The sequence below is a fragment of the Neovison vison genome, chromosome 7 (genome assembly GCF_020171115.1).
Source record: "Neovison vison isolate M4711 chromosome 7, ASM_NN_V1, whole genome shotgun sequence".
Classification (NCBI taxonomy): Eukaryota; Metazoa; Chordata; class Mammalia; order Carnivora; family Mustelidae; genus Neogale; species Neogale vison.
In genome coordinates, this window is record NC_058097.1 from 73,801,742 (window position 1) to 73,873,830 (window position 72,089).

Genomic DNA, 72,089 nt, shown 5'->3' on the forward strand with positions numbered 1-72,089 from the left:
CCCAAGAGACAGGTTTCCTTTTCGGGACAGGAGGGGCTCAGGGACCACAAGTTGGACCATAGGTTGGTTTTCCAGAACAGGCCACTGAGGACAGATGCCTGAAAACCTAAGCTAGGGTTCCGATGAAGTCCTAGGGGCAAGTCAGGTATAATCTGGATCAGGGCCATTGACCTGCATGTCTTCCTGGAGGTAGGTGCTGAGTGTGTGTCAGACTGTGCATTTTTTCCAGAGTGGCCTATGAAATTGGGGTGGTCTCAAAGTCCTTATAGGTTTCTCCTAATGTGGAGGGTTTGGGCAACTAAGACGGGTAGAGTTTCTTTGGAGAGTAGGGTCAGTGATGCATTGTTGTTCTGGGGGTCCCATCCTGGAGGGCATGTCGGTCAGGGCTTTGAGATCAAAGTCTTCAGACACAAACTAGGGTAAGGGTTAGGGGCGAATTGTCAGCAGGTCTGCTCTCCAGACCCTGAGGACCGACCGCTCCTTGGGATTTGAAATTCGTTTGGGTGGGAGGCAGTAGCACAGGCTTTTCCATCTGGAGTGTTGTCTAGGATGGCCACAGAATGGAGGGGTGGCCTCATGGGTCCATGGGAGTTTCTTCCTACCTGTGAATTCTGCCCATCCCCAAAAGTTTGCTGTCTTTCTGGGGGAAGGGAAGAGTGCTGTTTTCCGTCTCAGGGCTCATGGCTGGTCATGGGCACAGGGATCTGAGTTTACTCGTTACTTCCAGCCTACCATAATTGGTGGAGGCTTGCTCTGTTTGGGCCAAGCTGTTCCAGACCTTGTAAGGTACCCCTTGTCTTCCTCACCTCAGCAACTCTCTGGTTATTCTCCCTCTGCAACTCCTCACTTCTTGTATTCTTTACTATATAATAAATAAAGTCCTAAAATAATAAATAAAAGATTGAGCATAAAGATGTATATCTAGGCCTTCAAAACCTGAATGAAACAATCTCCTATATGTATTTGCCATCTGTCCTCTAGTCCTGATGGTTTCAGAGGTGCAAGACAACCCATGGAGTGAGAAGGCCCATGGTGGAGGGACTCTTAGTTGTGTTATTTGAAAGACAACATGAAAGAACTTTGTCTCCAAACAGAAGATTCACTCATTACTCTCATGTGGGGAAATTTATGGTCATATGCTACCAAAGTGTGGGGAGTTATTTGGTAATTCAGCATAACATAATATTCCTACATCGTGTTGAAATTGACAAGTAAACTTCAATCATTAACAGCCTAGAACCTATGCAATATGACCAAAGAAGCACCCGGCCTCCTCAGCTGGTATTGACTCTGGCACTTGAACTCAGGTTCATGAGTTTGAGCCCAACGTTGAACATAGAGTTTCCTTGGCGGGGGCAGAGGGGATGTCTTACACATTATGAGAATCAAATAGGCTTCGGCAGTAGAGCTGGACAATGGTGGGCTGGATCCTCTAGCCTGTTCATTCAGCCACTGGGCCCTAAGCACTCAGATGGAGTGAGCTCAGGATCTAGAGGGGAAGATGGACAAACATGAACCAAAAAGGTGAATGAAAAGAGCATTTTCCCCATTAGAAAAGAGCAAGGAACTATAACTGGGTCCTGAGCTCCACCAGGTGAGGGGTGTGAGAAGGCGGTGCTGAGATGAAATTGAGAATTCATATGGCAGGAAAAGAAGGAGACAGTCCTGCTCAAATCAGAGTATATTTAGCCTGGCAGAGGGCACCATGGTTCACAGGATTGGAAATAATATGATGTTCCTGCAGTGAAGTTAGAAATAAGGCCGGGGGATTGGCAGAAGCTGAGGAGAGAAGCAGGGAGGTAGGGGAGGAGGGCTAAGGCCTGGGGAAGGTGGACAGTATCAGTAACCTGTTCCTAGTTTTGTGTGAACACATGACCCCTCACTCAGTGGCTTAACCAACAATTTCTCATAGTCTTAGAGGATTGGTATCCATGAGTGCCCAGCTAGAGGCCCCTGCCAGAGCTTCTCAGAATTTTGGTGCCGTTGAAAAACACCAAGGCACAACCTGATTCACTGAGAACCTCAGCTCACTTATGGATGTTGGCAGGATTCAGTCTGTCTCAAAGTCCTGAGTTCTTCTGTCTGCTGTTGTCCTTCATTGGGATGTAATGTGCACATATCTGGGTCATGGTTCAACATATGGTCTATGGGATTGTACTCCTGAGTGAAGATCTGAGAGAGAATAGGGTTCAGAGTCAGCATGGGACTGAGCATATAACTGGAGTGTTTATAACTAAATCTCAGAAAGGGCTTGTGGGTCATGTTGCTATGTTCTGTGGAATGGTAGGAATCACTAAGTCCAGACCACATTCCAGGTGACAGGGTTACACAAAGGTGTACAATCAGGATATGGGATTTCAGGGAACCACTGAGAGGAGAAGGAGAAGACCTCTACAGGGTTATGGGATTGCCCAGAATGGTTAGAATGCTGAACAAGGCATGAACCCAGCTCTTTAAGTGTCCTCAAAGTAGGGACATCGGATGCATGTAACCATTCACTGGAGGGCTCTGGGGAAAGTTGTGCTGAAAGAAATGGCCACAGACCACTTATACCAAAGATGGTATAAGGGTGAGTGTGCACCTTGATATCCTAGGTATGAGGCATTCCAGAAAGTTCTTGTCTAAGGGGAAGCCCAGCCCAGCTTATGGCAACACACTGAGTGGAACCCTATCTGCATCACACCCATTGGAAAGAAGTTACTGGCTCTCAGTACAGGGTATGCAGTCTCTAGGCAAAGGGTGAATTCTGAACTTTTAGGCCAAGGCTACAACCCATTCTTGCTTTTAAAATTAGAAAGCATATGATCATGGGAAGTTATTACCCACCCCTCTATAGGTGAGGCTGTCACCTGCTGGGACTCCAGAATTTGAGCACTGATGAACACATGTGTACATACATGAGAGAGTGTGCATGCACACACACACACACACACACACACACACACACACACTCCAGTAGGAACTGTAGAGTGAGATTTGTACAATAGCAGACGTAGAGAAGATAAGAAGAGGAAGAAAATATGGCTAGAGCTATTTCTTGCATGTGACACCATTCCTCCCTTATCACAGATATTATCCCACATATGCCTATGGACATCTGGAGGAAGTCCATGCTAGAATCATCTTTATTGTACAGACAAGATTCAGACCACCAGTGACAGGGATAGTGGCTTATCCAGGAACACAAACAGATAAGATTGGAGAGATGTTCTGAAAACACATGTGTTTCCAAGCTGGGGCCCTGGCTGTTCCCAGACCTTCCTTAGGGGCCTGTGGAGAGGGGTGTGTTGGTATCAATGTGTACAGATGTCTCCTTGCATTCAGAATGGAGACGAGCAGATGGCAACCCTGAGCACTGTTTTTGTAGGTGTCAATCCAGGAGGGGATTTGGGTAGGTGATCTTAGGCAGTGAAGTTACTTACTTGACTACAGACCCCAACAGAATTTGGAACCCCCACAAACAGGCTTCCACATTCTAGTGTAGTCCAACAACACAGTTACTTGGCTAGAGACATCCAATATGTTCTCCTGCTGTTTGACTACTTCCCAGGACTCTGGCTCCCAGAAAACCCAGGGGAATGGCTTTTTCACATGCTGCAGATATTGGCTCAAACCTCATGGGCAAAGCCTCAGGACATTTGGCAGGAGGTTCGATAAGGTAATACAGAACAGCTAATGCCAGGACAAGCCACACTTCTGAGCCATCCCAGGGTAGCCTCGTCCTCTCCTCTGGAATTTCTGGCAAAGAGGGATATGTAGGGGTTCCTGCCGCTCAGATGAAGGGGGTTGCAAGATAATGGATACACTGATGATCCCTTTATGTTCACACCAATGTCATGATGGGCAGGGAGGAATGGATTCCTGAGGTGCTTCTTACATCTCTCAGAGGTCATACAGGGCCCTGAAGCTGTGTCACATTTCTCTCCTTGGTGGAGCTGTGTGCATACTGGGGTGAGGTATGTCTGGAATGGAGTGCCCTGGGACTGAGGACCAGGAGAGGCAGCCAGATAGGACTCTGAAGCCTCCTTTCTGATTGCTGGACACTGTCTTTAAAGAGCTGCACACAGGAGATCTGACAGGAGCTAAATGTTTAGATCCTCTTCTCTACTTCCTTGAAGGACATAAGGTGCCCCCAAATGCCAAAAGAGCCCACCGCTGGCTCAGGGTGAGTGTAGGTGCTGGGGAAATCCATCCTCCAGGGTCCCAGTGGAGCAGAAAGGGAAAGGGACCTCAGTCCCAGAGGCCAGCCTAGTACTGCCGTGGGCTCCCTCCTGCAGACCTGAACCCACATGAATCTGCATCACAATCTCCTTTCAAAATTTCCCTCATTGCCCTGACCCTACCTGGGCCAGATGTAAAGTCATTATCCATATATTTGTAAATATATCAGAAAAGAGACTTTAAACTATGTCTCATGCCATTCATCTAGAATCCTTGTGCTCCCAGGTGTTCCCACTGACCTGATAGTCCTCCCCAAGTTCTGCAAGCATTGCACATGATCATGGTGAGTTGGGAGCCTTTTACCCAAAGGGACTTTTGACAATGACGTTTTGCCAATGTCTCTTGCTCTGCCTTTCAGTTTAGAGAAACACATCCCTGGGGCCCCTCCAGGGTCAGGACCAGGAACTTCATTCTTCTGCACAACTTTCCAGAAGGCCAATCTTTTGTCAGAGCCACTGTGCCCTTCAATGATGCAGTATTTGTTGTGATTCTTTTTTGTTGCTAAATCATAGGGCACCACTAAACATCCTACATGCCATAATACCCTGAGCTATCTCACTTAAGACAATGTCTTTGTGATCTCATCCCAAGGATGGAATCTGTTATCAGAAACCACAGGATCAATGCCGTTCATGCAGAGGGTTGCCATCAATACTCAGTTCACAATCTGACCTGAGATACTATCAATGTCAGACTTCACGGACTTCAATTCTTTGTATGTCTACCAAGAAAGGTTTCTTCTCTTTTTCCTTAAATATTTGTTAATTGATTGGTTGATTGCCTTATTTGAGAGAGGTAGGGGGAGGGTGGGGAGAAGTAGAAGGGGAGATGGTATCCTCAAGCCAACTCTGCCCTAAGTGAACAGCCCCACAAGGAGTTCTATCTCAAGAAATAGTGATCATGACCTGATCAAAAACCATGAATCATAGGCTTAAGCCTAGGAACCACCCAGTCATCTGATTGTTTTTATGACTGTGGGACCTCTTTTCCCACCTCTTGACATAAGTCACTGGCATCTTGGGGTTTCGATCTGTGCTCCAATCCCTAACGACCTTGTGGCTACAGAACTGACTCATATTTCCTTGGTTTCACATGAGGTGAAATATGGATCACTGATGAGAATGAGTAGGACCTGTGTGCTATGGACAAACTGGGACAACCTTCTAAAGAAGCAAATACAACATTTGGTGACTGATTTCCTAGGAAGCGACCTCAGCTATGCCTACATGTTCCTGGGCACATATCAAGCCATTGTCACCACCCAGGAGATGTAGGACTTCCTGTTTGGAAGGTGAGCACCCTGTCTCTAACAGCCCAATTGGATTTGACCACCACTTTCTGTGAGTCTTGGAAATGTCCCCAAACTTCCTGAGCCTCAGTTTGCTCCTCTGACTGGGCCAGAGTTACGTTAGGGACCTACAAAGTCTTGAAAGGAAAGTGCAGCAGGGTGCCTGGGCCTGTGAAAAGATTTGCCAGAGAGCCTGTGGTTGTACTAAGTTATATTATTCTGCTTGCCATGATGAAGGCTCTGCCTCATCCCTCACTATCACTATGACCTTGAGTTGGGCTGTTTTGCCATTTGAAAGAGAGAGCTGAGACTCCATTTGGGGTCTGTGTCTGGGTGAAAGCTGAGATCCCCGGGGTTCAGAGGTGTTACCAGGCCCACTCAGATACCTGTGGGGGGCTGGTTGGGGCCCTTTCATTCAGCAAGTATTCAGGAAGCCCCACTAGGTGCAGATGCTACTCTAGGACTTGACTGTGATCCCCGTGCAGAGCATACAGTAGCTCAATTTCCAGAGTAGTCAGGATTCAGATAGTGATACTGGACACAATAAGAGGTAGTATCCACAGGATATTTCATGTGATGTCCCCTGACCTCCTCTAGATATGGGTGCATTTCCTCCAGCTGTGATGAAGTCATCATAGCCCAGGAGCAGTGAAACATGAGTGATCTTCAGCTGATGCTGGAGTGCCTTCCCTCTCCACCAGAGCTGCAAGGGGATTGTGAGTTGGAGAAACTCTTGGATCCTCCAAAAGCATGAAGATCTAAGAGTTTCTTCTGGAAAAAGGAATGGGTCTGGGGGACCTGTGGGTGTGGTTACTGTGGGAGAGCAGAGGGGGATGGAGGACAGCTTTAGCCCCTAAGAGATTCATTCCCTATCACCGTGCCCTCCACCCATGTCATTATCCCAATCCTGGGACCCTGAAGAGAGTTCATGGAAACCAGCACACTTAGCAATATGTTGGAACCCTGCCACTGGGTTCTCAGAGGGTGCTCAGGAGACCCAGTGAGAGAATAGGGGCCAGATATTCCAAACCTTCTGGGAGATTAGTGTCAGTGTAAGGAGACCCACTCATGGCACTTAGTGCATAACGAAGCACATGGGCACAGGAGGTAACTTTTGAAGTATAGGGAGGGTCCTGGGACGGCCTGGCTAGAGACAGAATCCATTTGCTCCCTCCTCCTTGGTTGGTTCTTCACAGAGAAGTGACATGTGCAATCAGTGTAATTAAGAGGCCAGACACCATCCCTCTCTGGGCACATGCTGTTGAATTAAAGTGGCAAGTGCACAAGGAGACAGACTGAGGAGTGTGTCCAGATCTGCCATGAAGGACAGAAATGGTCCCACCATTCATCAAGATCCCCCACCCATTGAGGCTGTTGCCAGCCTGTTGTCTGTAACCAGGCCTGTCTGAGGCAGGATCACCAGGTCACATGTGGACAAGAATAGAACTGGTCTCTGATGGAAGCAGGATGCCCATTGGCCCAGGTTCCCACAGAGTTCCCTGGGATATTCATTTGGGAGGGTGCCCTGTCCTCTGATTCCCCTTCCTAACTGTCTATCCCCGGGGCCATCTCCTCTATCTTAAACACACAGCTAGAAAAATATCCTGAACATTTTTAAAGCCCCCAGAATTTCCCAGACTGAATATGCTGCTGGCATACATGAGGCTTAATATGTCAGGCTCAGACCTGGAGCTCCGTGCCCAGCTTCTGTTCACACAGTTGCAACACTTTTGGCCCACAGAGCCAGAAGTTGTGGATGAGAAGGGCTGGTGGTGACTGATGTGGGCCTGAGGAGGGGACAGGGTGGACTACACTGAGCAAACCTACATAGAGTGCAGTCGGGAGGAGAGCAGTAAATAGTCTCAGATCCCGGTTCTGATGGTCTTCAGTCATGGAGACTTCACAGGGATTGGTTCTTGGATGCAGGCAACATTGAGTGGTGGGGAAAGTTTTCTTTATTTAGAAGGGACATGGGAATTCAATCATGCTGATGATATTTTGTCTTCATGGAGCTACAGCACCAGGTCCAGAGGAACAGCCTGAACGACATCAGGAACTTGGCCGAGCTCCCACTGTGGTATATGATGTATCTTTGGAGATAAAGGTGGCCTCAACCCTCCCTGGTGCTGGAGCCCACACGTTAAGAAGAGTGGCCCAGTTGGGATCAGTGCAGGTGGTAGTCAGGGCTCTAATTCACTCTTCTGAGATGGAGGAGTCACCAGCTCTTTTGTCCGACCCAGAGGTCCAGCAGGGTCTAACTCCTGCTACTGAGGTCGAGAAAGGCTTGAGCCATCACCTGTCTCAGTGGAACAACCACTCTCAGCCCCCAAGCAGCAGCTCTTTCTGGCTGGAACCCTAAGGATGCTTTCCTCTCCTCTGACATTGCTCTCTTTGTAATTTTTGTGTTCTGTATACAATTGTATAATGGCTTAATAGATTTTGTTTATTAAATAAAGTGTAATTTGAGTTTACATAAAATTTTACTCTGATCTTTTTCAATGGTATATAGAGGTGTCATTAAGTACTTTAAAAGTGTTGCACAACCATTTACTTGAGGAATATTTCCGTCAGAGAGAATCCTGGGCTATGTATCACTCATTATTGAAGAATATTTCCATCACAGAGAAACCTGGGTTATGTATCAATCACTGACCATTACGTCACCCCAGTCCTGGCAACCACTGCTTTTCTCTATGTCTTTGGTACTTTACTTCATCTGGGATTTTTATGCACCTGGTATCCTACATTATGGCCTTCTCTGTCTGATTAAAGAACATAAGAAAGATATAAAAATCTTTTTTTAATCTTTTATGAAAATAGCATTTTATTATACCAAAAGTTTCTGAAACAGCAATGATCATAGGAAGCCCCAAAATGAGCTCCTTTCATTATCTGGAATTCTGTTCCCTTTCATAAGGATACCTTGAAAGTCAGAAACCAGGGAAATGTCTGGGTCCATGAGACACCATTAAATTATTTCATTTTCCTGCATATGCCACTTTTAAACTATTTTAGGTGGCATATTATAAAAATATTAACATTACATCTTAAATCTTTCCACTTTTTATTAACAAGTCAGGAAATAAAGTAAATAGTTCTTTAGGTTTAGGCAGACTATATTTATGTAGTAAAACAATGTTTTAAATATGAATAAATGAAGACACATTCCTTCTTCCATGAAATAATCACCCATAATGGATGGTGTCCTGTTTCCATGCGTTTCCCTATGGATTTTGTGTGTGCTTGCTTGCACGCATGTACGTGTGCAAAGACGGGGGTTGTGGCAGGGATTGCTCTAGGGTTGGGCTCTTGTTCTACCTGATGTCCATAGAGTGAATAGGCACAGTCGCTGCTGTCCCCTTGGACATTCTCAGTGACAGTACTCAAAGCACCATCTGTTGAACAACTGAGCCATTTCCAATTATTTGACTCACATAGAGTCATAAGTACATCTGTGTCAAAAATCTCTGTTCTTTATGTCTGATTCTTATAAGCACCATTTCTGGAATACACTTTAACCATATTTTTGGACGACATGCTGCAGGCTCCACTATCTATGCTGTCTTTATCCAGTGGCAGCCTTCCTTAGGAAAGGAGAATCTGGAGTCTATAGATGAGACCTGAAAACATAAGTAGGAGAATCCAGCAGTGAGTCCATCAATAGTGGGAGTGACCATAGAGCAGGGAAGAGCTTTCCCACACCCCTCTCATGTGTCATCCCCAACAAGCATCCCTGCCCCATATTCTGGAATACACATCACCTAGGCCCTGTCCGGTGATACACTCCAGCCCATCCAACCCCTTGTGAACTTTAACTCAGATTGGAACCTGAGCAACCATGCCCTGCTCAAGACCAACAGAGGAGTACAGACCAGGCCACTCCTATCAAGTTGCTCCCTGTATTTCCTGGCTGAACCACATCCTCTGAGGGAAGAGCCTCTAAGGACAGTGCAGGTCAGTGCGTTACAGACTTGGGTTCATCCAGATGTAGTTTTAGTGGCAACAGCAAAGCCATTTGAACCTGTGTGTACAAGAGAGGCCCTTGAAAAGCATATTGGCTGTTCATGGAAGTGCAGGATGGAGAGAGACTCTACCAAGAGTTTTGGCACTAGATATAGTTTGCTCACAGCCCTTAGGATCCCCTAGCCATGAACCCTCACTCCCGACTACCCCAACCATGGTATCCCACAAATTCACCTTGTGTGAGAGAGGTGGCTGTGCCTCCAGCTCAAGACACTATGTGAGAAAAAGGGGGAGATCCCTCTCTTCCCACAATGTTGGGTAAGGTGCATCCACGTAATCTGAAGCTGCTGGAGAAGCCATGGTAGTAATCCTTCTCTTCTATGTCACAAGATGGAGCTAACCAGGAACAGAAGGTACATCTTCAGAGAGAGGACATCTGGGGACTCAGTGAGAAAGGAGATCTCTGAGTACTAGGGGAAGAGCTGCCATGGGCTGCGGCACTGCCCTATTGGTCAGGGGCACAGGCTCTGTGTAGGTTTGTAGGGAGTGGACAGGATTCATCTTACCATTAGATCCATCAAAAGCCAAATTCACCTCCAGAAAATCCTTTAAACTCTGGCCATCAAAAGGTTCTAGTATCCTTCCAAGCAAGGAAACCTAAGATGCTATGTACAAATGATTATAGGATAGGGTGAGGTAGGAGACAGTCGTGATGGAAATGAGGGCAGCTCATTTGGCTGCTTTGGAGGGAAAGAACCCCATCACAAGGTACCCCAACATTGTTTCCAAAACATGACAATTTAGGAAGCTCCAGACTGACAGTCTCCACACTGAGTATTGTCCATGTCCAGGACACAAGCTCTGGGTGAGATCTTTACCCAGGGATGGCCTTCATCTGATGGATGAAGACCAGTGTTGTGGGATCCCAGCTGAGGAACAGGTCACCCATACTGGAGGGGATGAAGGCTTTCTGGAAAGACAATTGAGTCAGGGGGAATTAGGCTTGCCAGGCAAAAGGGACAGAGTAAGGAAGAGGCCCAGAGTCCATGGCAGCAGTGGGCTCACAGTGGGTAATCGAAGCAGGTAGAGCTAGGGATGACTGAGTGTTCTTTGAGAACATGAATCGTGTCAGTCAAACTCTATAACAATTCCATGAAGAAGGTACAAATGCTGTTTCTTTTTGACGAATAAGGAAACCAAAACTTTAAGAAAATACCCCTCTCCATACTCCACATTGAGGCAGAGGCAGTATTTGAACGCAGGCCTTGCCTACCCTTGTTGGTCCCAGATGACAGGAAGACTGTATACCAGATTCTTCAGAAGGGACTTCTTAACTCTGAGTTTACACAAACCTTTGTGCCTGGTACTCATGGAGAAACCTTATCCTGCCCAGACAAAGGCTGGATGGAACTGGGAAAGTCCTCAGTGCCAAGACCTGCCATTGTCAGACAACAGACCCAGGCCAAGCTCCAGAGTGGTACCACTGCCCCCCAAGTTCAGTGAGGTCTCCAGTCCTGGGTGTTTGTATGTGGAGCTTTGCACAACTCTGAATTCCATGTTGGGACCGTCTGAATGGAGCAGAGTCTAGTGGCAGAGAGACAGCAGTTCTAGCCCCTACTCAGCCTCCTTCAAGCTGGGTAACCCCAGGCAGGACTCTGAAGCTACAGAATCCATCCCTAAATTTGAGATAGTAATGGGTACAGATAAGTAGGATGTAGAAAGAAATGACTCATACAGTTCCTACCTGATGCCTATGTGAGCCCAGAGAGAAAGGCAGTTGTGTTGGTGACAGATTTACCCAAGTATCAGTTCTTCCACTTGTTGATGATGACATCATCTTTAAGAAACAGATGCTTAATCTAAGGTCAGAAATATTTCTTCTCTGGCTTTCTTCTCTGAGGTTTATAGTTTTAGCTCTTAAATTTAGGTCTGTGTCCCATTTGGGGCTCATTTTGTGTCTCATGTGAGGGGAGGGTCCACCTTCATTCAGTCATTTATAATTTTATGTATCTGCATGTGCAAGAAGGAACAAGATTTAGTCACCGTAGAACGTTAGGTTGTCACTTCTAGGAAACTGTCAATAGATCCCAAAGAATATTTACAGTAAATAATCATTAAAGCAGTTGTCTAAGATTGTGATGTAAGTCCTAAAGGAGGCAAAATTCTACCTTCTGCAAAGGTGAAGACCTGTCTTCCATAAGAGCACACACCACCCTGTGGTAGCTACAAGAGATATTGCAGGAGTACCGCAGGGCTCCCTGACCTGTCTGCAAAACAAACCAAATTCAACCTTGGACATCTTCAAGGATCCCAGAGAGATAAAAAACAATTTTGTAAAATTCAATGTTTTGGAGGATGTCTTCTAGGAAATCTATGAAAACAAAGAGGCAACACACAGAATGGGAGAAGATATTCACATCTGACAATATAGACAAAGGGCTGATAACCAGGATCTATAAGGAACTCCTCAAACTGAAAACTCACGAAACAGATAATCATGTCAAAAAATGGGCAGAGTACATGAACAGACACTTCTCCAATGAAGATGTATGAATGGCTAACAGACACATGGAAAAATGTTCATCAACACTAGCCATCAGGGAGATTCAAATCACAACCACCTTTAGATACAATCTTACACCAGTTAGATTGGCCCAAATTAACAAGGAAGTAAACAATGTGTGTTGGAGAGGACGTGAAGAAAGGGAAGCCCTCTTACACTGTTGGTGGGAATACAAGTCACTGCAGCTACTTTGGAAAACAGTGTGGAGATCCTTAAGAAATTAAAAATAGAGCTTCCCTATGACCCTGAAATTTCACTACTGGGTATTTACCCCAAAGGTAGAGATATTGTGAACAGAAGGGCCATCTGTACCCCAATGTTTTAGCAGCAATGGCCACGGTCGCCAAACTATGGTAAGAACCAAGATGCCCTTCAGTGGACGAATGGATAAGGAAGATGTGGTCCATATACACTATGGAGTATTACACCTCCATCAGAAAGGATGAATTCCAAACTTTTGTATCAACATAGACAGGACTGGAAGAGATGATGCTGAATGAAATAAGTCAAGCTGAGAGAGTCGATTATCTTACGGTTTTGCTTATTTGCAGAGTATAAGGAATAACACGAAGGACATGGGGAGATGGAAAGGAGAAGATAGATGGGGAAAATCAGAGGGTGAGATGAGCCATGAGAGAATGTGGACTCTGAAAAACAATCTGAAGGTTTTGGAGGGGAGGGCAGTGGGAGGTTGGGTGATCCTGGTGGAGCGCATGTTCTGCATGGAGCACTTGTTGTGGTGCATAAATAATGAATTCTGGAAAACTGAAAAGAAATATAAAAATAAATAAAAATTAAAAAAGATTAATGCATTACTAGAAATGCCTGGGGGAGGCTTAGTCTTTTTCATATTATTTATTTATTTAAGAAACTTTCTTAGGATGCATTTTGTGAGGCATATTTACAACACTACATGTCTTGATTAAGAATGAAAGGGGAAAAATAAAGAAAAAACAAATTCCCACATTTTTAAAAAAATTATAGTCTTGGGAGTTAATTTAACTTATAGAAACTTTTCATTTACCTCCTCTTAGCTGTATCAGTCAGTGATAATATGTGTGTTTCAAATTCAATTATTTTTCTGAAATTGTCTTAGTTCAGAAAAATCTGCACATTTGCAAGTTCATTTGCTTTCACTTATTTACTATATATTTTGCCCGAGAGAATTATTAATACTTTCAAGTGATCACATTCACATGAATATATTTTCAATTAGTGTCGACCTTAGCTTAATTTACCTTAAATTGAGTAAAGAATATATTGATTCTTGTAGATATCATTCATTGATTAAAATATCACTTCTGCCACATTTACTACAAGCTCATAAGAGAGTAGAAGGTACAACACGAATTCTTTCAAGAATTCTATCATGTTTTGTTTGAAGTTACAAGAGAGGTTTATGTTTTTTTAACACACAAGTATGTAATTTATTTACCTTTTAATATTTAACTATATATCTATGTGAAAGTATATAATAGATAATATATTTATCTTTAAATCAACCTTGACAAATATGATTTTCTTTGGATTTCTTTTATTTAAATGCTTGAAGAAGTATCAACTGTTAGTACTAATAGTTTATTAAAATAGTTTTTATTAATTCCAATTAAAATCATCTTAAGAATTTGGAGAAATATTTCAACCTTAAATGATAAATAAATATAAAAATGCCATAAGACATATACAGTTTATTTTCTTGTAAAGTTACAAACATACTGGCTTGGAGAGCTGACATTGGTCCTTCACCATCCTATGGATAAAGACATTTTTCTCAATAGACTTCTTTGAATAGTTTTCAAACCAGTGTGTATAATTTTCTTTCATACCTGCCCTTGACTTTTTAGATAACTCCATAAAAACGTAACAGCAATCGTGATTTCAGGACATCTTTGTACATGAAGGAGAATACCTAGTGTTTTTTGTGTGTATTCACTTGAGAAGGTCCACAGACATGAATAAGGTGAAAATATCAATTGCTCAGCGTGCTCCTAGGACAAAGTTTAGAAATGAGTTCTTATACATTGTGAATAGTTGAGTTAAAGGTTAATTCAGAAGGTAAACAGATATATTTACTCAGATATTTGAATATTATGTCTCTCATGTATAAGTTCTTTCTATATTTCGAATATTAATCCCTTATTATATATGCCATTTGCAAATATCTTTTCCCAATCAGAAGTTCTGCTGATTGGCCCCTTTGCTGTGCAGAAGCTTTTTATCTTGAGAAACAGTAGCTCATTTTTGCTTTTGTTTCCCTTGTATTTAGAGATATGTGTTGGAAGAAGTTGCTGTGGCTGAAGTTGAAAAGGTTGCAACCTGGCTTCTCCTCTAGGATTCTGAAGGACTCCTGTCTCACATTGAGGTACTTCATCCATTTTGAATTCGTTTGCACTTAAGAGTGAATTCTTACACTTAAGAGAACGTCCAGTGTCATCCTTCTGTGTGTGTCTGTCCAATTTTCTGAGCACCACTTATTGAAGACACTGTCTTATTTCCCTGAGTACTCTTTTCTGCTTTGTCAAAGATTAGTTGACCATAGACATTAAGGTCCATTTCTAGGGACTCTCTTTTGTTCTACTGAGTGATGGGTTTTTTTTGTGTGGGTCACTACTATGCTGTCTTGATGATCCCAGCTTTGTAAACTAGCTTGAAGTCAGGCATTGTAATGTGCCCGGCTTTGGTTTTCTTGTTCAACAGTCCCCTGGCTATTCAGGATCATTTCTGGCTACATGGAAATTATATGATTGGTTGTTTTAAGGATGAAAATTTTTGACTGTGGGGCGCCTGGGTGGCTCAGTGGGTTAAGCCGCTGCCTTCGGCTCGGGTCATGATCTCAGGGTCCTGGGATCGAGTCCCACGTCGGGCTCTCTGCTCGGCAGGGAGCCTGCTTCTCTCTTTCTCTCTCTCTCTCTGCCAGCCTCTCTGCTTACCTGTGATCTCTCTCTGTCAAATAAATAAATAAAATATTTAAAAAAAGAAAATTTTTGACTGTGTAGAGTGCTCTGGACAGCATATGAATTTTTACAATGTTGATTCTTCCAATCCAGGAACATGGAATGTTTTTCCATCTTTTTGCATCTTTCTCAATGTCCTTCCTCAGTGTTGTGTAGTTTAGACGGTAGAAATGATTTACCTCTTTGCCTGGGTTTATTCATAGGCATCTTATGGGTTTGGGTGTTATGGCTGGTGGAATTGACACCTTCATTTCTCTTTCTCCATTCACTTTGTTAGGGTATAGGAAAGCAAGAGATTTCTGTGTTTTCATTTTGGAATCCTACATGTTTCTGACTTGCTGTATGAATTCAAGTCATTTTGGAGTGAAGTCTTTTGGCTTTTCCACAAAAAGTATATTGTCTTATGCAAAGAGAGACAATTTGACTTCTTCTATGACAACTTGCATCACATTTATATGCTATTGTTGTCCAAATGCTGAGGCTGGGACTTCTAATGTTGTATTCAACAAAGATAGTGAGAGTAGGCATCCCTGTCATATTCCTGACCTGAAGGAAAAAGCTGTCAGTTTTTCCCCATTGAGAATGATATTTGCTGTGGGCTCTTCATAGGTGGCTTTTATAATATGAGGTATATTCACTCTATCTCTGTATCTTGAGGAGTTTTAATCATGAGAAAGTGTTGTATTTTGCCAAATGCTTTGCTCTTTCTGCATCAGATGAGAGGTTGATCTGGTCCTTGTCTTTCTTTTGTTTGTATGACTAATGACATCAATTGATTTGTGGAAGTTGAACCTCCTTTGTATCCCAGGAATAAACCTCACTGGGTGGTGGTGAATAGCCCTTTGAATGTACCATGGAATCCTGCTGGCTTGTATCTAGTTGAATAATTTGGTATTAGTGCTTACAAAGCTTATTCATCTGTAATTCCCCTTTTACAAGGGGTCTTTGTCTGCTTGTGGGTCAAGTTAATGCTCAGCCTTATTAAATCTTTTGGAAGATTTCCTTCAAATTCTATTTTTTGGAAACAGCTTTAGTAGAATATGCATTAATTGTTCTTAAAATGTTTGGTAGAGTTCCACTGAAAACGTATCTGCCCCGGAACTCTTGTGTTTTGGGGAAGTTTTTTTATTCCTGATTCAATGTCCGTGCAGGGTATTGGTTTGTTCAGTTTGTTTATTTCTTCCTGTTTCAGACTTGGTAATTACAAGTTTCTGGGAATGCTTCTATTTCTTCTAGATGACCTACTTTGTTGGTATCCCAGCCGAGCTGAAAGTGATGAGAGATGATGTTCAGTGTTAGGGCGGAGCTTGAAGCTACCAGGGGTGAGGTTCACAATGCTCTCAATGAGTTCCAATCTAATCTAAATTCTCTCAAAGCTAGAGTAACTGAGACAGAAGATAGAATTAGTGATCTGGAGGACAAACAGATAGAGAGAAAGGATCAGGAGGAAACCTGGAACAAACAGTTTAGAAACCACGAAAACAGAATCAGGGAAATAAATGATGCCATGAAACTTTCCAAAGTCAGAATTATTGGAATCCCTGAAGGGGAGGAGAAAGAAAGAAGTCTAGAATATATAGTGGAACAAGTTCTTCATGAAAGATCACGACCAATGCAAAAGAAACAGGGAATTGTTAGGACACATTATCAGCAACTATATACCAACACACGAAATATTAAGGGGGTTCTATAATAGAGGAAAAATCCTAAGAATGGCATTGAACAGAAATATAGAGACAATCTACAGAAATAAAGACTTCAAAGGTAACCCGATGTCAATAAAACATATCTATCAATAATCACTCTCAATGTGAATGGCATAAATGTGCCCATAAAATAACACAGAGTTGCAGATTGGATAAAACGACAGGACCCATCCATATGTTGTCTACAAGAGACCCATTTTGAACCTAAAGATACACCCAGACTGAAAGTGAAGGGATGGAGAAGCATCTTTCATGCCAATGGTCCTCAAAAGAAGGCCGGAGTAGTGATTATCATACCAGATAAATTAGATTTTAAACTAACGACTGTAGCCAGAGATACAGAAGGACCCTAGATAATTCTTGAAAGGACTATCCACCAAGATGATCTAACAATTATAAATATCTATGCCACCAATATGGGAGCAGTCAATTACATAAGAAAACTGTTAAGATAAAGAGTCATATTGATATGAATACATTAATAGTAGGAGAACTTAACACATCTCTCTCAGAAATAGATCATCGAAGCAGAAAATCAATAACGAAACCAGAGGATTGAATGACACATTGGACCAGGTGGACCTCGTAGATATTTAAAGAACATTCCACCCTAAAACAACAGAATACTCATTCTTCTCAAGTGCACATGGAACCTTCTCAAGAATAAACCACATACTGCGTCACAAATCAGAACTCAACAGATACCAAAAGATGGAGATTACACCCTGCATATTCTCAGATCACAATGCTTTGAAACTGGAGCTCCATCACAAGGAAAAGTTCAGAAGGAACTAAAAACCGTGGAAGCTAAAGATCACCTTGCTTAAGAATGCTGGGATCAACCAAGAAATCAAAGAAGAACTGAAACAATTCATGGAAACCAATGAGAATGAAGACACTTCGGTCCAAAAGCTATGGGATACATCAAAGGTGGTCCTAAGGAGTCCTAAAACTCCCTCAAAAAAAATGAAAAAATCGGGCGCCTGGGTGGCTCAGTGGGTTGAGCCGCTGCCTTCAGCTCAGGTCATGATCTCGGGGTCCTGGGATCGTGTCCCACATCAGGCTTTCTGCTCAGCGGGGAGCCTGATTCCTCCTCTCTCTCTCTCTGCCTGCCTCTCTGCCTACTTGTGATCTCTCTCTGTCAAATAAATAAATAAAATCTTTAAAAAAATTGAAAAAATCCAGAATACACCAGCTCCCTCTACACCTAAAAGACTGCAGAATCAAAAAAAAAAAAAATCAAAAGAACTCCACACATAAGAAGGTAAATAATCAAGATTAGAGCAAAGATCAATGACATAGAAACTAGAGATACAGTAGAACATATCAATGAAACCAGAAGCTAGTTTTTTGAAAGAATCAGTAAGACCGAAAAACCATTGGCAAAACAAATCCAAAAGAAAAGAGAGAAAGTTCAAATTAATAAAATTATGAATTAAAAGGGAGGGATCACAACGAACACCAAGGAAGTAGATACAATCAACAGAAGTTATTATCAACAGTTATACGCCTATAAATTAAACAAATTTGAAGAAATGGATGCATTCCTGGAAAATTATAAACTCCCAAAATTGAACCAGGAAGAAACTGCAACCTGAATAGACCAATTTATAGTAAAAAGATTGAAGCAGTAATCAAAAACCTCCCAAAAAGCAAAGCCCAGGACCTGACGGATTCACTGAGGAATTGTACCAAACTTTCAGAGAAGAAATAAGAACTATTCTTCTGAAGCTGTTTCAAAAAAATTGAAGCAGAAGGAAAACTTCCTTACTCTTTCTCTGAAGCCAGCATTACCCTGATCCAAACCAGGCAAAGACCCTACCAAAAAGGAGAATTTCAGACCAATATCACTGATGAATATGGATGCTAAGATTCTCAACAAGATCCTAGCCAACAGGATCCAACAACACATTAAAAAGATTATCCACCATGAACAGGTGGGAGTCATCCCTGGACTACAAGGATGGTTCAACATTCACAAATCAATCAATGTGATAGAACAAATTAATAAGAGAAGAGAGAAGAAACACATGGTCCTCTCAATAGATGCAGAAAAAGCATTTGACAAAATCCAGCATCCATTCCTGATTAAAACGCTTCAAAGTATAGGGATAGAGGGAATATTCCTGAACTTCATCAAATCTATCTATGAAAGACCCATGGGCAATATCATCCTCAATAGGAAAATGCTTGCAGCTGTCCCATTAAGATCAGGAACATTACAAGGATGCCCACTCTCAACAATCTTGTTCAACATAGTATTAGAAGTCCTAACAACAGCAATCAGAAAACAAAGATAAATTAAAGGTATCTAATAAATAAATAAATAAATAAAGGTATCTAAATTGGCAGTGAAGAAGTCAAAATCTATCTCTTCGCAGATGACATGATTCGTTATATGGAAAACCCAAAATACTCCACCCTCAAACTACTAGAACTCAAACAGCAATTCAGCAATGTGGCAGGATACAAAGTCAATGTACATAAATCAGTGGCTTTCTTATACACTAACAATGAAAACACAGAAAGGGAAATTAGAGGATCGATTCCATTTACTATAGCACCAAGAACCATAAGATACCTGGGAATAAACCTAACCAAAGAGGTGAACGATCTATACTCGAGGAACTACAGAACACTCACGAAAGAAATTGAAGAAGACACAAAAAGATGGAAGACCATTCCATGCTCTTTGATCGGAAGAATAAACATTGTTCAAATGTCTATACTGCCTAGAGCAATCTATACTTTTAATGCCATTCCGATCAAAATTGCACTGGTATTCTTGAAAGAACTGCAGGAAATATTTCAAAAATTTGTATGGAATCAGAAGAGACCCCGGATCACTAAGGAAATGTTGAAAAGCAAAAAATAAAACTGGGGGCATCACGTTACCTGATTTCAAGCTTTACTACAAAGCTGTGATCACCAAGACAGCATGGTACTGGCATAAAAATAGACACATAGATCAGTGAAACAGAGTAGAGAGCCCAGATATGGACCATCACCTCTACGGGCAAATAATCTTTAATAAAGCAGGAGAAAATATACAGAGGAAAAAAGACAGTCTCTTCAATAAATGGTGCTGGGAAAACTGGATAGCCATACGTAGAAGAATGAAACTCGACCATTCTCTTACACCATACACAAAGATAAACTCAAAATGGATAAAAGACCTCAACGTGAGAAAGGAATCCATCAGAGCCCTAGAGGAGAACATAGGCTGTAACCTCTTCGATATCAGCCACAGCAACTTCTTTCAAGATATGTCTCCAAAGGCAAAGGAAACAAAAGTAAAAATGAACTTTTGGAACTTCCTCAAGATGAAAATCTTCTTCACAACAAAGGAAACAGTTAACAAAACAAAGAGGCAAGCCACGGAATGGGAGAAGATATTTTCAAATGACAGTACATACAAAAGGTTGATATCCAGGATCTATAAAGAACTCCTCAAACTCAACACACAGAAAACAGGCAATCATATAAAAAATTGGGCAGAAGTTATGAAAAGACATTTCTCCAATGAAGACATACAAATGGCTATCAGACATATGAAAAAATGCTCATCATCATTAGCCTTCAGGGAGATTCAAATTAAAACCGCATTGAGATATCACCTTACACCACTTAAAATGGTCAAGATTAGCAAAACAGGAAACCTTGTGTTGGAGAGGATGCGGAGAAAGGGGAACCCTCTTACACTGTTGGTGAAAATGCAAGTAGGTGCAGCCATTTTGGAAAACAGTGTGGAGATTCCTCAAGAAATTAAAAATAGAGCTTCCCAATGACTCTGCAATAGCACTACTGGGTATTTACCCCAAAGATACAGATGTAGTGAACAGAAGATCCACCTGTACCCCAATATTTATGGCAGCAATGGCCACGGTCGCCAAACTGTGGAAATAACCAAGATGCCCTTAAACAGACGAATGGATATGGAAGATGTGGGCCATATAAACTACGGAGTATTATGTCTCCATCAGAAAGGATGAATACCCAACATTTGTAGCAACATGGACGGGACTGGAAGAGATTATGCTGAGTGAAATAAGTCAAGCAGAGAGTCAATTATTATGTGGTTTCACTTATTTTTGGAGTATAACAAATAACATGGAGGACATGAGGAGATGGGGAGGAGAAGGGAGTTGAGTTAAATTGGAAGGAGAAGTAAACCATGAAAGTCTCTGGACTCTGAAAAAAAATTCTGAGGGTTTTGAAGGGGCGGGGGGATGGGAGTTTGGGGGAACCAGGGGATGGGTATTAGAGAGGGCACGATTTGCCTGTAGCACTGGGTGTGGAACAAAAACAATGAATACTGTTATGCTGAAAAGAAAAAAATAATAAATATACAAAGGAGGGGGGAGGGGGGTATTCCTACTTTCAGATGGCTCAGTAATATCCCATCGTATATATGGACCATATCTTCTTTATCCATTCATCTTTTGAAGAGGACCTTGACCCTTTCCACAGTTTGGCTATTGTTGCCATTACTTCTATGAACACTGGGGTAGTTATGACCCTTCTTTTCAACACATCTGTATCTTTAGGGTAAATACCCAGTAGTGCAATTTCTGTGTCATAGGGTAGCTCTATTTTTAACTTTTTGAGAACTCTTCTGAAATACCTGTGGCTTCTGCAAATCTATAAATCTACGTCTCCACCTCCCTTCCTTTCTGTAGTAGTGCTCTACCTGTCAGCACACACCTAAGTAAAGCAATCCCACCCCAGGTCATGGGAGTTCCAAATATCTCCTAAAGAACCCTATGTTGTGGGTGTCAAACAACAGTGAAGGAGGCAGGATGGGTCTGTAGCTTGTCTATGAATTGTCTGGTGCTGTCCTGTGATGACCTATACCCCAAAGGGGCAGAAAATGCTGGATATGGGGGAGTCATCTCACACACTACCTTCCCAAATCTGATATTTTGCTTTGGGGAGAAAAGCCTGCGACTAGGACCTTTGTCTATGTCACTTCTTTCCTTCTGCCTCTAGACTGCATCTGTCCCTGCCTTTGTAGATCCCCTCCACAAATATTCCTTCTCCTGTCTCCTACTCACACAGTCACCTCCTACAAATTTGGCCCCATTATCGGTATGAAGGAATCGGACTGAAGGGGTGAGCAACTCTGGGTTGCCAGTCAATGTAGGGCCTTGATGTTTGTGGAACCATTGGTACAGTGAGCATGGTCTGAGCAGCTAACCACAGGAGTTCCCGAGTGCTAGGAACACGTAAGCAATCCTTGAACCCCCTACACTTAAGTGACCTGGACTCTACCAGCCTTCTCATTGGCTCTGGGAAGCATCATCCTCAAATAAACTCAGACATCATCCATCTCATGGTTTCATGTCTCCCACTTTGTAGGTCCCTTGAAGTACATTTCAACCCCCAGAAGAAACTTCCTCATGGTTCCCATCTGTGTTTGCCCAGGTGCTATGAACACACTGTCATTACTGACCTCAGCCCAGGAGTCACAGCTCTAGGCACTTCCCCTAAAGTCTCAGTTGGTGTCAAATGTAGACACCAGATAACTGTCATTTGCACCACACCTACATTCCCACTCCACATCCCTGCAGCTAAGATGGACCATAGCCCAGGAGGGGCTATCCAGGAATCTCATCTTCCAACTCCATTCTGACCCCAGTGTCCAATTTATGAGAAGGTCAATATTGAGTCCTGGAAGTGGCCCCATTCTTCATACCCAAGAAGACACTACTGTCTCCAAGGTGCAACTCTTCCCACCTCTCTCCCACTGAGCCTTACTCTGTGCAGACACCCATGCACCTAAACCTCCCATTGTTAACCCCACATTTCTCCCAAATTCCTGAAGTCCTTCTTTGGTAAGAATGGAGCCCTCAGCCTGGCCTCTCATACCATTCTGCCCCCTGCTCTGACCCCAGACCTACTCAGCCAGACACAGGTAATCATACCCTGCCTCTGGAATCACTCCACTCTTCTTGCAGGTCTTGTTACATTTGTTATTCCAATGACTGCATCACGGACAAATCTTTCCTGGATCAACAGCTGTATTTATGGCCACAGTCTGAAGCCATTACATCAGGGGCCAACTTCAAATTTAGCAAAAATCTGAAAAATTGGTCTCTGCCAAAGCTTTATGCAGAAATACCTGTGAACAGACACACAGATTGTCTATTCCTTCCAAACAAAATGCTCCTAAACTTTAGTATGTATGAACAAGATGAGAGGACAGGCAGGTTATGCTCAATGTCAACTTTGCATGTTTAACCAACATATTCTTAGAGCCATGGAAACCCCAACCTCAGGAGAATGTGATAGATACAAAGGGATAGTAGTAACTCTAAGACAGGCTGCCCTTCCAATCAACCAGGGGTTGTCTTTTGCAAATCAGTTATTTACAAATAATAAGTTTTGTTTATTTTTATTTTTTTTCTAATTTTAAATGCTCTATTTGCCTATTTTTCAAATTCATACCATACCATTAATTGGGGAGATGAACACATATTTCCCATCTCCCCTTCGATGCCATAGTGGGTGGATCCACAAACTATAACACTTGGGCATTCTATGTAAGGCAGAAATGTCCACAAAAACCTTCATTTGAGTAAAGAAACTCTCCAACTCAAGGAGCTGTGCCTGCATCTCAGTGCATTGCTTGCCTTCTTTCTTTAAGGCTTCCACCTCTCCTTTGAAGTTGTAACACTTCTTCAGCTGGAGGATCTCAGTCAATGACTCCACTGTTCTCATGGCCTGGGTCTCCTCCACAATTTCCTCCAATAGTCCCTCTTCATTTCATTCCATAAGTTTGAATAAAAGTATTCAAACCACTGGAATTTTTCATCTTCTAGGGCATGGTGTAGTTTTCTTCTCAGGGGGAGAACTCCCCCCAAAATGAATATTGTACAGATAGCAGGCCAAAAGGATCTCAGGCTGAAGGAGATCAAAAGTAAGAAAAAACTTGAATACTCACTTTTCTGCAAAGGTGAAAAACATACTACCATAGATTTTTGAGGCAAGTTGGCATCTTAGTCCCGTGCTGTCCTGGGATGGCGGGCTCAAAGTTTGGAGGTTCCCACATCTCCATGGCTGCATTGGACAAATCAGTTCAATGCTGAGCGGGTTTGGAGGTTGCATAATCTCATGCCAGCTGGGAAGCTGAGTGTTAGAGTGTTCTGCACTTTGGGGAGAAGAAATAATCTGTTTCCAAGGAAACATGCTGAACTTGCTGTCTAATTGCCTTTTTGGCCTAGTGCAGAGCTTTATTATTAGTCTCCAGGTACTTGGGAACACAGTGAAATTGCTGTCCAGGTGCCTGATAGGCCTATTAGACAGCTCAATTATTGGTCTCCAGTTCCAAGGGCATATGGTGAACCCACATTCATCATGCCACTTGACCTAGCACACAGCTGATTTTTTGGTCTACTGGGACAAGTGCCCATGGTAAGTCTGCTATCAACATTGCTAATTGCTTGAGCACAGAGCTGAGTTGTTGGATTTGAGATCCACGATCTCATGGTGCACCTGCTTACCAGGTGCCTATGTGGCATATCAGACAGCTGAGTTTGTCTCCAGGTACAAGGGCACATGGAGATCCTGCTGCCCAGGTGTCTGATTGGCCTATCAGACAGCTCATTTTTTGGTCTCCTGGCCAAAGGGCACATGGTGAGCCCACTATTTGTCTGGTTGGCCTGGGTCAGAACTGTGTGTTTCTTATTGCCTTTAAAGAACACATGGTGAGCCTGCTATCCAGGTGCCCTCTTGGCCTATCAAGTGCTGTGTTGCTAGTTTCAGGTTTAAGGGTACATGGTGATCCCACTCTCAAGGTATGTGCTTGGCCTAGTTGAGGGTTCTTTTACTGGTCACCATGTCCAAAGTCTCATGGCAAGCCTGCTATCCAAGTGGCTGCTTGACCTATTAGAGAGATGTGTTGTTGGTCTTGAGGCCCAAGGGCACATGGTGAACCAACTGTCCAGGGGCCTGCTTGGCCTAGTAGAAATCTCACTGTTTGGTTTCCAGGTCCGTGGGTACATGCTGAGCCAACTGTGAAGTTTCCCACTTGGCTTGTCACAGAGCTGTATTGTTGGACTACAGATCCAAGGGTGACATCCTTATCCCACTGACAAGGAGACTGCTTAACCTAGCAGACAGTTCAGTTTCTGGTCTCCAGTTCCAAGGGCACATGGTGAGCCTGCTGTCAACATGTGTCCTTGGCCAAGCTACAAAGAGAGTTGTCTTGAGGCATAATGGCCTATGTTGAGCTTCCTGTCTGGGAGTCTGCTTGGCCTAGTACTGACCTGGTATTGTGGCTTCCATGCCCATGGACCCATGATGAGCCAGCTGTGAAGCTGTCTCTTGGCTTGTCACAGAGGGTCATCGTTGGTCTCCAGGTCCAAAGGCACCCAGTAAACTGACTGTCAGCATGCCAGTGTAGCCCATTACACAATTCAGTTGTCATTCACCAGGTCCAAGGACGCATGGAAAGCCTGTTGCAAGTTGGCCACTTGGCCAAGCAAAGAGCTGAGTTGCCGATCTCCAGGTCCAGGTGCACACAGTGATTCTCCTGTCTAGGCGTCTGCTTGTCCTGTCTCAGGTCTCCATTCTTGGCCTCAATGTCCAATAGCACAGGTTTAGCCCACTATCCAGGTGCCTGCTTAACCCACCAGACTGCTCAGTTGTTGGTCTCCAGGTTCAAGGGCACTTGGTGAGTCCTTTGTGAAGGTGCCGCCTTGGCCAGGCAAAAAGCTGAGTTCTTGGTCTCAAGGACCTAGGACACATGGTAAGCCACGTGTCTAGATGGCTGCTTGGCTTAGCCCAGAGCTTTATTATTGGTCTCCAGGTCCAAAGGCACATGGTGAACCATCTGTCCAGGTTCATGCTTGGCCTGGTAGGGACCTGATTTTGTGGTTTCCAGTTCCATGGGCCTGTGTTGAGACAGTTGTGAAGTCACCTGCTTGGCTTATCTCAGAGCTGCATTATTGGTCTCCAGATCCAAGGGCTCATGGTTGGCCCACTGTCAACATGCTTTCTTAACCCACGGGGCAACTCAGTTGTTGGTCTCCAGGTCTAAGGGCAAATGGTAACCCCACTCTCATGGTGCTTTCTTGGCCAAGCAAAGATCTGAGTTGTTGGTTTCCAGGTCTAAGGGCACATGGTGGGGCTCAAATCCAGTTGTTTGCTTGACCTAGCCCTGGGCTCCATTTTTGGGCTTAATATCCAAGGGACCATAGTGATGCCACTGCCAAGGTGCCTGCTTAACTTAACAGACAACTCACTTGTCAGTCTCCATGTCCAAGATCACATGGTGGACCTGCTGTCCAGGTGACAGCTTGGTGTACTTGAAAAAAGATTTGTTAGTCTCCATGTCCATGGGAGCATGGTGAGATGGCTCTTCAAGGTGCCTGCTTGACCTAGCAGACATCTGAATTATTGGGCTCCTAGTCCATGGGCACATGGTGCATCTGGTGTCCAGGTGCCTTCTTGGCCTAGTGGAGAGTTGAGTATTTGTCCACTGGGTACAAAGACCATGGTAATGCTTCTGTTGAGTTGAATCATTTTACTGATACTAGCTGGGATGCAGAACCCATGGTTTCTTGGCACTTGGCAAATCTATTCTCTGGCATTCTTTGCCTTGTGCTGCACTGGCCTGGCCAGGTTGAGGTATGGAGAATCCCTGTCCACCCAGTGTCTGTGTGACTCATCTGCCTAGTGTCAAATGGAGTCAGAAGCCTCCCAGTCTTTGGGTTCCTGGGAGGTGCTATATCCTGAGGTCTGAAAGTCTCTTTGTTAGGCTGTATTTGAGGATTGATGGTCTGTGGGCTCTGGGTTATCCAGGTTTCTTGAAAATATTTTGTGCAATGCTGAGTTGTTTCAGACAGTCCATGGACTGAGTGTCAGTGCTCCAAGGACTAACATTGCATATAGATACTTTTTCCCAGTACCTACCTGTGTAAAATCCCCCCTCTGCCTGATGTCTCCAGATATTCTACATATTGTGCACATCTGGGTTGGCTGGATTTTCAGAGCACCCATGTGCCCTGTGCTGAGCGAGGGTTGGAGGGTTTCAGAGTAGTAGTGTGCCAAATTTTCCCTCAGGATGTGCACTCAGTTTTTCTCTACTGAAGTTACATATGACCCCAGGGGCGTGGGACCCAGCTGTCAGAAAATCCATGGAATTCTGATAGTGTCCCACTCCCACACGCCAAATAAGAGTATCTCCCTGAGGACCTGAGCCAGTCTCATAGTGAGCAATGGGTCTAGGTTTTGCCGTGTATGGGATGAGGACCCTCTGGACCACAGAGGGGCAAAAACGCAGGTGTTAAAATGATGGTGCTGGGTAAAGTATTGGAGAGGGCCACAGCCGGAAGTTTAGGTAGGGGGCTTGTCATGGGCAGGGGCAGGGAACAGGGCAGAGAATCGAGGAAGAGAAGGAAGAGTTGTGACTGAACTGCCATCTCTATCTTCACTGGAGCCTGGGCTGTTGCCAAGTTTTTATAACCGCTCTGGGACACCAGAATACCTTCATGTGATGTCACCACCATGGAATGTCACCACTCTGCCCTGGCCAATCACCAGGGATTTCTCAGATTGGCATAATTCTTATGACCAATGACAATACAGGTCAGCTGGCCAATTACTGATGTATTTCTCAGTGACACCCCTGACTGATATCATCACCTGGAAACCATGTTTTAAAGGAAAAGAGTTAAACTGTGCTTCAAGTGGAAAATTTTATATTTGGGTTGTATTTACAGTGATGGTCATAAATACTGCAAAGTACATGTGCCACACAGAGGCAACATTAATTAAACATTGGCATACATATTAATGAAGACATGGGCCATTAGAACCCATGAAAGGTCACAGGTGTACGTAAGTCAGACAACATGGCAATAGAGAATTCGTTACTCTCAGCTCATCCAACAAAGCTTAAATATAAGTGGAGAATATGGTAGACATTATGTTTAGGGCATCTTACCACAGTAAACCTAAGCCTGGAAGGGATAAATATGTGTCACCAGTAAGGATCTGCTTGCCAATATCAGAGTGACATTCAGCTCTCCTAGACCAGGAACAACAAAATCCGTCCTGTCACCAGGTTCACAGTTTTCATATCCAGTATTCAAAGAGAATTCTGCGGGGAAGAATTAATTTCTTCTCCGCCCTCAAATATAATTACATACTTAATAAATCATTCTGAACACTCAAGAAATCAGACAAAGGTGTGATCATATAAATGCTTCACGGCTACAAGTAGAAAAGTGACCACTATTTTGAAGGCAGGAGGATGGAGACTTGAATTTGGTGTGGTATAGCTGAGGATACAGTGGAAGGGAGGGAGTCTTATTCAGAAAGGTGGCACAAAGTATTACAAACAGCTGTGTGCAAAAGCAGAACATTTTAAAGTCTGGATAAAGAAGATGTGGTTCATAAATAAGATGGAATATTACATAGCCCTCCCCCCCAAAACTGAAATATTGTCTTTTGTAAGGATGAGGATGGAACTGGAGGGTATAATGCTAAGGGATAAGTCAGTCGCAGAAAGCCAAATGCCATATGATTTCTATCATAAGCATAATATGAGAAACAAGACCAATGAACACAGGGGAAGGGGAGAAAAAAATAAAACAAGATGCATATAGGGAGGGAGGCAAACCATAAGAGACTCAACAAATTGAGGGTTGTTGGAGAGGAGGTAGCTGTGACATGGGGAAACTGGATGATGGGCATTACAGAGGGCATTTGATGGAATGAGCTCTAGGTATTATATAGAACTGATGCATCCTTAAATTGTACCCCTGAAACTTAAAAAAAAATAATGTTTTCAGGAGAATTACATAGCTTTTCCCCACCAGCACATAGGAAGTTCCCATAAATTACTTGTTGAAAGAGTGAGCTGCCAGGTTGAGCTCTCTCATCCTTCTGCCCATTCACATGCTCTAGAGCTCAGGGGAGAGATTAATAAGAGCAGAGAGGTACCTCAGAAAATGGGAGGAAATGGGCTTCCCTGTATGAACCATGAAGAGAAGAAGAGCATGTGGCCTGGGACTGACCACCAACCAAAGGGGCACACAGGAAAAGGTGCCAACAGAAGCTGAAACAGAAATCTGCAAAGAAGTGAACTAGAAGTAAATCACCACAGAAGTGAAGAGTGGGGTCTCCCCAGGAGACAACTTACCTTTCACCCCTAGACTGATCGAGTGAGGATAATCCCAGCTGGACTGCGCTTGGGTTTCTCTCACTCTCAGACAAACCCATTCCTGTTATATTTGTATACTTTATGACTCATTTTTATTTTCTGTAGCATAGTTGACACACAATAATTTGTTAATGTCAGGTGAACATTATAATGATTGGACAAGTTTTTACTTTATATTATAATGATGAGAAGTGTAGCTACCATCAGTCAACAGAGACACCATTCCAATACAATTGTTATATTCCGTATGCTGTGCCTTTCATCGCAATGACTTACTCAACCCACAATGGGAAGACTGTGTCTCCTACACCCCTTCACTTATTTCTTCCATGCCCCCCTCAATTCCCTTCTGAGATCCATCTCTCTCTTATCTATAGTGACATTCTGATTGTGCTTTGTATTTCTTTATTCATTTGCTTTGCTTTTCAGAATCTAGACAGAAGTGAAACCCTAAAGTGTTTGTCCTTCCTGTCTTACCTATTTCACTTTAGTGTATGCCCTCTGGGTCCATCAATGATCCAAAGGACATATATCCTATCCTATTCTAAGGCTGAGTAATTTTCCATTTCCTCTAGGTTACTTACCTTATTGGCATATAGTTTTTGGTCATAATTTCTGATAGTTGTTCTTATTTCCTTGGTGTTAGTCATGATCTCTCCCCTTTCATTCATAATTTTATTAATTTGGGAACACTCTCTCTTCTTTTGGAATAGTTTGGCCAGCGAATTATCAATCTTCTTGAGTCTTTTAAAGAACCAGCTGCTAGTTTCGTTATGTGTTCTGTATCTCTAGTTCTGAACTCATTGATCTCTGCTTTAATCTTGATTCTTTCCCTGTCTTTCTGTGGCAACAAAGGCATGCTGCTTGGCCCCTGAGAAAGGTAGGCCAGGAATCTCAGAGGGGAGGGGCACCTGGAGCATACTGTTCTCACCCACAGACGCCTCCATGGCGCACTAGATAGGCTCAGGCCAATGCTCATGTAGGCCATCAAGTATTTCTTCACACCCACAGGTGGAAAGATAAAGGGATAAAGGGGGCTGATACCAGCTCCCTGCCTTGGAACCACACTGAGGTCCTTTGGGGAAACCCTGGGCATCCACAGAGAGTCTGTGTTGTGGCATCCTCCTCCTTCCCTCACCGGGGACTATCATCCACCCAACATAACCGCAGACCCTCCCATCCACTCTACCCTCAGGGCCAATGGGACAGCAGGCTCTCTTCCAGATGAAGAGCAGAGGTGCCAAAACACAATGTCATGGGTCTTGCCATTCCTCCAGAATCTCTCTGTGAGAACAGATGGGGAAAGTCCCCAGCATCTGAGGAAGAAATATACCGTTTGGACTCTTGAGTATTTTGATTTTGTCATTTTCCAGTGGCTTTTACCTTGCGTTTCCCCTTGCAGTACTACTGCAAATGTCAAAATAATTGTTCCTCCAAGAATACAAGTCAGCCATCAGATCTACCCAGAAATCAGATCCCAAGTACCATCTAGATGAGATGTCCTCAGATCTTCTTAGTGGGATGAAGTCCGAAGGCTCAACTAGCTTGGATGACCCAGGAACTAGGAAACTGCCACCTTCCAGGGGAAGAAGGGACCCGAAGCAGGGATAGTAGGAAAACACACTCGGATCATTGGTGTTTTCCTATTAGAATGATGGCAGAAAAGAGATGGAGGAGAATTCTCAGTGAAGATTCATAACAAAGGAAGCTTTGCTAAGAGAGCCACTCTGAAACTAGAGTGTGAAGGACAATCAGGAAGGAAATGATAAGCCCATCTCCTGTTTCAAGTATCTGAGCACTGTGAACTTTTGAATTCTGGCACAAGGACATGCTCACTGGGAATCCACCACAACCTGGTGCACATCCTTCTACTCTGGACTGAAAGAGAGACAAAGTAATGCCTTTTAGCTGCCAGCACTCATCATCATTCTTTCAAAACAAGTGCCTGTGCTTTTCCCTCGTGAACCTGTACTCCCTGCTCAAAATAAGTAGCACACCTGATTTCTCTCCACAATGTGTCTCCCATATGATGATCCGTAAACCCCAAATAGAAGTGTCCTTTTTTGCTTCTTTCTTTTTCAGCACCCGCTTCTTGACTGACACGATTATGTACCAATCAATGCAAAGGGCCATGTTAGGCTATTTGTACATCGTCAGTCATGGCAAACGTCAGAGAAAACATTAAAATGCTGAAGTCCACCTCACCTTAAATTCAGATTCCTGAAATTGATGTGTTCCCAGTTTGCTCTTTTCGGAAAATTTCTTTTCAAAGAACCAGCCCTGGGTGTCGGAATTAAAATGTCTATTTTGACAGAACGTCAGAAATCCATGCAATTTCCTCCATCGTAGTCTATAAGGTACTCTAAATAGCTATACTTTTTTTTGTTGTTCACACCACCACCACCAAGAAAACCCTCACCAAGTCATAAACTCCAATTAACTGTTATCTGACATTTGCCAAAGTGACAGAGATTACTTGATATTGTTCGAAACTTAATTCCTTAAAAGTACATATGCTCATAAGATCCTTAAGAAATTTTTCCATAACTGTGCCAGAAAAACGATCAATTTAGATATCAATTAGATAAAATGGTATAATTGTGTTACCTGAAGTGGCTTGACAATTGTATTGTCATGTATAAATATGTGCTGTTACTTGGGGTTTTGTTTTCCTCCTGTAGTATTATGTTGCATAAATCATAAAATATTTTTATTAATGTGTTTATTTAGCGTGTAAGAATTGTACTCACTACGGGAGGAGTCAAGATGGCGGAGAAGTAGCAGGCTGAGACTACCTCAGCTACCAGGAAATCAGCTAGAGAGCTTATCTAAAGATTGCAAACACCTGCAAATCCATCGGCAGATCAAAGAGAAGAAGAACAGCAATTCTAGAAACAGAAAAACAACCACTTTCTGAAAGGTAGGACTGGCGGAGAAGTGAATCCAAAGCGACAGGAAGATAGACCTCGGGGGGAGGGGCCGGCTCCCGGCAAGCGGCGGAGCAACGGAGCACAAAATCAGGACTTTTAAAAGTCTGTTCCGCTGAGGGACATCGCTCCGGAGGCTAAACCGGGGCGAAGCCCACACGGGGTCGGCGTGACCTCAGGTCCCGCGGGGTCACAGAAGGATCGGGGGGTGTCTGAGTGTCGCAGAGCTTGCGGTTATTGGAACGGGAAAGCCGGCTGCAGAGACAGAGCTGACAGTAAGCTCGCAGCTCGGTGTTGCCTTGAACCGGTCGCAAGCTCGGTGAGCTCGGAGCGCGGCCGAAGGTTAGGCAGACACAAGTTACTAGGAGCGGTTCGCTGAGGGCGCACAGGAGAGTGGGGCCCTGGGCTCTCGGCTCCTCTGGGCCAGAGACCAGGAGGCCGCCATTTGTATTCCCGTCCTCCGGAATTCTACGGAAAGCGCTCAGGGAACAAAAGCTCCTGAAAGCAAAGCCGAGCAGATCACTCAGCCCGGCCCCTGGTAAGGGCGGTGTAATTCCGCCTGGGGCAAAGACACTTGAGAATCACTACACCAGGCCCCTCCCCCAGAAGATGAACAAGAAATCCAGGCAAGACCAAGTTCACCTACCAAGGAGTGCAGTTTAAATACCAAGGAGAGAGCAGCAGAATTCCAGAGGAGGAGAAAACAAACCACGGAACTCATGGCTTTCTGCCTGTGATTTTTTAGTCTTGCAGTTAATTTAATTTTTTTCTTTTTCATTTTTTTTCTCTTCTTCTGCTAAATTTTTTTATAACTTTTACCCTTTTCTTTTTTAACGTTTTTTAACTAGATTATCTAATATATATATATTTTCTTTTTTATACTTTTCTTTATTCATTTTCTTTTTTTTAATTCTTTTTTTTCTTTTTTTTTTTTTCTTTCTTTTTGAACCTCTTTTTATCCCCAAATCAGAAGAGATCCTAATCTCTTCAATCTTTTTTTTTCTTAATACTTTTTTAAATTTTTGATTGAATTTTTAATTCAATCTCTTTTTTTTAATTCTTTTTTTCTTTCTTTCTTTTTGAACCTCTTTTTATCCCCAAATCAGAAGAGATCCAAATCTCTTCAATCTTTATTTTTCTTAATTATTTTTTAAATTCTTGATTGAATTTTTAATTCAATCTTTTTTTTAATTCTTTTTTTCTTTTTTTTCTTTCTTTCTTTTTGAACCTCTTTTTATCCCCAAATCAGAAGAGATCCCAATCAGAAGAGATTGGGAGATCCCAATCAGAAGAGATTGGGAGATCCCAATCAAAGGAGATCCCAATCAGAGGAGATCCCTCACCCAATCGTGAGGGGGGAGAAGTCCCCCCTCATGATTTGGGATCTCTTCTGATTTGGTTAAAGCATATTTTCCTGGGATTGTTGCCACCCTTTTAGTATTTTACTTGCTCCTTCATATACTCTTAGCTGGACAAAATGACAAGGCGGAAAAATTCACAACAAAAAAAAGAACAAGAGGCAGTACCAAAGGCTAGGGACGTAATCAATACAGACATTGGTAATATGTCAGATCTAGAGTTCAAAATGACAATTCTCAAGGTTATAGCCGGGCTTGAAAAAGGCATGGAAGATATTAGAGAAACCCTCTCCAAAGATATAAAAGCCCTTTCTGGAGAAATAAAAGAACTAAAATCTAACCAAGTTGAAATAAAAAAAGCTATTAATGAAGTTCAATCAAAAATGGAGGCCCTCACTGCTAGGATAAAGGAGGCAGAAAAAGAATTAGTGATCTAGAAGACCAAATGACAGAGAATAAAGAAGCTGAGCAAAAGAGGGACAAACAGCTACTGGACCGTGAGGGGAGAATTCGAGAGATAAGTGACACCATAAGACGAAACAACATTAGAATAATTGGGATTCCAGAAGAAGAAGAAAGAGAGAGGGGAGCAGAAGGTATACTGGAGAGAATTATTGGGGAGAATTTCCCCAATATGGCAAAGGGAACGAGCATCAAAATTCAGGAGGTTCAGAGAACGCCCCTCAAAATCAATAAGAATAGGCCCACACCCCGTCACCTAATAGTAAAATTTACAAGCCTTAGTGACAAAGAGAAAATCCTGAAAGCAGCCCGGGAAAAGAAGTCTGTAACATACAATGGTAAAAGTATTAGATTGGCAGCTGACTTATCCACAGAGACCTGGCAGGCCAGAAAGAGCTGGCATGACATTTTCAGAGCACTAAACGAGAAAAACATGCAGCCAAGAATACTATATCCAGCTAGGCTATCATTGAAAATAGAAGGAGAGATTAAAAGCTTCCAGGACAAACAAAAACTGAAAGAATTTGCAAACACCAAACCAGCTCTACAGGAAATACTGAAAGGGGTCCTCTAAGCAAAGAGAGAGCCTACAAGTGGTAGATCAGAAAGGAACAGAGACAATATACAGTAACAGTCACCTTACAGGCAATACAATGGCACTAAAATCATATCTCTCAATAGTTACCCTGAATGTTAATGGGCTAAATGCCCCAATCAAAAGACACAGGGTATCAGAATGGATAAAAAAACAAAACCCATCTATATGTTGCCTCCAAGAAACTCATTTTAAACCCGAAGACACCTCCAGACTTAAAGTGAAGGGGTGGAAAAGAATTTACCATGCTAATGGATATCAGAAAAAAGCAGGAGTGGCAATCCTTATATCAGATCAATTAGATTTTAAGCCAAAGACTATAATAAGAGATGAGGAAGGACACTATATCATACTCAAAGGGTCTGTCCAACAAGAAGATCTAACAATTTTAAATATCTATGCCCCCAACGTGGGTGCAGCAAACTATATAAACCAATTAATAACAAAATCAAAGAAACACATCAACAATAATACAATAATAGTAGGGGACTTTAACACTCCCCTCACGGAAATGGACAGATCATCCAAGCAAAAGATCAACAGGGAAATAAAGGCCTTAAATGATACACTGGATGAAATGGACATCACAGATATATTCAGAACATTTCATCCCAAAGCAACAGAATACACATTCTTCTCTAGTGCACATGGAACATTCTCCAGAATAGATCACATCCTCGGTCCTAAATCAGGACTCAACCGGTATCAAAAGATTGGGATCATTCCCTGCATATTTTCAGACCACAATGCTCTGAAGCTAGAACTCAACCACAAGAGGAAGTTTGGAAAGAACACAAATACATGGAGACTAAACAGCATCCTTCTAAAGAATGAATGGGTCAACCGGGAAATTAAAGAAGAATTGAAAAAAATCATGGAAACAAATGATAATGAAAATACAACAGTTCAAAATCTGTGGGACACAACAAAGGCAGTCCTGAGAGGAAAATATATAGCGGTACAAGCTTTTCTCAAGAAACAAGAAAGGTCTCAGGTACACAACCTAACCCTACACCTAAAGGAGCTGGAGAAAGAACAAGAAAGACACCCTAAGCCCGGCAGGAGAAGAGAAATCATAAAGATCAGAGCAGAAATCAATGAAATAGAAACCAAAAAAACAATAGAACAAATCAACGAAACTAGGAGCTGGTTCTTTGAAAGAATTAATAAAATTGATAAACCCTTGGCCAGACTTATCAAAAAGAAAAGAGAAAGGACCCAAATAAATAAAATCCTGAATGAAAGAGGAGAGATCACAACTAACACCAAAGAAATACAAACTATTATAAGAACATACTACGAGCAACTCTACACCAACAAATTTGACAATCTGGAAGAAATGGATGCATTCCTAGAAACATATAAACTACCAAAATTGAACCAGGAAGAAATAGAAAGCCTGAACAGACCCATAACCAGTAAGGAGATTGAAACAGTCATTAAAAATCTCCAAACAAACAAAAGCCCAGGGCCAGATGGCTTTCCGGGGGAATTCTACCAAACATTTAAAGAAGAACTAATTCCTATTCTCCTGAAACTGTTCCAAAAAATAGAAATAGAAGGAAAACTCCCAAACTCATTTTATGAGGCCAACATCACCTTGATCCCAAAACCAGACAAGGATCCCATCAAAAAAGAGAGCTATAGACCAATATCCTTGATGAACACAGATGCAAAAATTCTCACCAAAATACTAGCCAATAGGATTCAACAGTACATTAAAAGGATTATTCACCACGACCAAGTGGGATTTATCCCAGGGCTGCAAGGTTGGTTCAACATCCGCAAATCAGTCAATGTGATACAACACATCAATAAAAGAAAGAATAAGAACCATATGATACTCTCAATAGATGCTGAAAAAGCATTTGACAAAGTACAGCATCCCTTCCTGATCAAAACCCTTCAAAGTGTAGGGATAGAGGGCACATACCTCAATATCATCAAAGCCATCTATGAAAAACCCACTGCAAATATCATTCTCAATGGAGAAAAACTGAAAGCTTTTCCACTAAGGTCAGGAACACGGCAGGGATGTCCATTATCACCACTGCTATTCAACATAGTACTAGAAGTCCTAGCCTCAGCAATCAGACAACAAAAGGAAATTAAAGGCATCCAAATCGGCAAAGAAGAAGTCAAATTATCACTCTTCGCAGATGATATGATACTCTATGTGGAAAACCCAAAAGACTCCACTCCAAAACTGCTAGAACTTGTACAAGAATTCAGTAAAGTGTCAGGATATAAGATCAATGCACAGAAATCAGTTACATTTCTCTACACCAACAACAAGACAGAAGAAAGAGAAATTAAGGAGTCAATCCCATTTACAATTGCACCCCAGACCATAAGATACCTAGGAATAAACCTAACCAAAGAGGCTAAGAATCTATACTCAGAAAACTATAAAGTACTCATGAAAGAAATTGAGGAAGACGCAAAGAAATGGAAAAATGTTCCATGCTCCTGGATTGGAAGAATAAATATTGTGAAAATGTCTATGCTACCTAGAGCAATCTACACATTTAATGCAATTCCTATCAAAGTACCATCCATCTTTTTCAAAGAAATGGAACAAATAATTTTAAAATTTATATGGAACCAGAAAAGACCTCGAATAGCCAAAGGGATATTGAAAAACAAAGCCAAAGTTGGTGGCATCACAATTCCGGACTTCAAGCTTTATTACAAAGCTGTCATCATCAAGACAGCATGGTACTGGCACAAAAACAGACACATAGACCAATGGAACAGAATAGAGAGCCCAGAAATAGACCCTCAACTCTATGGTCAACTAATCTTCGACAAAGCAGGAAAGAATGTCCAATGGAAAAAAGACAGCCTCTTCAATAAATGGTGTTGGGAAAATTGGACAGCCACGTGCAGAAAAATGAAACTGGACCATTTCCTTACACCACACACAAAAATAGATTCAAAATGGATTAAGGACCTCAATGTGAGAAAGGAATCCATCAAAATCCTTGAGGAGAACACAGGCAACAACCTCTTCGACCTCAGCCGCAGCAACATCTTCCTAGGAACATCGCCAAAGGCAAGGAAAGCAAGGGCAAAAATGAACTTTTGGGATTTCATCAAAATCAAAAGCTTTTGCACAGCAAAGGAAACAGTTAACAAAACCAAAAGACAACTGACAGAATGGGAGAAGATATTTGCAAACGACATATCAGATAAAGGACTAGTGTCCAAAATCTATAAAGAACTTAGAAAACTCCACACCCAAAGAACAAATAATCCAATCAAGAAATGGGCAGAGGACATGAACAGACGTTTCTGCCAAGAAGACATCCAGATGGCCAACAGACACATGAAAAAGTGCTCCATATCACTCGGCATCAGGGAAATACAAATCAAAACCACAATGAGATATCACCTCACACCAGTCAGAATGGCTAAAATCAACAAGTCAGGAAATGACAGATGCTGGCGAGGATGCGGAGAAAGGGGAACCCTCCTACACTGTTGGTGGGAATGCAAGCTGGTGCAACCACTCTGGAAAACAGCATGGAGATTCCTCAAAATGTTGAAAATAGAACTGCCCTATGACCCAGCAATTGCACTACTGGGAATTTACCCTAAAGATACAAACGTAGTGATCCAAAGGGGCACGTGCACCCGAATGTTTATAGCAGCAATGTCCACAATAGCCAAACTATGGAAAGAACCTAGATGTCCATCAACAGATGAATGGATCAAGAAGATGTGGTATATATACACAATGGAATACTATGCAGTCATCAAAAGAAACGAAATCTTGCCATTTGCGACAACATGGATGGAACTAGAGCGTATCATGCTTAGCGAAATAAGTCAAGCGGAGAAAGACAACTATCATATGATCTCCCTGATATGAGGGAGTGGTGATGCAACATGGGGGCTTAAGTGGGTAGGAGAAGAATCCATGAAACAAGATGGGATAGGGAGGGAGACAAACCATAAGTGACTCTTAATCTCACGAAACAAACTGTGGGTTGCTGGGGGGAGGGGGGTTGGGAGAAGGGGGGAAGGTTATGGACATTGGGGAGGGTATGTGCTTTTGGGTAAATTGGAAGGGGAGATGAACCATGAGAGACTATGGACTCTGAAAAACAGTCTGAGGGGTTTGAAGTGGCGGGGGGGTGGGAGGTTGGGGTACCAGGTGGTGGGTATTATAGAGGGCACAGCTTGCATGGAGCACTGGGTGTGGTGAAAAAATAATGAATACTGTTTTTCTGAAAATAAATAAATTTAAAAAAAAAAAGGAAAAAAAAAAAAAAAAGAATTGTACTCACTACTTTGCCAGAGACATAGAGCTCACAAGTAGGCAGAGCAGCATGCTGAGGCAGCGGGAGAAGTAGGCTCTCCTCCCCTGAGCAGGGAGCTCGAATTGGGCTCGATCCCAGGGCCTGGACCTGAAACGAAAGCAACTGCTTAAGCGACTGAGAAACCCAGGTACCCCAGGTAGAAACTATTTTAAAGAGATCACGTTATATTTGCTGCCTGCAAATGCCTATTTCCCCTGGGATTTTTCCAAGGATATCTGAATTGTCACTTTCCAAGAGACCACACAGCAGTGACCAGTCCTGAAGGGAATTACAATGTTGTGGCCCCCAGCATGCCAAGCTCCAAAGAGTGCAAAGATAAGGGGTGAAGCCAGCAGAGAGGTTTTGGGTCCAAACACTCTAGAGTGCACAGACTGAACTTGGCATCCAAGACAGGCCTGCCCAGATGTCACCTGCCTCATGCTCTGTGTCCATGTAAGGACACCATGCATGCATGCCATGTATGCAGGCCCCGGAGGCGCAATCCAGTGGTCGAGACGACCCACTGTCAACAAGGGGTGACCCTCCCTGCAGACAGGAATTTGAGGGTGGGTGGGAGGCAAGAGGGAGGTCAGTGCACTAAGGGCCTTTCAAATCAGACACTCACAGGAATCCAGTGTTTTCAAAGAGTATCTCTCTGTCCCTTGCAGAAAGGGCACCTTGCGAACCAAATTAATGCAATTTACTGGAAAATGACAGACATACGTTTGTATCCTTATCTCATGGCTCAGGCACTCTGACCCACAGACAATATTAGTAACTGTCATCCTTGGCTCCAAGGGGCTCCTGGAAGGAAAACAATCCCTTCCTGGGAAGGAGAGCCCTGCAGGAAGCACTTTTTTTCATATTTTACTCATTCAACACAGAAGGCATGACTTGGGTGAGGGTCAGAGGGAGAATCTCTCCCCCCTGAACAGGGAGCCTGATGGTAGTTTTGATCCCTGGACTCCAAGAGCAGTACCTGAGCTGATGGCCAATACTTAACCCACTGAGTCACCCAAGAACTCCTAGAGAGACTTTGTGAAACAATATCTTATAAATATCAGTTTTACAGAGTAGCAGATGTAAAATGAACAGTCTCCTATGTGCCCTCAGGAATATCTTTTTTTTTAATTAAAAAAAAACACATACAGTGCAGCTTTGCTTTCTGCAGTAGAATTCAGGGACTCAACAATTATATCCACCACTCAGAGCTGATCACAAGAAGTGCCTTCTCCAGTGCCCATCATCCATCGACCCCTCCCCAACCCACTTCCCTCCATGACCTCACAGTGTGCAGGGATGCCTTCACTCTGAGAGTTCTGACATGAAGCATCGCCGTGGTGGCCTGATGACATGCACCTATCCTTCTGTTTCAACTGTCACTCTGTTAGGCGAGCCCCTTGCAGTTTGGTGAACAAGTGTAAAGGCCCCCATGATGGGAAATCTCAACTTCTGTTCTATGGGTATGTGCCTATCAATTTTCTGAATTCTCTTCTCTCAGATTGGCTGTCTCACTTTTACAGAGACTGGGTTCTTCTCTTCGGGTTTTCCTTTCCATCCTCTGATTTCTCCTCCTGGTTCGATGCCTGTATTTGTTGGTTTTTCTATGTTATTTCAGTGTGATTTCTTGGTGAAGCTGTCTTCCTTAAATAACTTCTATGTTCAGAAAACCGTACTATTTCTGAATGCCAATTTCAGACACAGTAATACAGTGAACACACACAGGTCACACACAACTCTGTTGTCCCTGGATCAAGAGAATCTTGGTGTGACGCAGGCAACACATTTGAGGGGGAGGAATTGCCAGTCACTTCTTCTCAATGGAGATGACAAAATCAGAGAGAAACAGTCATCAGTCAAAATGCAGCTGTTTTTAGAAGGAGAGACACTGGAAGATATCGGGGTGTTTTCATGGGTTGATGCGGAGGGTTTTCCCAGGCCATCTGCTTGATTCTTGGGAGTGGATGAAAATGGACTGTGACACTGAGTGGGTGGAAGGAACACTTGGAAGTTGAACAGTGGACTGTCTGTTGGTCTCAAAGATACTGCTGGGCTGGGGTCTCAAGGTCTAGCCTATGGAGGGAGACAGGAGACTGTAGGTTTAGTAAACAGTCTCCTAAATCTAAAGTCTCCAGAGGAGATCAACAGACTTGCGAGTAGACACAGGATGTTGGGGAGGGATGAGAGAGTAGGGAGGAAATCACTCCAGCCAGGGTAGCCTCACTTCCATCCAGGCTCCTCAGAACAGTCCTCACATCAAGAGTAGTCCATTCAGCATCATACATCTCCTTCCTTAAACCAACCATTCCCATCCCAGATGGCCACCTCCATGTTAACTCTTACCATGACCTGCTCCTCAGGATTGGCCAGCTTGAGGCAAGTGAATTCTCATCAGGGTCATAGTGTGATAGTTGGGAGTGGAATGATCTGGTGTTTGAATCAGCTTGGGAGCCAAGCAGAGCACCAGTAGCAGAGCAGATCCACTGGACTTCAGGAAGGCCGTGGGTGACAGTGCTGACCTTGCAAACAGGTAGGGGAACATGGCCAATGCTACACATTCCTGGTTCTTCACTAGGGCTCCATTTGGAAGAAACTGTTTCATGTTTTACGCCAGGGCCCCAAACACAGAGGTGACTGAGGACTGAATCTGGTCTCATGGCACTCGGTCTCCCCTGAAGAAACACTGGCAAAGGGGGATTTGAGATTGTGAGGGCAGCTCTAGTTTCAGGAGTTCAGAGTGTTTTCTCAGGGGCACTGGGTGATTGTCAGGGGCCTGGGGATCACCTTTGACAGGGAAACAATGGCATTCCTGTCCCAGATCCATCCCTCATCAGGGTGGAAACTCTCGACAGTCCCTGTACCACACTACATTTCAGTGTCTTCCACTGTGAAATGAAGCTTCCAGCCTGTTTCCACTCCCATTGGTGCTGCTGTGGGGAGGACAGGAGAAAGGGACACAGATTCTCTGTTGGATGTAAAGCATCATTCTCATGTGATGGAAAAGAGGGGGCTTCCATCCTCCCGTGCAGTGGAGCCATCCCAAGTCCCACATCTGGATTCACCCACAGCTAGCCGTCTAGCTGATTCCCTAGGCAGTATGTTCGTCAACACCTACAGAGCAACTGGCAAGCATCCCGTTCTTTCCTATGTCCCAGGGGCACCTTGTGGTAAATTACTTGGGACACCCTGACGGCACACTAACGTCTAGGCTGGAGGACAGAGAAACCGGGCACAGAGGGCTCTCAGGGATGCTCTCGGGTAGGTGTGGCTGCTCAATGGGATGTAAACCCAGTCCATCAGGCATGCTGACTGCGCTCTGCTGCATTTCTGGAATGTCTATGCTAAATACAAGCAGTTTCCCACAGAACCTGTGGTGTGGGAGGGGGCGGAATTGAGAGCACAGCACATGGTGACATCTTCCTAAGTCCCACCTGGAGGGAGGAATGTCTGCTGGGCAGCTGGTGAGTAGGCTGAGAAGATGGTTGGACTAGAAGTAAAGAATGTCAAATCCCGGGTGCCTGGGCGGCTCAGTGGGTTAAAGCCTCTGCCTTTGGCTCAGGTCACGATCTCAGGGTCCTGGGACGGAGGCCCGTATCAGGCTCTCTGCTCAGCAGGGAGCCTGCTTCCTCCTCTCTCTGCCTGCCTCTCTGCCTACTTGTGATCTCTGTCTGTCAAATAAATAAATAAAAATCTTTAAAACATACAAACAAACAATGTCAAACCCCCCTATGGTCTTCTGACAACAAGATGCCAACACTGCTCTCTATTTCTATGTGTCACCCAGCAATCTCTGTGGAGCATCCCCCTGAGAATGTGGAGGCACCCACAACCATGCCAGCCCCTCCACAACTACCCAAGAAAAAAGTCCTGTCTTCCTCCAGGATCAGGTCTACCCCATCAGGGACACCCAGGAAGGTACCTGGGATATTGACTCATTACGTTAATTGGAGACACATTTTTCTACTCAGTAACACAGACATAACCGAAGCTCTCAAAACACTGAGACACAATTTCCTATGATTTCACTGGTAGCAGTTTCCCTCTATGCCATCCGTCACCATTAAATCCAGAAGTCAAGATGGAATTCTGATTCAAACTGGATCCAAGAAACACAGGAAAAAAAATTGTCTACTAGCTGAAGGGATGGATCTTAGGTCTTTTTGGAACACAGGTCCATATAGCTCTCCCCAGGAAACATGGTTCTTGGATTTGTAGGAAGGAAGAGACTATGTTTTCCACCACTAACACTGAACATAACAATGGAACAGAATACGAAGAAGGTTTCACGATCTGCCCCCTCCACTTCCGTCCATTGGCCACATCTTACATGAATGTGCTAGGTACCTTAAAAGGAACAAAACGACTTCACATTTGGGGAACTAAAGTACCCAGTACATTCCATGTGTTTACCATTCTACAAATTGGGCAAATGCATTCTGTGATGTCTTCTCCTTCTGGAAAGAGAAATCAGTGTACAAATGTCTAAGACAGCTGGGTTCCCAGTAGCCATATACAGGCACAGCCCCCAAATCCATCATGGGAGGAAAGGACACATTAAATGACATACATAGGCATCATGAAGTGCTATTCAGGCATAAGAAGAAACAAAGGTTTCCAATATTTTAGGAAATAGATGGGCCTTGGAAATCTAACACACATTTTGAGAGCATGCACACAAGGAAAGAGGTACATTACACGATCCCAGGCTTTGAAGACACTAGGGTAGGGACATTCATAGACCCAGAAAATGGAAAGTACAGTGCAGGGAGGAAAGGGGGAGGGCCGGTCATGTTGTCATGGGTACAGAGGTTCCATGAGATAGGATGGCAAAGTTTTCCACGTAGATGTCAGTGCTGTCTACAAAGCATCAGACATGTGAGCAGTGTCACTGAACATACATGTACTAACAAATACAACCATCAATATTACTTAGATTCCATCACACACACAAAAAAAAAAAAAAAAACACTACTCCAAGGCAATAGAGAACCACTAGGATCACAGCAGAGATTCAGGGAAGACAGCTGAACCGGCCAATTGACCTGGTGAAGAAGTGGTAAGCTGGCTTGGCTTCACAGTGGACAGGAGGGTTCAGGGGACTGAGCCCTGAAACCCAGTGTTCCTTGAGTGTTTCCCAGATTGACCCTGATGCTCAGGTCAAAACCCACTGATCACCCCCCCCACATTTGAAAGCCAAGGACCCGTTTCCCTTTTCCATCTTCTCCCCTCCTCTGTGTTTCTATGTACACCAAGGACGTTGTCCCAGCAGCAGGTCAGGTCTTGCTTGGTCACTCTCACATCAATTCACTCTGGCCCTCCATACACATCAAGCAGAGTTAACTCTCGAGTCATTCCTGAGTAGTGAAGCCAATTTCCTGAGAGCTCTTCTGTGTTCTCGTAGATACTATAGAGGGCTAGTCCAACGCCCTTCTTAGGGACTCACTGAGGAAGGTGGCCCAACTGTCTCTGAGGTAAGCTTGCCTCTCTTTCTCAGAGACTGTAATATTCCTTCCTTAATTTCTTCCATCAGTGGAGGATGAAAATCTGGCACTTTACCTCCCAGGGGAAGGGAGAAGCAGTATTCCCTTGTGGAGGAATGCTGGGTCCAACCTCTTACGGACAGTGGACCCAAAAAGGGTGATGACACAGGACAGCCTCGGTTACAATCTCGATGGGATCAAACAACTTCTTCAGCAGAAAAGATTTCTACTTGAAAAAGAATTTTCTGTTGATCAGAATGGTCATCGGAAATCTGCCAGGAAAAGCTTCAGAATCATTCCAAGTTTCCCCTTTAACTAGTGTTGGGGGACATGGACTCAACCATGGGACCTCATCCAATTAACTGCCTGAAGTCTGCCCCAAACCAAAGAGCTGGCCTCACAGCGTACAGGATGCTGGGATCATCATTGTGTTTTCTTTTTCCCAATCCCAGGTAGACACTGGGAGGAATGACAGCTGTATGTATTTAAGAGCACTGGGATCTGGGAGGAAATCTAGAATACAAAGAAGCCTGCCCCTGATTCTGGGTTCCAACAAAGAATGGGGTTTGGGGGATACTGTCTGAGACTGTCCAGTGAGGCATGGTCACCACGTTGTACAGGGCCTGGATGAACTAGTACCTATGGAAGGGCGATTTGTGTGCATGTTGGATGAAAGCCCTGTGTGTGTGGCTGCATGATTGTGTGTCTGTCTGTGTCTATGTGTTATGCTTGTGAACACGAATGTGTGCCTTTCTCAGGAGATCTTTCTCACACTTTCATCACTATCAAAGTATCACTCTGCCTAAACACTCTCATCATCCTGGCACACTATACGTACTCCTTCCCCTGCTCACCATAGATGTACCTGGAGGATGTTTCTGTTTGCTTTTCTGAGATGGGCATGGTTCAGAGATGAATGAATCAAACCCTTGACCTCCTACTTGGAAAGCCAAGATTTGAGCTCAAGTTTCAATATGAAAGTTGCTCTGGCCTACACACATGTGTTAGTCCCTCAGCCAGGGGGTCATGATGTACCATAGGTGCTAGTTAGCAAAGGGGCACCAGCATCTGTGCAGACAGCCAAAAACCTAGATTCTCTGAAGGTCGCCAAAAAGACCCATCATGGCACAGTGACCTCCAAGGTCACAAAAGCTGTGGCAAGGATAGAAGCACATGTTAATGATTAAAGCCTGATCCCTGGAATCAAGGGCACAGAGAAAATCCACATCCTCATGCTCAAACCCATAATGCTGGAAAGTGTGTGGACCCATGGAGGACAGAATAGGGCAGCATTAGTCACAGCCAGTCTCAATGTGTACATACGAACAATGGCAGAAAATCATAACAGAGGGAATTTAGTGTACTTGATAAGATTTCTGTAAGCCTCAGGAAGGATCAAATTCTCTAAGCACACACTCACACACCTTTGGCAAATAGGAATTCAAGGTCAAGCTTGGTTGGAAACTTTGGACCCAACACTCCCGGGGCAAATCTCCTGCAAAGCCAGTGTGTGTCATTACACACTCCAAGATTCCTTTGTGTAAGGAACTTCCCACTGGTCAGAACACCTGGGAGGGTTTGGACAGCCACTGTCTTCGTCAGAAACACACACACATGGAACAGCTCAAGAATAGTGGAAGGAATATATCAAACTCATCGATTGTGCCAGCTGTTTATGTAAGCTACGATGTCAGTTTTCCCCAGCATTGTACATGGGATTTTCTGAAGACAAATGATGAGTGAAGCAAACCACTAGGCTTCTTTTCTGAGGGTTGAATTCAGCCCGGCAAGCAAAGCTGCTTTTTACGCCATGAAAATTCTTAGAGGCTTGATGCTTATAGTCACATTATATGGGGATCTTGGGCCCAGAACTGATGTCCAAAGAAGCAGCGTGTGACACTGACCCGGAGGAGGATTCCATGGAAGACGATGATTCTGAGGGAAGGAGCCACATTGCGCCTATAATTCATTTCCACCTCCCTCTCGTGGGTTTCCTGTCTCATCTGTTCATTAGCACCTCCTCCCTGCTTTGACGATGCCCACCCTGGAGGCCCTAATCTCTGCAAGCATTCAGGCTTTGCATCTGAACTGCTGCATGATATCCGTGGGCAGCCCTTTTCACCCCGTTCCTAACATCACCCTGACCCCTCACAGCTGAGTCTAGAAAGCAGCACTGGACAAAAGAGCAGTGAGTACTGCTGGAATTTGGCAGGGCACAGGCCGCCCTGCTGGAGGGGCCTCAGGTAGGGAGGCTGGGCCTCGGTGTCCCCACTTGGTTCTCTGCTGCCAGGGAATCTGTGCTCATGCCCTATTCTGCTCATGCTTTCAGATCTCAAGAAGCTTCCATTCTGTGGACTTGAAAGAATCTACAAGGGAAGCAGAAGAAGAGGAGGACTTGGGAAAGGGGTGATTTGGGCAGGAAGAGGGGCTGGCAAACATGGACACATGTTCTACCTCATTGCCCTGACTTTGTTGTGGGCACCTTGAGAAACAACACAAAATCCGGGGTGCTGTCCTGGCCTCTGGCAACAAAGAGGAGATTAGAGGAATGTCACAGTCCCTGCAGGCAGTAGGAAGCCTGAGAACATCCCATGGGGAACCTCCAACTGATCCATACAACTCCCTGTGGTGGTTGGGCACTGTTGTCCAGGAGCTGCTGCTCTTGGACGGAGGGCACTGACTGCCTGGAGGTACTGGACCGCAGGCAGCCCATGAACTGTGCTTCTCTGGAAAAGAGCCCCACACCCCATTGGCCCCTCACTCTGCACGACCCAAGCCTTTTCTCCTACCCTGCAAAACGCAGAAGACTACTTGCTCCCAAATAACACTAGTCGAGAAGAGACAGAGATGGGGTGGCCCCATCTCCCACTTCAGACACCTGAGAAATGAGCAAAAACGACATGCCCCAGGCTCATAGGGGTCAGACAACCCTCCCCTCCCAGAGCTGTATCCTTGTGGGCACGGAGTAGGCAACGGTCTCTGGCTGAGTCATATATGCTGGACAATCCTGTAGTACCTGACCTACACCTCCAGTACCCGAGCCTCAAAAACACCTCAGGGGAGGTAGCCGGTCTCCTCATGGCACCATTTCACTATGTGAGTTTGATATTCTAGAGACTCACCTCAATCTATAAATCCACAGGGAAGACCCATCAGGGAAAGTCCACACTGTCTGCTTCCACCTTGTCCACCACCTGCCCACAGTGTGGGGCCCATGCAAACTCACTTCCCATGGGAGTCGGGAGCATGCCTTCACTGTCATGCCACCTGCAACACTCGTGTGGGCAAAGGCTCCCCCCACAGAGAGAAGGGAATGCTGAAGGCTCTCAGAGAGGATGGAGAAGTGACAACCTGGCAGGAGGAGGAGCTGGCAATAATGGAGGAAGATGGTCAGGGAAGGGAGTGTAGACTTCATTCAGCCCCAGGCGGTCCATGGGAAACTTCCCTGTCTTCATGTCACACATGGGTCCTACAGGGAAACCTCCACTTCAACACCTCAGAAGACACGTCCCACAAAGGCCCACAGGCCTCTGTAGGACTTGCCCCAGGCACATGCCACTCGCTATCTAATACCACTCCACCATCTGTCTCCACAGCTGCACTACAGAACAGCATTCCCAGGACCCCAAGGCACCAGAGTCTCCAGAGGTGCTCAGACAAAGGGAGCCAGGAGGGCCCTGGGCCCCCTATTGTGACTTCAATTTGGGCCTGAGGGAGACTCAGTGTGAAAGCACAAGAAAACACACCTGCAGGAATGGATTTCTTGCACCTGACCTCCACAGACCAAACAAAGAGAACACTTCTTTGCAGCCCTCCAGAAGACGGCAATGGATCCCTGAGGATGAGACAAGAGGGCCCTCTGAGTTGGCCACCACACCCACAGTTGGCTGCCCAAGCCCTGGTGGTGTCTGACACTTGGAACAGGAAGCAATTATGTAGGCCTACAACAGTCCATTGTCTGGTGAGACTGGGCTTCCTTGGGACTGGGTGGGACAGCAGTCTCCCCGTCATTTCCCATATCTGCTGCAGGGACTGCTCCTCATCCCACTGACCCCTCCAGTCCCTATCAACCAGGCAGAGCATGACAGATTCAAGAAGAAGCATGATTTCAAGGGCCCCTTGACCACCATGGAATTGACTTGAGGGGCAGCAGCCACCCCAGCTGTATTCCCCCAGGGTGCCGCCCCTGAAACATCCTGTCACATCGACACACAGGACCATGACCAATTCTGGACTCAACACTCAATCTGTGTGTTCTGCAGCAGCAACAGGTCTAGGGAGGAGAGGCTGTCCCTACACTGAGCTCCACCTGTGGATCAGCCAGACACCGCAGCAGAGGAAATGGGACCCCAAGCACCATGCTGCACCTCGGGGAAAACATGAGCTTCAAGGTTGGCAATGCTAGACACGTAGGGTGTACAGAAATGGGATCTAACATTCCTTTCATGGGAATGCAAGCTGGTGCAGCCAATTTGGAGAACAGTGTGGATATTCCTTAAGAAATTAAAAATAGAGCTTCCCTATGACCCTACAATTGCAGTACAAGGTATTTACCCAAAAGATACAGATGTAGTGAAAAGAACGGCCATCTGTACCCCAATGTTCATAGCAGCAATGGCCAACATTCCTTAGGAAGCATGTTGAAGCATTGCACGTATTGCTCTACCTGAGGCCTCTAAGTCCAAAGGTCTCAGGAACCATTTCTTCTCCCACAGCAACCCTAATCTATCTCCCCATATTCAAGAAGAATCTCTTCGCCTTGTAACGGGGCATCATTGGAAACATGGGTGATTTGACCAAGCCTTGGATGGCGCTGGCCTATGGAGAGAGCTAGACAGAGACTTAGATGGAACCAAAGAGCTTTAAGGAACTAAGGCCGACTTTCAGAAAACTTACAGCCATCAAACCCCTTGGGAATGTTTGCCTGACCACTTGCTTACAGACGTCCCCATTGCCTCACCAGGAACTTAAAGAATGTCACTTTCTGGCAGGTGTAGGAACCTTGGATATATTGGACACCTCATGAAGAGGAATGTGCCCAAATCCACAGGTATTGCATGCATATCTGATGGCAAGCCTTTCCCTTGGCTGCTGGCCTGGAGAGACAACGATCAGAGATTCCTCAAAAAAGTCCCAGTGATGCAGAGTCTAAGTAATCACCATGATTGTTCACTAGGCTTGCTAAGCTTAAGTCAATAATTGTACCACGTGGGTTAAAGCAGGACTTGCTTTCCAAGGACATGAGCCCTGAGGTGGCTGTCTCTGGAAAGGAGCATTCTTTTGAAACATAGACTTCAAAAACCCACCTTTGTGGATGTTCAAATCTAACTCTGGTGACCTTTCTTTTTGTGTTGCTTACCTAAGCAAGACAACTTGAGATCATCTTCAGAAACATTTCCACATTAGCTCTTGGACAGGCAATCCCCTTGCTTCTTGTTCTGTGGGAATACCAGTACCCCATGGGCTCAGGTCTAATTCAACAACTGGAACATGTGGTTGATTCCACCACGACTGTATAACTCAACTAGCACTTTGAACAATTGGATGGGGCTGGGATGAGGAACTCATTCATTCAAAGCCAGAGAACATACACCACTCCATAGGGTTCTCTGGGAACATATGGAGACAATTAAGGACCCAGCTGTCCCTGTAACTGGAGTGGAGGGTGCACTAGGGAAGGCCCTTATCTGCCAGAGAAGTTTTCTCCCACTCACTGGAGACTACTACTAACAAGGATATTCAGGCGAGACCCCAAAATAAAAAGGGCTTCCTGGAAAGGTTTCTTCCCTCCCAGTACTACTGATCCAGTACAATGGCAAACAAAGGCTTTAGCTAAGCATCCAACTGCCCTCCTGGGAAAATTAACTTCCAAATTCCTACAGGGATGGTCCCTGACTCTAAGGACTTGACATCAACTCCAGAGCATCACAGAGAATAAAGGCCACCAAACGATGACAGGAGGCTGATTCATCAAGTACCAGCTTACGTTTCGAGATGTGCCTGAACTAATGCTGGAAACCAGCCCAACTTTAAACCCAGCCACCCTTAGGCCTGGACCCAACCACTCTAAACCTATGGCTCCTAAATTTTGAAAGGTTCTTAAGTTGACGAGACTTAAGACGCACCACGAAAATGCAGAGGACAGGTGCTTTAGTAATGGCAAGTTTCATGGAAAGGGGCTACGAAAAACCAGATATGCTGTCCTCAATTGAACTCAGACTTCTGAGGCCAAAGCCTGTCAGCAAACATGTCTGCCCCCAAATCAGAGATCTTACTGCCCACCAGTTGGTTGTAATTGGCAAAAATCTTACAAGTATTTATCCTGACTCCAACAGACCTTCTTTGTCCTCTATGCCCATGAAGCAATTGACAGAAAAGGCTCTTCTTCCCAAGCTGTAACTGCCAACCCAACATGGGCCTGAAATGATTGCACATCGCAAGAATTGCCCTCCAAACCCCAGGAGCCCTTGAAAGCCTGACTTCAGTTCAAGGAGACTAGGGATTAGATAAGTGCCACTAGCTGAGACAAATGGCCTTGAATCTCTAACCTGTGCCCATGGATTCCCCAAGCTTCAGAGGCCATTGGACACTTGGGGTGGGCCCAGATGCATGGGCTTATTATGAAAACCATCATCGACCCATCCAACCTTCCCCATTTCAAGCAATGGTGCACGTGTGCTCTCTTTCATTGCATGGTTACCTAGTATCCATCTTTGCCCCTCTTTGGGACTGGAGGATGTGGTGTGGCATGCGGAAGTCCTTACAGAGTACACAGTCAAGACCCTACATGTCAGCTCCAATATGATTTCTCAATGAAATAAGGGAATGATCCCAATGCATGAAGCAGTTCTACAAAACACAAAGACTTTAGATGTTGTAGCTTCTGCACAAGGTGGAGCTTGTACATTACCCACTACCACAAAAACGATTTCTGGGTTCCTAACAGATACAACTGCTCAATCTGCACTTCCAAGGATCCCTATCTTTACTGGATCAACTATTGGACTGGAGGAGGGTTCTCACCCACTATCAAAGGACTCTTCATGGGGATTTTCATTCTCTTTCTTCTTCTAACCCTGTTGTGTTGTTCCCCATCCATCCCGGCCATCTCTGCAGGTGGTTCCAGGAACCCTTCACTGCAGTAACTTCCAGAGGACACATGGTCCTTTCCACTCAACAGGATCCAATCAAAACCTCCAATGCACGCAGCTGCCTCTTCATTTCACAACTCTGTCACAGCGAGACCCCCCAACTGACCAGGAATGACCCACAGATAGGGACATCTCTATGCCCCTATTCAGCAGGAAGAAGTTACAGAAGATGAGACCATCCTCCTTCAACAACCTTAATGACAGAAGGGTCTAAACTGTTCAGGGGCACACGAGGAGGGAGAAGAAAGCCAGCTGAGCACTAAGCAGGAGATGACACACAACAAAGCTCCCACCCCCAACACGTGATATGAGTGACATTCCTCAGGTACTCTCACTGCCCTAAAATAAAGAAAAAACAGATTATCCACAAATAGAGATAAAAACCCTGCAAGACCAGAGTCTCCCTCAGTTTATAAAAGTCCTCCTGATTCTCAAGGAAGAGGCTTTCTTAACAAGAGGCTAGCTACCATCCAGAGACCCATAACTCCGTTTCCTGAAGCCCTAACATCCCCGTCCCTTCCATCACAATGAGGCAGAAGGAAATGTCAATAAAACGGAATTTCTGTTCAAACCTGCAGTCCCTTAAGAAGGACTTGTGAGAGGAGGAAAGTAACATTCCTCCAGGAAGCTCCCAACTATCTTTCTATTAATGCCTTCCTAGAAGGAAAAACTACCTTCATTTGACAATAGCAAAGCCTCCTGTATCATGTGTGTCCTCTGCCCTAACTGCAACGTTCTTGCAAAACCTCCCTTTTGCCTGACTATTCCCAACCCCATCATAGATAGAGTCGGCCTCCCATCATGAACCCAGTATAGCACAGAAATCTGAATAGTTTTATTTCTGGGATGAAATGCACCTCAGGTTAAAACGTCGCCTCAGTGTCAAAAAAGTAACTGTAAAGTTCACTGTCTTGAATACAATGCACCGATATAGTTTGAAACTCAAACATCTAAAATTTAATCAGCAGTTGACATGGATATGAGACTACCATGTAGAAAGATCTATCTGAATTCTAGAAAGTAACATGGAACCAGACTACAAGTGTCATGCAGAGGTTGATGCAGAGACAATTCCTGAAGATAGGGGCTGGAATTCGTATGTTGAGTCAGGAAGGGAGGAACATGAGTGAGCAGTCCTTCCACAGCCCCTCCTGTTTTGGCCATTAGCAGAGGGTTCACCCTGCACAGGAACCCGGCCAATGCTGGAGGACAGTAGGGAGATTTCTCATGTATGTCAACTCACTCCATGTGTGTTATGTCCTGGGAAGAGAAACCTTGTATTTGCAGTCAATGTGGAAGAACCTTCAACCATGTGCCCCCAGTTCAAATGACATCAGAACTCATTCATCCTGGACAGAAACTGGTTGAATCCATCTTCAAGGGAAAGCATTTAGTACAGCCATAACCTTAGCCAGCATCGGAGGATCCACAGCAGTGGGAACCCCGACAAACATGGTGAACGTGGAAGAGCTGTTTGATACAGCTCTCACATTTGGAGACACCAGACAACTCAGAGCAGGGAAACCTGTGTCTGTCATTACTGGGGTCCTGTCTGTACCCAGAGTTCCCACCTTTCTAACCACCACAAAAATCAGAAAGTACAAACCGTGTGTCTCTGATCACTGTGGCAGAGCATTCTGCCAGATGTGGTCACTTTCCCAACACCAGAGAATTCACATGGGGAGCGCCACTAGCGCTGTGCCTTGGTGGAAGAAGCTTCAACTGGGGCTGAGGCCTGAGCTCCTGCTACCATCTCAGAGAGCAGGTCAACCCTCATTAAGGAACGAAGGTGCAAGGACCTCCTGGGACACCCTGCATCATTGCTGCTGCTGAATGCTGATGAAATCCTTGTGGTAATCCCATTCCTTATAGAGCCAACACTTGAAGGACCTGGGAGGATACACACAGAAGGAAATCCTCCTGGAGTGATGAGGAAAGGAATGCTCTTAGGTGTCCCTTCTTCCTTAGCCAACAGCGACACCCTCACACCGAGAAAACACTGATCCCAGTGCAATGGAGGGAAGTTCTTACCCGTACACTCACATCAGAAAATCACTGGGCAAATACTTCCAAAGTAATTTCTTAGCGTGAAAATGAGATACAAAACTAGACACTGACAATTTTCCACTACAAACACATACAACTGCATCACATTCTGAGGGATGCTGAATGCAATATTTCAGTAACCAATAGCTAGAAATAAAGCACATCTGCTCCCATCCATCAGTACTTGCATAAAAGCCAGTTTCACTGAAATGGAGGGGTCTCACAACCCTGCACACTGTGCCAATTAAGAACGGGGGACCTTTCCTTTTATAGGTCTCACAACTGACACTGGTACTGTCTCTTGGTAGGAATTTGACACATATATACACTGCCTGGGATCCATGAGAACATCAATTGAAGGGTTAACTTAGAATCTTAGAACAAATGGTGATTGATGTATGTTCAAGAAAACATTAATCTATCAATGTATGAAGACTGAAAGGATGAATGGCAACAAGACTCAACAAACACATGGTTGGTGATCTATCTCTCATGTGTCCTTAATTCTCTAATATTGTCCTCATAAATTGGAAAGGATTTATAAATTAATTGCATGCTTAGAAATATTTCTATTTTCATTACTTATTTGAGAGTGAAAGAGCTAGAGATGGAGAAAGAACAGTCCAAGTTGGGCAGCAGAGAAGAGTGAGAGAAAGCAGGCTTCATATTGAGAAGGGTGCCCAATGCAGGGTCTGATCCCTCCAAGATACAGGGATCCTGACCTCATCCAAAGGCAGATGCTTAACGAACTGTGCCACCCAGGGACTTGTAAATTAATTTCATCTTTTACAATGGTGTTATTTTTGAAGAACTGTGTGTATCAGGACAGGAATTAAACTGTACTGTTCAGATTGAGGCAGTGAGGGCTTCCTCACCCTCTATGAGAATTTGGTAGCCAACTGATTTTTTCCACCACCAAGAATAGCTCCTTATCTCTTGGCCTGAGAAGGTGTAAGATCACTGCCAATATATAAACAGTCCCTGACTTAGATGTAGAACAGAAGGGGATACGTATGCTCCCTTCCATAAACACAAAGCACATCCAGGAATGCCTGTATGGTTCTTTTATTTAAGGGACAAACACTTGATTTTTGCTCAAGTCCTGATATCCGAGTTGTCAGATCGAGCCCCTGACATATATCATGCTCTGCACCACAGGTGGAGAATGCATTAAGGTCTCTCTCTCCCTCCATACCTCCCCTTCCAAACTTGGCTACCAGAAGTTCCACGATGTCAATGCCAGACTAAAGGAGGAGCGTGTAGGACAAGAGGTGACCCAGACGTCAATCACCAACTATTGACAAGAGACTAAATAAACTTCCTGCTGCTCCCAGAACCAAACAGAAAACTTGCAGAAAACCTATTACAACTGCATTTCACATGACCATCTTAGTGATACTTACTTCTCCTAGAATCTTCATATTAGAAATGTGTTCTCATTCATCTACCCTGAGTCTTCAGTGATATGGAATTCCTACAGGAGATGTGTAAAACTCTACCTCCTCATGTACTCTCTAATCTATGTGAGTGACCTTCTTACTGATCCTCTTGATTTTTTCTGAGTTGATGATCCCAGGGTTGTGAGATTTAGCCCTGTGTCATGCTCTGCAAAGCGTGTGGTGCCTGCCCAGTGTTTCTCTCTATCTCGTTCCTCCCCCTGTAAATAAAAAAAAAAAAAAAAAAAAGCATGTCCTCTCAGAGATCCATTTGTAAAGATTCCTGATATTCTTTACTCAGTTTACTGGCCCTAAAAAGAATGTGTTGACAAAAAACACTATTTTGGAGAGAATGTCTATTTATAAGACAACCCTGCAATAACTCAGGATTCTACTAACAGAAGCAAACTGTAGTTCAGATGTTTTGTTTGGAGCAGGAACTTGCAGAACCTTCTCCATATGTGCCACTAAGTAATTTTCCCCAAGCAACAAACTCTAGATATTCTAGTTAAGTGTACATATCCAGTTTAATCAAAAAGAAAAGGGTATCTTTCCCTCTGGAAGAAAGACAGAAGCCAGCAAAAGAGGCATCCACGTCACGCCATGAACCTCAACCCAGGAAGAAGTTTCAGAACCAGGACAACTTACTGCTGTGATGCCATCCAGCATGGAGATAACAGGGGTCACACTACTGTACGTGTTGCACTTGAATCTGCACTGAAGAGACAGAGGCCAGATGCATTGGATGCTGCTAAGGAGGCCAAGTCACCTTAGGCTCGAAGCACCACCTGTAAAAACAGAGAGATTTTAGCTGAGATGTCAGGACCCATACTCGGGAAGACATAATGTCATACAAAACTGAAAGCATGTTCCTCCCTTCGAGCAGAGAGCACAAGCTCAAAGAGGCCAAAACCACAGGATCCCGAAATTTGTGAAAGAATTAGCATTGCTGCTGGCAGACCTTCAAATAATGCATGCATGGTAAATTGGCTACCAGGAGTTCCATGATATCTATGCCAGTCCCAAGAAGGACGATGTAAGCCAGGAGATGGCCCAGAGGTCAATCACCATTTGCAACTAGTGACGAGGATCTAAGTAAAGTTCCCGCTGCTCTGAGAACCTGAACAGAACATCTGCAGAAACTCTATTTCAACTGCATTTTGAATGACCGTCCTAGGGTTCCTTACTTCTCCTTGAAACTTTTTTCACCTTTGACATGCGTTCTCATTAATCTACCCCGTAACTTCAATGACACAGGACCCCCATAGGAGATGTGCACATACTCTACCTTCTCAAGGTCTTTTCTACTCTATGTGAGTGACTCTGTTAGTCTTTCTTTCTCTTTTCACAACTCTATTTGGCTGAAATGAGCCTCCAGTCTTTCCTTTCTAAAACATGCCTTTCATGGACCCTGGAACTCAAAAAGAAAGAAAGAAAGAAAGAAACCAACAACTAATCACCACCCAAAATGAATGTAACCTATACCTTCGAGATTGAAGTTGTTTCACTCCTAACCAGCGACTATGCTACTGACCCAAAGGGCCAGCCCTCCAACAACTAGCTTCTAGAGGTTTCTGGGACAATTTGGGGCATAGTTCTGAAAGAATTTTCCCAATAAGAAAACACTACCAGCCTCCAAACCTGATTGCAAACTAAATAGAATCAGAGCTTCACGGGACCCATTGTGAGGCAAAGAAATGCCTGGTGGTGGTGGCAGTGGGTGCCAGTCCACGTGGCTGATGGATTTCAGTTCAACGGATTTGAGATGGTTTCTTAGATGCAAGAAGGCAGCCACAAACACACTTCGTTTATTAGCATCTATTCTAACTAAGCCTGGCAGGCATAATGATGGACCATTTCATACAGATTTTGAAACCCTGCTGTGCTGAAACTTTTCATGAGGAATATCTAGAGTGAACTTTCAGTAGTGTCCAAGCCAAAGCCAAGCGTGATGCTCCCATCAGACTTGACTGCAATACCTGTCGATTTGGGTTGATTCCTCTTCTAGAGGTCCCCCAAATATCCTGAGGTTCCTATACCTGCCAACAAGAAACTTTCCCTACTCATCTGGCAAGGCTCCTGGGCACTGTGTCATTGAGGTGTGAAGCTTCTATTGCTAAGGGGCTACACAAAGCTACCCTTAATTCCTGAAAATTGTCTGGTCATTATCTGACTCTATACACGTTACTCTCAAATTGGACATTTAGCTCAATCCCTTGGTAAAATAACCAATGTTTCCAGCAGTGTACTGTTACAAGAAAAAGGCACTTGTGCTGATCCTACGCAAATAATCCTAAGTATCTTGGAAGAAAGAATTCTCCCTGAGAGCTTCTGAATGATGGAGGATTCAGAGAGGAAAAGAAGTTAAATGCTCCCATTTGCTCACACAGAAATATTTCATCACATTTCTGTAGATCATGGATACTTTCAGATACAGAAATAATACATGGATACAGATCCAGATACATGGGTACTTTTCCTCAGTCTGGAAGAAGAAACATTAAAGAACCAGCAATGTTTCAAACAAGAGTCACAAAGGTAGACTCATCTTATCTTCCTAAACTCACTCAGTCCCCCCACCCCTTAGTAATTCTGTTCGGCTTGAATGCAGCTTTTCCATGAGTTCTGCAAATATGTACCCAGTTGAGTTTGAGGATTTTCATGATCAGACACTAAGGCCCCATGAGACACATCACCGTGTAAAGTTATAGGCATTTAGTTGTAGAGTAGGAATGAAAGGCCTGTGAACACACGCTTAATGAGATATATTTTCACCAAGCATTGAAGGCGAGGCATCAGCATGGAGGCAGAGAGGCCACAAGACCTGCATCCTGGTCCCTATGGCATGACGTGTCCATGAGTTTCCATATCTCCAAGCCGAACACACTCATGTCTTCTGAGATAAGGGTTCTGCTTTTAGAGTTTTTTCCCAAGGAGAAAACCAGAGGGGTTGGAAAGGATTTGCAACAGTGTTCATGGAGGCTTCCTGGATGATGGTGAAACGCTACAGCCCACCATCTTGCCCGAGGCCCACTAAACAGTTCAGTGCCCACTTTGAATACACCATGGTCAGGCAGGTCTACCGTATCTCCCCCGGTTGCACCGCACATCCTCTCCTGGTGTCTACCATTTTCCATTTTCCTTGATGGATCTCTTTGGAAGATGGTAACCTGCATAGGGGTGGAAGGAGCAAATATACTCCTTCCCACCCCTTCTCCCTCCTTGCACCCATCCAAGGTTTGTGCAGGGGGAGCAGAGCTGCAAGGACATGCAGATAGGGTTCTTCTTCTGTGGAGCTTCCAAGAATCCCCTTGCACAGAGCCTGAACCTTATCACTTAGCAGGATATTTTGGTCTATAACCCCACCACCCACCCCAGTCACGAGGCAACATTCCCTCCAACCAACGCCCAAGCGCTGACCTAGGCATTCAAAAGGAGACTGGATTAGGAGACACACACACTGTACCCAGGTGCCTGACTGTGCTCCACACCACACCTTATACTTCAGGGTTGTGGTGATGGCAGAATTCCTGCTGTGTGCTTTTTGCCATGAGACATGCCAACCCTCCAATGTGTCACAGAATACAGAGCGGGATTTTAGCCCCCCTGTGAACTGGCTGTCTGATGCGGCTGCCTGGGCCTGCCCACCTCCCTCCCTGTCCCCAGTCCTTTCATATGAGCATCTGCCTAGGCCTTGCGACTCTGGCTCGGCTTCAGTGCCCCAGGCCCTGGTTGCAGGCCATCAACAGGCAGCTGAGGAGCCACAGACTCTGGCTTGCTGGCCCTGTGCTCCCCTCAACCCAACCACCATGGTGACCAATGTGGACCCAAGTGCCAGATAGGACTGCAGCCCCTGCCTTCCTGCTCAACCTCAGAGGGCACTTCTGAAGCAAGGCACATCAGACCCAAATACCTGCTCCCAGCCCCCTCACCACCAGCCAAATAACACTTAGGCACAGATGTATAGGGAAGCCATCATATTCTTAAAAGTAACTTATTTATTTATTTATTTATTTATTTATTTATTTGATAGACACAGATCACAAGTAGGCAGAGAGGCAGGCAGAGAGAAAAGGGGAAGCGGTCTCCCCACTGAGCAGAGATCCCAACCCACTGAGCCACCCAGGTGCCCAGGGAAACCAACATATTCTACACTCCAGGCATTGCATATCACTCAGCCTCTCATGGTACGCAGGTGGGTCAGAGGAAGATTCAGCACAACAGCACGAACAACACGAGTAGTGAACAAATGTGTTTCTCCCAGGGCAGCAACATTTCAAAATGCCCTTCAGTAGGCCTGGTTGTCAGCCTACCTGTGCTCCAGTAAGAGCCCTATTCTGACATTGATGAGCAAGCCACAGACCAAGAGTACTTCTGCAGGTAAATGGGTCCAAATATATCCTGGATCCTTTCATTTTATTGTTTTGATTTTGCTCCAAAGTCCAGGGAGATATCTCTGGGGCATGGATGGGACTCTCCATTCAAGAGCACAGGATGTTAATGAGCCATATGTTCCCCTCAACACAACTCCTGGGATAGTCCCAGTCAAGCTACTACCCATGGGTTACTGTGTGACCTCAGCAGGGCCCAAGCACAGCCTGCTCCCTGAATGTGCTTAGAAAAGGGATGCAGTCCCTGTGCCTCACATTTGGAAGCCAGAACTCTAAGGGAACTATGCATGTGGGCTGTTTGTAGCACAGATGCTGCCAGGCAACATGCTGCCCTGAAAGCCACCCAGGTTCCTGGAAGCCTAAGAGTGGGGTTTCAGTGGCTGCTCTGCATTCCAGATCGCCCCTGCCTGTCCTGACATTGACCTAACCTGGAACCCCTGTGGCCCCTCCAAGGTCGGGTGGCATAAAAAGGGCCTAGAGTAGTTGGAGTGGCCCTGGGAAGGGAAACCACTGAGCCAAATCCCACAATGAGGCTGGAGGACATATCAGGGTCTCATTAATATGGGAATCCATAGCAGATTGCTGTGGGAACAGGGAGCCCAGAGTCTGTGGAGTGTGTTCGCATCACTGCCTCAACAACTGTGTCCCTGTCAAATGACTGAATCTGTCTGTGCCCCACATCCTCCATAGAAGTGGGCCTCACAGCAATTTCTGCCCCAGGATTTGGAGAGGAGAAACCAAGACAATGAACAATAAAAGCACCTCACCAGTGCTTGGAACAGAAGCAGCATCCATGAAGACATATCTCCCTAGGATTGCTTGATAGAAAATGTGTTTTGGAACCCGTGGCTCAGCTGGTCATGTCGTATTGAACATCAAAGAAAAAGCACCTGGCTTCAGGGACCCTCCCTCCAACATGGTGACTCAGAGCCACCCTGAATCCTCTCCAGGGACATTCCTGCCTATCTGGTAAATATCGGGCAGTGTAGACACACTACCCTGCAGCTCTGCCCCAGGAAGCTGTGGACCCAGCAAGTTTGTTGCTCCCAACTGGGCCCAGCTGTTCTCCCCGTGTCACCAGAAAAGTAGACCTGTGCCTCTGGCATTACCTCACTTTTCAGTGGTGATGAGAGTGGCCTCTAGGAGTTCCCCAGTCCTGCTTCATTTTGGTCATCAGTCTGAAGATGTACGCTGATCTAGGGCCAGCTAAGTGGTTGTGAATTGCCTCAACATTGCACCATCTACACTGTGGTGAACGTGCTGGTGTTGCTGTTGGCCAGACAGTAGATGATCTGATACACTGTGCGTGGGACAGGAGGGCCGCACATCAGTCTCATCATCCCCTCGGACCCCACATTCCCGCCACCCCACCACCAGCACTCTGCCGTGTTTCCACCATGTCCTTCCTCCTCTGCCAGCATCTGAGAGGAGTGGCACAGCTGCAATGGCAGATGGAGCTTCTGAGCGCTGGGCCCCCATGACTCTCATTCCCCTTCATCCATCCAACCACCAATATGTGGAAACAGTTCCATCTTTAGTGATTCAATACTTACATAAAACACCAGTACTCATCATATCAGCAATTTTAAACCTCCCAAAAAACCAACTACCAAAACCAGATGCATTTCGTGGTAAATTTTACCATTCAGGGAAGGATTCATAGCAATCGTTAGCCCACTTTTCCAGAAACTAGAAGAGAAAGCTTCTAAACTCATTTGCTGAGGCCAACATAACCCTAATGCAAAAATAAACGAGGACCCCCCCCAAGAAAAGGGTCTTACAGTCCAATATCCCTGATGACCATAGATGCAATAATGTTCAACAAAATACTAGCAACTCAAGTTCTCCAATATGCTGAGAAAATCATATACTATGATCAACTGGAATCTTGCAGGAATGCAATCATGCTTTACAGGTTCACATTGATCAAAGTGATACAGCACATTAAGAAAATAAAGAATAAAAATGATGTGACCATCTTGAGATGCAGGGAAGCATTTGACATACTTAATAACCATTTGCAATCAAAATTCTCAATAGTATGTGTAGACCAGTAACATACCTCAACACCGAAAAGGCCATATATGGGGTGCCTGAGTGGCTCAGTGGGTTAAAGCCTCTGCCTTAAGCTCAGGTCATTATCCCAGGGTCCTGGGATGGAGCCCCGCATCAGGCTCTCTGCTCAGCAGGAAGCTTGTTTCCTCCTCTCTCTGCCTCTCTGCCTACTTGTGATCTCTCTCTGTATATCAAATAAATAAATAAAATTTTTATAAAAAAGGCCATATATGACAACCACACAGATTATGTCACATCTGATAGTGAAAAGTTTTAGCTGTTTCTATTTCCTCTAAGATCGCGTAAGTTAGGAACATTGCTGATCTTTCCTTGCCACTTTTGCTGAACACAATATTGAAAATCCAAGGCAGAACAATTATGCAAGAAGATAATCAGAAGGCATCAAACCTGGAAAGAATGAAGTAAAATGGTCACTACTTGCAGGTGATATAGAATATAAGGAAAGCCTCAAAAAAGCCAGTGAAAATTTGTTCAAACTATGACTAAATTCAGTAAAGGGGCAGGATACAATATCAGTACCCCAAAATCTGCTGTGTTTCTATATGCTAATAACAAATCATCAGAAAATAAATTAGGAAGATCATCGCACCTGAAGTTATATGAAAAAGAATAAAACACCCAGGAATATACTTCACCAAGAGGTAAAATCTTGTATGATGAAAGCGACAAGACGGAAAGGAAAGAAACTGAAGGCAACACACATAAACCAAGAGACACCGCATACTCACGGGTGAGAAAAATTAATAATGGTAAAATGTCCATACTTCTCTAAGCTATCTACAGTTTCATTGCGATTCTTGTCAAAATACTAAGGACATTTTTCACAGAAAGAGAAGAAAGATTCTAAAAATTCGTACGTTGCCAGAAAAGACTCTGAATACCAGAGCAATCTAGAGAAAGAAGAACCACACTAAAGGCATCGTGTTTGCTCATTTCAGACTAATGACAAACCTAGAGTAATCTAAACAATCTAGCATTGTCATAACATCAGACACACACATCACCAGAATATAGGAGAGAGCCCAGAAGTAAACACACACACCTATGGTCTGGGACTTTTTGACAAAGGAGCCAAGAATAAACAAGGGGGAAAAACAGTTTCTGTCATCAATGGTGCTGGGAACCCTGGAAAGCCACATGCAAAAGAACAAAACTACACCATTCTCTTATACCATACACGAAAATTAACTCAAAATGGGTCAAAGAATTGAATATAAGTGCTGGAACTATAAAACCTGTAACAGAAAACACAGGGTTTGGAAAGGTCCTTGGTGAAAGGTCTTGGTAGTGGTGCTTTTAGGCGGATACCAAAGGAAAAATAAACAAAGAAGCAAAGTGTGGGCCTACATATAACTATAAAACATCCAAACAACAAAGGAAACCATCAACAAAATAAAATGGTAACCTAAGATAAAACATTTGTAAATTATATATCCAGTAAGGGGATAATATTCAAAATATAAAGAACTCATGCAACTCAACAACAAAACAAAGCAAAACACACAAAAGCACAAAAAACAACAAAAACCCTGAAAGTTATCTAGTGTATCAGGAGAAGTTCCAAATAGACATTTTCCTAAAGAAGACATACAGGTGGTCTACAGGAACATGAAAAGATGCTCATCATTAATCATCAGAGAAATGCAAATCAAATAAGAATGAGGCCCTACTTCACACCTGTCAGAAGAGCCATTATCAAAAACAGAAGAAATATCAAGTTTTGTTAAAGATGTGGAGTAGAGGAAAACTCTAGTGCACCATTACGGGGAGTATATATGGGTGCGGTAACTATGGAAAACATTACAGAAGTTCCTCAAAAAAATGAGAAATAGAGCATCCAAAGGAGCCACCAATCCCCTTTCTGAGTATTTATCTGAAGGGAATGAAAACATTCATTCACAAAGGTATATTCACCCCTGCGTACACTGCAGGATTATTTACAACAGTGAAAGAACCAACCTAAAGGCCATCAGTGGCTGAATGAATAAAGAAATTGTGCGGGTAAACACAGTGGAATTCTACTCATCCATAATAAAGGATGAAATATTTTGATTTACAACATGGTGGCCCTTGAAGGCATTATGCTAAGAAAAACAGGCCAGACAGAAAGACAAATACTAGAGATCACTTACATGTAGAACTTTAAAACAAACAAAACAAAAAAAAATGTGAGCTCACAGACAGAACAGATGGGGTCTGGCAGAAGTTTGGGGTTGGAGGTGGGAGAAATGGGTGAAGGTGTCAAAAGGAAAAAAGAAAACAAACCCAAATATAGCATTTTTTTTTTCAATTAAGTAATCTGTACCCCCAACATGACTCAAACTCATAAACTGGAGATCAAGAGTCACACACTCCACTGACCCCGCCAGCCAGGGTCCTGGAATTGTCACATCTTCCAATAAACAATGTATGGAGAAAGGGAAAACTAATGTAATCTAGGGTATTTTGAGGGCTAGGTATCTTTTGGTAAATGTATAAATGAAAGAACACATTCTTCAGGGTCACAGACTCAGGACAGTATCTAGTTCTGATATTTATCATGAACCTTAGAAAGTAACTTGCCTTTTTAATTTAATTATTTATTTGAGAGACAGAGAAGGGGGAGACATAATCAGGGGGAGGGACAGAGGGAGATGGAGAAGAAGACTCCCCACTGAGCAGGGAGTCTGAACTGGGTTTTGATCCTAGGAACCTGGGATTATGTCCTGAGCCAAAGGCAAGCGTCAACAACTGAACCACCGTGGTGCCCCTAAGTAACCTCTTTTCTGCCTGTTTCCCCACCTCTGAGGATATTATGAATATTTGCTTTTATAACAGCTTCAATTTTTAATTTAATAATAGGTTTTAGATTTGAATGAAATAGTGGTCACTTAGAATAATACCTATGACAGTAAGCACACAAAAATGTTTTTAAATATCTTATTCTGGGGTAGCTGGGTGGCACAGTCAGTTAAGCAGCTGACTCTTTTTTTTTTATAAACATATAATATATTTTTATCCCCAGGGGTACAGGACTGTGAATCGCCAGGTTCACACACTTCACAGCACTCACCATAGCACATACCTTCTCCAATGTCCATAACTCCACCCCCTTATTCCAACCCCCCTCCCAAAGCAGCTGACTCTTGATTTGGGCTCAAATCAAGTTCCCAGCTTCTGGGACAGAGCCCCACACCAGGCTCCACACTCAGTGGGTACACTGCTGGAGGATTCCCTCTCTATCTCTGACCCTCCCCTCTCTAGCATATGCTTGTGCATGCAATCTCTTTCTGTCTCTACAATAAATAAATATGTCTTAAAAATATTATCTTGAACATTTGGTGGTTGCATAATCAGTTTCATAATTGGGCAGTATCTCCTAGTTTAAAAAGCATTCTTATACACACTTTCTTATTGGAGTCAGGATATGGTAATGGGAGAAGAATTTACTGTGTTTATTTATATTGGAAAATAAAATCAGACTTAGAGCAGGGCTGTGCTTTGCTCATGAATGCAGAGCTAACAGATGATCTTCTGATTTTCAGTCCAATGGAGGAAGAAAAGAAAAAATCCAAACACTGTAACAAGAGCCAATGAAGGGCACCAGAAACTGATAATGGAATCAATGCAGTAAGACGATGCAATAATTATAAATATTTACCCACCCAGCAGTGGAGCAACTAAATATGTAGATCATATATGAACAGACCTAAGAGAAGCAATCAGCCCAAATACCATATGGAACTTAATACCTCACACTTGTCTCAATGATACACCATCCAGACAGAAGATCACAAAGGAAACATCAGCCTCAGACAACCCGTTACTTAGATGGACTTGACCATACACACACACTCCTCCGGCCAAAAGCAGCACATGGAATGCACTCCTCTCAAGTGAACCTAGAACATTCTCCACCATAGGTCATATGTGAGGCCACAAGACAAGTCAATAAACTCCAGAAGCCTAAGATTATCCCAAATTATGAGTGAAACCAAATCGACCATCTTTTCCAAACACAGTGGTATAGAACTAGAAATCAATTACAAGAAGAAAACTGGAAATTCATAGACACAGAGACTAAACAACATGCTACTGAACAACCAATTGAATTTATGGGCAGGCTAAAATAGGATCACAGAAATACTTTGAGGCAAATGAAAAAATAATACAATCAAACAAAAGTTATGGAATGCAGTAAAACGGGTTCTAAAATGGGGCACCCAATTAGTCAGTGGAGCACTGTGACTCTTGATCTTGCGGTTTTGGGTTTCAACACCATGCTGGGCATAGAGATCTCTTTAATTTTTTAAAGATGTCATTTATTTATTTGACAAAGAGGGAGAGAGAGAGACTGAGCAAAGTAGAAGAAGCAGCAGGCAGTAGAAGAGGGAAGAAGTGGTTCCCCATGCTAACCAGAGAACTGACGCAGTGCTCAATTCCAGGACCCTAAATTCATGACCTGAGCCAAAGTCCAATGCCTAACAGAATGAGCCACACAGGCACCCCTTAGAGCTAACTTAAAAAAAAGTGGTTAAAAGAAGGAAGTTTATAGTGATACAGGCCTAACTAAAGAAACAAGAAACATCTTTAATAAGCAACTTAACTTGACACCTCAAGGAAACATAAAAAGAACTAATGAAATCCAAAGTTAGTAGAACAAAGGAAGGAACATATCAGAACCGAAATAAGTGAAATACAGACTAAAAAGACAACAGAAGGATTAAAAAAAATAAAAGAACAAGAACAACAGATCAGAAAAGAACTGGTTCTTTGAAAAGAACAAAGCTGACAGAGTCTCAGCCAGACTCAAGCTAACAAAAAAGAAAGAGGACTAATCATCAGAAATGAAAGATATGTTCCCTGATACCATAGATATGCAAAGGCTCATAAGAAAGTCCTATGAACAATTACACCCCCAACAAGCTGGATAATCCAAAAGAAAAGGATACATTCCCAGAAACATAAAACCTGCCAAGACTGAATCCTGAAGAAACAGAAATTCTGAACAAACCAATGACCAGCAGGGAGATTAAATAAGAACCAAAAACTTCCAACAAGCAAAAGTCCAGGACCCCATGGTTTCACCAGGGAATTCTATGAATCATCCACAGAAAAAAAATGAATACCAATCCTTCTCAAACTTCCAGAAAAACAAGAGGAAGGAATGCTCTCCACCTCATTTTATGAGGCCAGAATGGCCCTTATTGAAACCTCCCAGTGTGTCCCCTAGAAAATGTCAGACTAGTATCTGTCACGAACATCGACATAAAAATCGTCCCACAAATCAAACTAATGTGCTGCATTCACAAAACGAAGGATCAGCATCATAGAACCATCTCAACATATGCAGAAAAAGCATTTGATAGCGCTGCTACCAAATCACTGTGCCCCCATCTGTGCTTCTGCTGCCTGGCTGGTCCTCACACCCCGTAGCATGGCCACCCCATTCTGCCATCCCCCCAGTGGCACCCTGCTGCGCCACACACACCCACCACTGTCCCTTCCACACCCCATTGCTGACAGGCCGCTGCCACCAGCACTGCCACCCTCAACACTGCTACGCCACAAAAGTGCCCCTTTTTCCCACAACAGCTAATCCTCGCCATAGCTGCCCTGCTGCCCTATGCTTGAAACTGATGCCCTGCTCTGTCACCCCCAGTACTCCTACCACTTCCTTGTGCACCCCCAGAACTCTGACACCCTGCTGCGCCACTCTCCAGTGCTTCAACTGGTCTGGTGCCTGTGTTTCCAACAACCCCACCACGGCTACTGTAGTCACCCTGCTGTTCCTGCCCGTCTCCACCACCCTGCCCTGCCCCCAAGCCATGTCATGCTATTGCCAGTCAGCTGCTGCCCCGCTGGTCTCTCCCAACCACATCTGGGCCAATCCCTCCCCACGTCACCTCCACATCTGTTGCCTTCCAACTTCACTTTCTCAAGTCACTGCCTTTCTCAAGTCACTGCTGTCTCACTGCCCCCCACTGCCATTTCTTCACTGCATACTGTCTCCTTGCTTCTTCACCTGTGCAGAGCCCCTGCCCTGCCCACACAGATATTAACCTTATGCCCTTGCCCTGCTGGTCCCACCAAACACCCCCAAAATGCTACCACCTATTGTCCCCCCATCCCTGCCTCAGTGCCTCCAGATTCCCTCCCTGTTGACCTGTTGCTGCCGTCCCACTCCTCCCAGCCTTCTCCCAATGCTGCTCCTTTCTGGGTGCCCATGCCTCGTGACCCTGCTGTCTGCAGCACACCCCTCATTCTTTCCACATTACCACCGCTGCTGTTGCTAAGCTTCTGCTTTGTGCCCGAGGCCACTGCTGACCTTCACTGTCCAGTCCCCACTGACATGAATTAAGACCCTACCCTTCCCTTCATGCCTTTCCTGTGCAGTTGCTGTGCCACTGCCTCCCTGTTGGTACCGTCCCCCCTTCTCCCCATGCCACCACCCGCCTGCCACCCCACATGCACCTGTGCAGCCATGCTGTCCCACCCTGCCCATCACCATGATCATTACTGTCCTGCTGCCCCACCACATTGCTGCTACCATCCCTCTGTGCTCTCCCCGCAACTCTAACCTGCCAGGTGCCCCACACCTTCACTACCAAACCCATGCCTTCACTGTCATTGCCCCCTTACCACCACCCTGCTTCTGATCTGCTGCCGCCCTGTGTCCCACTCTTTCCCTATGTCCTGCTGCTGCCCTGTGTCCCATTGCTGCTGGTCTTCTTAGCCCAGCCCTATGCAGCCCTGCCCTTTGACTTGCATGCCTGCCCCACCTGCCAAGCTTCCCCCGTGCTGTTCCAGCCACCCCTTACTACCTAGTGCTAACCCTTCCCCCGACTCTGGAGCCTACCTGATTCCCTACCCCTGTTGCCACACTGCTGCCAACCCGCAAGTCCTACTCCACCTTCCCCGCACTGGTATTACCAGGCTGCCCCCACAACATGAGCCACTCCACCACGCTGCACCCCTGTCCACAGTGCCCCCACTTACAACCACCATTTCCTCTCCGCTGCTATCCTGGGTCCCCACTGCTTCGGTTATCAGTGGTGCCGCCCTGTAGACATGCACCAAGCCCAGCAAAGCCAGGCTCTTGCTCGCTGCCTGACCCACCACACCATGATATTGGTGTCCCACTTATACCCACCCAGCTAGTCCTGCCCAGGCCCAAGCGACACTACAGCCTACCTACTCCCCTCCCCCACTCCAATGCCTCTTGTCTGCCAAGTGTGTGACTGCCCAGCAGGTCCACCACATGCCGCACTACTACCAGCTTGCTGTCCCCCAAAAATGCACCCCTGCCACCCTTCTGTGCCCTCCTCAGGCCCCCTTACTGCTGTGCTACCTCTGTCCTGTGACCACGGCCTCTGCTGTGCTTCACCACCCCACATTGTTGGCATGCACTATGAGCAGACCCAGTAAGCCAGCCAAGCTGTCACTGTGCTGCTGCCTCAGGGCTGGTCCCACACTCTCTACACTGCCCTGCCGACTATATTCCATCCCCCCACAGGTGCCACATGGCTGCCCCACTCCAGTGTCACACAGCTTCCCCTTACCACAAGAAGCTTCCCCTCCCTTTTCCAGTGCTTCCTGGTGATACCCTCACTCCCTCCCCTGCTGGCGCCGCGAGTTAGAACAGTTAGTTCTAACCTCTCTGCCACCTCCTCGCCCCCATGGAGCTTGGCAGCCTTGCCCACCAGACCATGACACTGATGCTCCGCTGATGCCAGGCTGGTCCCTCTCCTCCACCCGCCACGACCAAGTATCTTCTTCCCCCTGCTCCATTGCCTCACTGTAGCCACCGGTATTACTGTTTCGCATGCCCGCCCTCCTGTCCCCCTCATGCTGCCATCATCTTGCTTCCCCATGTACCCTTACCACCTTGCTGTACCCCCCCCACACAGCCCTCTTTACCACTGCTGCCATCGCTCCACTGTTGCCCTGTGTCCCAGCCTCTACTGTGCTTCAGTGCCCTGCCCCCTTGACGTGAACAAAGTGCCTGCCCTCCACACTCGCTCCACTGCTGCTACCCCACCCCCATGATGTGCACTATGGGCCCGCCCCCCACGCCTGCCCCACTGATGCTGCCCGTCCCCTTGATATGTATGATGGACCCGCATACCCCGCCCTCCTAACTACTGTTACCCCAACACATTGACTTGCACAATGAGAACACCCACCACGCCCTCCTAACTGTTGCTGCCCCACGTCCTTGACTGTACGATGGACCCACCCACCACATCCTCCTAAGTTTTATGGCCTGCCCCCTTGACATGCACGAGGGACCCAACGACCAACACCCTCCTAACTGATGCTGCCCCTCCCCCTTGACCAGCACGATGGCCCCACCCACCACACCCACCGCGCCGCTGCTACCCCACCTCCTTGACGTGCACAATGCGCCCACCCACCACGCCTGCCTAGCTGTTGCCGCCCCGCCCCCTTGGCATGCACGAAGGGACCAACCACCACGCCATCCTAACTGCTGCTGCACTGCTGCCTGGGGCTGCTCCCACCCTCTCACCATCTCTGCGGTTGCCTAGATTCCACCTCCACAGTTGCCACACAGCTCACACTCCTTCCAGTGCCACTACTGCCTACCCCCATCCCTGCCTCTGATGAATCCTGCTCCCTCCCCTGTGATCCCAAACCCCTTCCTCAGTGTTGTCTCCTGGCTGCCAACCCCTCAGGCCCATGCAGACCTGCTCACCGTGCCTTGACCTTGACATCCGGCGGACTCTCGGCTGGTCCCACCTCCCCCCACACGCCATGACTACCTAACGGCTTCCACCTCCCCCTGCTCTGTTGCCTCCCCGCTGCCAGGTGCATTACCAGTTACCTCCACCATGAATAAGTATATGAATAAATTCACTCTCATTATGTTTTCCACTATGTTTTCATTCTCATTATGTTTTCAAGCATTTTCACTGACATAATTTCATGGGATCTTCATCACAATTGTGGGACTCGATCCCACGCCCCTGGGACCATGACCTGAGATGAAGGTAGAGGCTTTAATCCAATGAGCCACCCAGGCACCCCTGTACATTGGTTTTGTATCCTGAACATTGCTGATTTGTTGTATGAGTTCTAATAGTCTCAGTTTTCCATATAAAGTATCATGTCATCTACCAAAAGAGAGAGTTTGGCTTATTCTTTGCCTATTTGAATACATTTTATTTTTCTTTGTTGTCTGATAGCTGTTGCAAAGACATTTAATAAAATGTTGAACAGTAGTGGTGAGAGTGGGCATCATTTCATGTCCCTGATCTCAAAGGGAAGGCTGTCAACTTTTCCCCATTGATAATGATATTTGTTGTGGGTTTTTCATAGGTAGATTGGATGAAGTTTAGGAATGTTTCCTCTATCCCTATATTTTGAATGGTTTTAACAAGAAATGGATGCTGGATTTTGTCAAATGCTATTTCTGCATCAATTGAGAGGACCAGGTGGTTTTCCTCTCTTCTCTTATTGATTTGTTCTATCACAATGATTGCTTTGCAAATGTCAAACCGCCCCTGCATCCCAGGGATAAATCCCACCTGTTCATGGTGCATCCACCTCTCAATGTACTGTCAGATCCTATAAACTGATATCTTGTTGAGAATCTTGGCATCTATATTCATCAGGGATATTGGTCGGAAATTCTCCTCTTTGTTGGGGTCTTTCCCTGGTTTGGGGATCAGGGTAATTCTGGCTTCATAAAAAGCAGTTTCCCTGGAGAAATGTGGCTTGCAGTTTTAGTAGCACCGTGGTGCAGAGACAAGCTGGAGCTCCTCTGACCCCTGAGACAGTGGCTGGGGCAGTGCTCTGCCAGTGGAAGTTGTCAGAGGGGGAGTCTATGTTCCCAGAGGGGAATAGACTGAGGCCTCTCTCTGAGGTGGAAGTCTGGGTACAGTTTGATTTCCTCTAAACTTTCAAAGAACTGTCCTTTTTCTTGATAGCCATTATATTTGGAAAAGCACTCTAATTGTTCCCATACAGAGATCACAAGACTAACTTTAATGAATCTCGCTGGGGTCTCACATCAATCAGAAACTCCAGGAAATAAACCTGAACAGAGGGAAGCCCAGATCAGGCAGCTCCTGGTTCTGATAAACGCTGCATGACTGTCCCTTCTCATAGTATAATCATTTCATCTCTGTCTTCCACAGAGGAGTGTTTCCTGCTCTCAAAAACACCTGCTGAGATGTTAGAGGAAAGAACCATACATTCTACAGGCTAACACCAGCAAAGGAAAGTGGACACTTGAAATAATTAGCAACATAATTCAAGTCCCCGCCAAAGACATTCAAGGACCAGCATGGCAGGAGTACTCTCTACCATGTTTGCTGTTCTTAGATTGCATTGCTTGGAGAATTCTTGACACAACTGTGAGTGGGCAGGAAATAGACTACAATTTAATCTCTGAAGAACACCAGTTCAGAAAAATAATTAGCTTTGTGTATTTAGCATCTACTTAAAACTACTGGAAGTTGTTTATCCTCCACAGAAAGGTCAAGCTGTATTCTATTTCTTCATATCATATTTGGTCCATCAGCAGCATTACCACTATTCAGGGAGGGAGGAGGGATGGAGATCTAGGTCTCAGATTGCTTTGAAGTTACAGTAAACCAGTTATCACACATCTACCCAGACATTAAAGAATGGAGTTTTAAAATGAGCAGGAATTTAGGATATTTTCAGTATTTCTTGGTCATTTATCAAAAGCCAAGCATGGCATCAAATTTAACCCTAAACTTTAGACTGTTAATTTGCTTTGGACCAACAATATAAATGCTTCCCCTGGGGTTCCACTCTGTTTCCACTGATGTGTTGTTTCTAAATCCCACTAGAATGGAGAAAATGTCTCATTCACATTTGTATTCTCAGAAATTGGCACAGCTGTCCATAATAATGCAGGTTCTCTGGAACGTTTACAGGATGAATGCTGGCATAAAACTTTGCGGGCCTACTGTGCAATGCCTTCTGTGATCTTGCCAAAGTCTCTTTTCTGGAGATATCATTCTGCTTC